The sequence below is a fragment of the Podarcis raffonei genome, chromosome 4 (genome assembly GCF_027172205.1).
Source record: "Podarcis raffonei isolate rPodRaf1 chromosome 4, rPodRaf1.pri, whole genome shotgun sequence".
Taxonomy (NCBI): Eukaryota; Metazoa; Chordata; class Lepidosauria; order Squamata; family Lacertidae; genus Podarcis; species Podarcis raffonei.
Window position 1 is genome coordinate 39,246,087 of NC_070605.1, and position 72,089 is coordinate 39,318,175.

The 72,089-nt window shown below is 40.7% G+C and overlaps 1 protein-coding gene and 1 long non-coding RNA gene across 5 annotated transcripts; one reads left to right on the top strand and one right to left on the bottom strand.

Moving 5' to 3' along the window:
* Nucleotides 1-16,501: 16,501 nt before the first annotated feature.
* On the bottom strand, nt 16,502-18,553 carry LOC128412846 (uncharacterized). The gene is made up of 2 exons (XR_008330168.1): nt 18,464-18,553; nt 16,502-18,062 (listed from the first exon to the last, which is right to left on the bottom strand). It is a non-coding gene; the product is annotated as an uncharacterized LOC128412846 (long non-coding RNA).
* A 56-nt stretch (nt 18,554-18,609) lies between these two features.
* NECTIN3 (nectin cell adhesion molecule 3) lies at nt 18,610-60,725 on the top strand. Of its 4 annotated transcripts, none has more exons than XM_053386300.1 (8): nt 18,610-18,994; nt 27,922-28,260; nt 35,296-35,592; nt 36,713-36,830; nt 41,505-41,656; nt 52,611-52,749; nt 54,497-54,581; nt 58,966-60,725. In XM_053386300.1, the coding sequence occupies exons 1-8, from the start codon at nt 18,625-18,627 to the stop codon at nt 59,140-59,142; spliced, it is 1,677 nt and encodes a 558-aa protein (XP_053242275.1). In that variant the 5' UTR covers nt 18,610-18,624; the 3' UTR covers nt 59,143-60,725. The 4 variants fall into 4 exon arrangements, with proteins under 4 accessions (XP_053242275.1, XP_053242276.1, XP_053242274.1 ...); XM_053386301.1 differs by having other exon boundaries at nt 58,969-60,725; XM_053386299.1 differs by lacking the exons at nt 52,611-52,749; nt 54,497-54,581; nt 58,966-60,725 and adding an exon at nt 47,028-47,926.
* Nucleotides 60,726-72,089: the final 11,364 nt, after the last annotated feature.

Consider the following 72,089-nt stretch of genomic DNA (forward strand, 5'->3'; position numbering starts at 1 on the left):
GGGGTGAGTCCCCCGCGGTGTGCCTTTTTGCCACCGGAGATGGCATCCGGGGCACCCCCTGTACCCCACTTCCTACACCCCTGCCCAAGAGAACAGAGAATCTCACAATGCCAGCAACAGAACTTTCAATTTATATGCTACATCCTAAACACAATGCTTTGACCAAACTGCGGGAGGCAATGGAAGAGTGCCTGGCGTGCTCTGGTCCATGGGGTCACGAAAAGTCGGACACGAATAAACGACTAAACAACAACAAACACAAGAGGGAGCAAAACGGGACAATTGTGGAAGGGAGTTATTTCTCCCTCCCACCCAAAGCACATGCAGTGGGTTTCTTGAAATGTACGCGGTGGTGTGTGCAAATTCAGATTAACAAATAATCAAAATAAGCTAGCTGAACTAAAAATAAATAAATAAGAAAATCCCCAGGAGAGCACATGCCCCAGTCTAAGAAGCACTGTCTACAGGAATGAAAACAATTTTGACCTGCCTGGTAAGAAGTTTTTCTGCTGTACGTTAATCTGTTTTCCAGAGCAGTGTTCCTACATCCAGTATTAATTGCCTCAGTCCCATTCTGGTTTTGAAGGTGTGAGGCAAGCCTTCAGAGGTGTTATAGGTCCACAGAGAGTTTTCAGCTCAGTACTAGCTAAAATCAGATACACTTAGAATAGAAAACAAAAGGTTTTATCATTAAGATTCAACATGATATAAAAGTGATGTAAAAGCTATCAAAAATATGTAAGAAAGAACAGACATTTTAGAAAATGTGAAGAAATTACAAACAATTGACTTTGTAAAAGCTGACTCGACTTCTCTTATTCATTTCGGAATATTTTGCCGGACACCAATCAGAGTGCAAAAAGTATTCCCTACCAATTGGGAATGTAGTGCCAACAAATCAGGTCAGGACCACCGATTACTGCAAATACAGTTTTACTCCAGTTCTTGAGAATCACAATTTCACCTTCCATTTTAACAGATTAAACAACAGATTGCAATAGACCTGATGTAATTTTGATGAATGATAGATAAATAAATGGCTACTGTGCTAGATAGTGCAATACCTCTCAAATGAGAAAAACTGAGCATATAAAAGCAAAAATTCAACAACCTCTAACACCTAGCCTTGGAAATAATGTGCACCTGGAAACTCAAAACCATTTAAATAGCCTTCCTCTCAGTATCAGTTACAAGAATTCTCCCAAATAGCCCGAAGCAAAACTGCAAGTACCATTGTTCCTATTAAATGCAATGCAAAAAACTGTCGCTCTCCAGACGTCACATATAAATCAGGAAATTCCTAAACGGTGACTGACACTCCTTACAGAACGATGCCTGGGATATCTGATCCCTGCCTGAATGAGCACAGAAACTGCCAGGGATCATATTTGACACTCCCCCATTCTGAGCGGTAGGGAATTCCGAGAGCAGCCGCTTTTACACAGGCAGTGAGGAAATACTACCAGTAACTCCCGGTGTTTTCATAGTATCTGCTTTATTACAAATATTTACACCAAGGATGTGGGAAGGAAGGAAGCCAGTCTTTAGTGAAGAACGAGCCAGCTGCGAACTCAGACTACAGCCTCCTTCACTGGCTACAGTCATTTCTCTCTATTTCCCACGCAAGCAGGTGCACATGTTACCTATTGTGGCCTAGCTCCTAAAAATAAATGAATGGGTGGTAATTTGATTCGCTCCTCTGGGAGAACATTTGCCAAGGGTCTTGGGTCCTGTCTGTGAGCTATAATGATGGTGAGCTGGCTTGTGGGGTGAGCAGTAGAGGCTGGTGATTTTTGTCTGAGGCCACTAATACTTTTCTCAAGGGGGCACGCTGTAATGCAATTCTAACATATTTTTCACCTGGACATTTATTTATTTATTTTTGCTGGATCAGGCTGCTAGATTTGTTAGGACTAATCCCTGGGCAGTGGTTTTGCTCCTGAACCTATAGCTGCTCATAATCTGCAGTTGACAAGGGCTTATGCATTCATGTCAAATTGTTTCAGTCTTGAGCTCCTCTCAGCTTCTTGAAAGAATAATTGTTCAACATTCACTGCTTTCTCCCATCTCTGATTCATCACCCTTCCAAAGCTCAAGAGATTCCATCGCAGAGAAGCAGGCCCTGGAATGTTTAAACTTGTGTCACTTAAAAATTCACCCAATCCTTTTTTATTTAATAATAATTTCTAATTTCCTCATTGAGTCTGTAAATAATGAAATTTATTTACTTGGAAAATAAAGTGTTGCCTATCATCTGTTGGAACTAACCCCCCTCCCCCAACATTGCAAACGAGCACTGCATCTGAAAAATCTGAAAAATTCTAACCCGGGAGTGGAATCTTGTGTGGCAGTGAAATGTAACGGGATGCCCCATGTCAAACAATACTTTCTGGGTTGGGAATGAAGAATATTGTGATGTTAATGTGTCAAGCATTCTTGTGTATGTCATGGCAACGCGACAAAAAAGGGGGGGGGCAGATCATTAGTCTTTCACCAGTGAGTGAAGAACCTAAAGTGTACCACGTCATAATCAAAATGGAATTACACCAGAAGCACTACCAACATTTCCTTTTCTTTATTTTTAAAACTGTGTTTCAAGAGTGAGAGGATGTGTACACGTGTGTGTGCGTGCATGTGCGCGCGCAAATCACTGAAGGAAGAGAAGAGAAATTGAGAAAAATGAGAGGATTTGGGGAGAACTAAAAGAGATATACAAATAATAAAAACTGGGTCTCATGTAGCAGGATGGGGCAAAAATAGATCCTACATGTGAAAAAGTTGTGATTACGATTCAGAATTCTCCTTTCTCTTAAGGTAAAGGGAAAGGGACCCCTGATCATTAGGTCCAGTCGTGACTGACTCTGGGATTGCAGCACCCATCTCGCTTTATTGGCCGAGGGAGCCAGCGTACAGCTTCCGGATCATGTGGCCAGCATGACTAAGTCGCTTCTGGCAAATCAAAGCAGCCCACGGAAATGCCATTTACCTTCCCGTTGGAGCGGTACCTATTTATCTACTTGTACTTTTGTGCTTTTGAACTGCTGGGACTGAGCAACGGGAGCTCACCCCGTCACGGGGATTCGAACCGCCGACCTTCTGATTGGGAAGTCCTAGGCTCTGTGGTTTAACCCAAAGCGCCACCTGCGTCCCTCCTTTCTCTTACTGTTACCAATAAACTAATTTTCCTGCCATCGTGGCAATCCACTCGAAGGGCAAGAGGTGCAGTCCCCCTCCCCAATGATTCATTTCCACCAGTTTCCCAGCTTTCATTTTTTAAAGAGAATGTTTCTAGCATTTGCAGAGCCTGAGATATGAGCAAAGTGTACGGACTCCTTCTTCTTCTTCTTCTTCTGGTGAAAAACTAGCTTGCTTCTCCCTTTCTGTGTTTTACTCTCTCCCCCCCCCCCCACAAGTAAGAAAAATTCCTGCAGATACCCATGCCTGCAATTTACTCCTTGCGGAGTGTGGATATCAATATGCTTTCTATTCTGCCTTTTGTGTGCACGCCCAAAGGGCAAGACATGAGATGCAACAGAGTCATGCAGTAACAGAGATGATAGCATAAAATTACAGGCTGCTCATAGCTCAAATATCCTCAAGAACAGTTAGAATTATGAGGAATGTAGCCTTCAGATTATATCTGTAGAGTTTTAGAGCTGGGTTTATAACAACTTTCCCCAACCTGGTTTCCAACAGGTGTTGTGCAGCAGAGATGGGGAACCTGTGGTCCACCAGTTCTTGTTGGACTACAACTCCCATCATCCATGACCGTTGGCTAGAGCAGAGGTCAACATGGTGCCCTCCAAATGTTACTAACTGCAACTCCCATAATGTATTATTATTATTATTATTAAAAATTATATGCCGCTTTGCTTTTAAAGGGAAATACCCAAGTAGTTTCCAAGAATGAGCATTAGCCCAACAACATATGAATGCCACTACATTGGCTACCCCTGCTCTAGAGGGCCTCAGATTCCCCATCCTTGCTATATAGAAAGTTTTCATCTTCCATTTCTAATGTTGGATGCTCCTACCTTGCATTTTTAAACTTCGGTAATTTTTCTTAAAATTTGCTGAAAGGAGCAGTTGATACAGTTGTGCCCATGTGTAAGCCATGGGAAATGATGATAATCACTATATTGTTTCTTCAGAGTTTCCACCTTTTTATTGTATTGCTGTTTTTATAATGAGTGCTTAAAATAGGGTAAAATCTAAAATATAGGCATTCAGTGCCTCTCTAATCCCAAACCTCCAGCATTTCCACTGCCATTAACATTCCTTTTCCTCTTTTAATGTCTTTGCTTGTTCACATCTTAGCTTTTCTGTGAGCACCAGTTATGGTAGCATGATCGTGGGTTCCATCTGAGGGCTTTTCAGGGTTATATATATCAGTTCTGAGTATTGAGACTATGGTGACATTTGAATCATATTTGAGTCTTGAGAATATGGTGACATTTTAGATGGAAACAGGACTCATTGCTTGCCATACCACTTTAATGAGTTACAATGAAGTGTTGTGGATCAGTGGTTGCCAACTTTTTTATTTTTGCAAGTACAGCAGTACCTTGGGTTACAGACGCTTCAGGTTACAGACTCCGCTAACCCAGAAATAGTCCCTCGGGTTAAGAACTTTGCTTCAGGATGAGAACAGAAATCGTGCTCCGGCAGCGCAGCAGCAGCGGGAGGCCCCATTAGCTAAAGTGGTGCTTCAGGTTAAGAACAGTTTCAGGTTAAGAACGGACCTCCAGAACAAATTAAGTTCTTAACCCAAGGTACCACTGTATCACTTTCTTTGTATGAGAGAGTGTCGCACTAGTGTGCACTACATTGCATATCAAGCCACCTTTCCTTGAGAAACTCCCTAACTTACTGACATACAGGCCCAAGTGTACAAACAATGCTTTTCCCTAAGAAACAAAGTGCTGGAACTCACTGCTCCACTCGCCAACCCATACGCTGACGCCATCTTGAAACCAAAATCACGGGACTCCAACTTATAGAAAGATTCAGATTGTTTCCCCCTCTCATTGCCTTCGCTCATTAGTGGGCAGCAAGGCGGTCATATGCTCTTCTGGGCTGCTGTTTCATACCCTCGTTTCTTTGCGCGAAGCTTCCCAAGCAGTGTTACTTGGTAGGCATGCCATGCGGTGCAGATTTCCCACATGGTACATGGCCATGGCAGCAGCCAGCAAGCACCACCTTCACCTTCTGGCCTGCACCCCAGCATCAGCCTGGCCTGTGTTGCACTGGCGCCCTCCAAGGGGCAAGTCTCGATGCATTTCTGCATCACGAGGCAGCTGGAGTGCCCCTTCCGCCCCACTGCTGTGCATGTGTCGCTCTTTTGCTCTCGCCAACCGCTCGGAGGCTGTGGCTTTTGTAAACAAGTAGCACTATCACCATCAGGAAGCTGGCCCACAGTGGCACCCACCTGAGATGTGCCAGAATTGCATTTCAGCGTGTCCCGTCAGGAAAAAAAGCCTTGCCTACAAGTAATCTGCTGTTATCCAAGCCTTTCACAGTGTCCATCCATGATTTAGAATATTCAGTGTAGACCCTTCAAACCAATGTCTCTGGAATGAATCCTTTGTCATTTGAATGGGTCTGCCAATACACGTTTGGGTAGCAGAGCTTCAAAAGATCTCTTGCTGAAACCTTAAGAGCTTCAGCCAATCTAAGGGAGCAATACTGGACTAGATGAACCAATAGTCTGATCTAGTGTAATTCAGCTGATGCAACATGTAAAAGTTCAGTGCAGTGGGAAATCAATGCACGTAGGATGTCCATCAGCATGCAGAAGTCTGCCCAGCACATTCCTTCTGTAGATGTGGGTTTCCCCACCCACAGTCCTTTCTGCAGCCCTATATCAACCCTACCTCCACTTTCCACCTTTTCTTACTCTATTGGTTTCTCTCTCCCACTTCCTTGCTTATCTATGCTGCTTGCTGAGTTCAGTGGCAACCACACACAAGGCTTTCGGTCTCCCAGTAATGTGAAGGAACATCAGCCATTGTGAGCTATGCATGGACTGGGGGGCAGCAACAGGCTGGGGGAAAATAGTACTAAGTCCACCACTCACTTCCGTGGTGAGGAAGAACAATGGAGAAGGTGGTGTTCTCCCATGCACACTTTGAAGAACTGAGATTCCCACAAAGTGGTGGGAAAGGACTACAGATTATGAATTCAGGAGGGCACAAATGGTCCTGGTGGAAGTTGGAGTTGGCCCACAGGTCTTGCCTTTTGCAGGGCTGTTCCAGACAGCATCAAACAATAGATATTCACTGGGCGAGGAAAAAAGGGGAGATTTAAATTTGATTTACTTATCAATAGTCTAGCAAATCATCTTGTTCTTTCTAAGATCAGGTAAATCTGTGGCTTGGGAACTAATTCCCAACATTCCACTTTCACATAATCATAGTAATCATAGAAAGCTTTGAAAAGAACAAATGGCATATAATATATTCCATAGTGAAATACAAGGTTCGTATTTGCACAAAATATTCATGAATGTTGCCAAATAAACTCATATTTAGTGAGAATGTGCCAACCATGAGATTGTTTTGTCTTATAAATCACAAACGGCCCCCAAGCAGAAGCAAAGTCAGATGGGTCCACATCATCCCTAGTGACACGTATTTTGTGAGTCAGTTTTTCGGAAATGGCAACGAACATGACTTTTTAAAACCATAGGTCCATAGATCTTAGGTATTACCATTGCAAATTATGATTACAGCAAGCCAGGAAAAAGAAAAGGTAATCTCTGTGGGGGGGGGCAGCTGATGAGCCTGTAGAATAGTATGACATCTGAATTGAATTGTTAGCATGATTAACACAATGGGTGAAAACCTCCAGATGTATACACCAGAGTAGTGGAAATCTGCACACACAGTTTGTGTGATATGTTAATCACTGTACAGACCTTGTCATAACTAGCTAATAAATGTTCCAGGTTCTTCTAACACAGCAGTAGCACTGATGCTTAACTCTTGTTGAGAAATATAGTGTAAGAACGCAAGCTGGGTTATAGACACTTCAAGAGCCATTGCTAGGTTAGACTTACGGCATTTTCCAAATTCCAAATAGAGACATAATAATCTCATAATATTACACTCCCAAACAATGTCTTGCTGTCTTGCCTTTATAGCCTTGCTCTTAACTCTTAATAGATATGCACATGCACGGACAAGAAAACACATCTACATATTTAATACTTTTGTATAAATAGGTGCATATCATTAACTGAAATTAATGCCTGTAGCCTTTTCATGTATAAAACAGTCACGGTGTAAGGTATAGTCACACTGTACATCTTTCTTTTTTTTTAAGTAATCTTTATTGCATTTCAACATCGAAAGCAAAAAAAAACAACACAACAAAAAACAAACAAACCACCAACACAATACAAAAAGAATAAAAAAGAAAAAAGAAAAAAATTCAAAACACAATCTTTCTTTCATTCACTTATTTCCTCGACTTCCTCTCACCTCCCTCCTTGTATTCCACTTCTATTTAGCTAATTTCAACAAATTATTTCCCTCTTTGTTTCTCTTAAATCTCAATTATACATAACATAAATTTCTTAACCTTATTTTAACCTTGAAATTAAAACTTATAAGTACTTAACTTGATAACATTTCTGCTAAATCCATGAAGTGTCAATTCTCCGTTTCTCTATCCCTCCAAGTAAATTTTTGTTAATTTCATATATACCTTAAACTTAATATATACTTTAATAAGAACTTTAAATTTCCAATCTTCTTCCCTCAGCTCCCCCCCTGGTTTCGGAAAACTGCCAGTCCTTTCCATCAATTCCCTATAGTCCTTCAATCTGGAAATCTGATGTCCAAGGCTCTTAAGTCCCCTCCAGGCCCCTTCTGCAGATTTTCTTCATAGTCCTTAATGTCAAATAACAGATCGCAGGAAAATTCCATCCTGATGTTACAGTCGTATCTTCTGAGCACTCCAGCCAAATTTCCATGGCTCAAACTAAAGTCATATTTCAAATTGTCCCCAAGTTCAAGAGCCCCCAGACCTTCCACTCCCTCCAAATACCAACAGCCTGTAAGTCCCTGTGTAATAAAATCTTGCCAGCTTTCCATCTGCACTCCAGGCCAGAATCCAGTTTTCAAAATCCGACTTTCCTCAAATTCAGTCTTAAGCATTCTCAATTTATAGTCCTCAGTTTGGGTTGTGGGTTTAAACTCAGTTTCAATTGTGGGTTTGAGCTCAGTTTGTTTCTGTGGGACTAAGATTCCCTCTTGTGTTGTTTTGGGTTCTGTAGCAACAGCTACTGCCAAAGTAGGTTCCTGTAACAAGTTAACATTAGTGCTCATTTCTTGTCTATGCTCAGGAATTTCCTGTTCCCATTTGTCAGTTTTTAAATTCCTGTCATTGAACTTCTTGTGTAATTCTTCCAGCGTATTATTTATCTTGAACAATAAGTTTACAATTTCTTCAGTAAGCAACATTTTCGGTATTTCAAGGTCAGTGTCTAGTTTCTCAGGAACTTATCTTTCCAGCTGGCACACACTCCTGCAATAGTATCCTAGATCTCCCACTAGAGGGACACAGTTTCCATTTGTATCAATTTAAATTACTTTTCTCCATCTTGAAAAACAGAAGGGGACAGAAAAAACTTTGTATTTTTACTAACTGTCAAGTCCATTCTGTCAAAAAGTCTTTTAGTATAATTCTCCAAATGTCAAAGGCAGCCCGTTCCCAGGTTCAGAGCCGAGGTCTTTTAATTTCATATAGCTTGTTAAATTCAAAGTTTCCCCCCTACTTCTTCAAAAGGGGGGGCTTGCATTTTAAACAATGAACGTTAAAACTTTTAACAAAACCTTTCAGGATTTTAGCTTGTAGGGTCTTTGTTTCGGTCTATATACAAAAGCAGGAAGGCGGACTTCCTATTTAAGCCTCCCCGCGTAGCTGCCAAATTAATTCTTTCCTTTTTAATGTCCTCCAATTAGAATTAAAGTCCTTTTTGACCCTTTTTCTTTTAAAATCTTCCGATTTGTTCTTATGGGTAGTTGCTTTTAGGATCGAATTGTCCATAGGAAAAAGTCAGCGCTCTCTGGCAACGGCTGTGCGGCTTCACTCCGTGAAAGAAGCAGTCTGTTCGCAGCACCGTGCCACTCGCCCTCTCCTGCTCCGGAGACCCGAAAAATTGAGGTCTCCCCGCGAGTAGGGGGGCGCAAATGGTGCCCGCTGAACCCCAAGTTCACAGGCTTCACCCGCCTGTTATTTTTAGAGGGTCCCCGCTTTCGCCGCGGCGTGGGACCCGATTTCATGGAGCAAGTTCCTCTGGAGATCAGAGGAGCTCCGCCAGTTGCCGATGGCACCAACCCGGAAGTCCCACACTGTACATCATTTCTAAAGCCTTGCACATGCTTCACACATATTTGGAATAAATGCCTGTGGAGATTGCTGCAGTCCTGCGAAGCTGTGCGCTTGTGTTTCTAGTTCACATGGAATTATTACCTGCACAGTCACGAGGATGCTCAAGCCAGAGGATAATCACACTGAACAAATTCAGTAGTACTACTCCATCTGTAATTCCTGATTGGAATCCAGAATTTATTCCTCACTCCCCATTGGTTGGCCAGGGAAGGAAAAACCTGCAGGCAAAACAACCCATCACCTGAAATGTATAGAAGAGGGAAAGAGATAGAACCTACTCGCATGAGACACAGGCCTTCGACCAGGACTTGTAATCTTAGCAACAGTTGCTGAGATCAGACTGCATCTACAGGAAGACAGAGAACATAGAAACCTTCCTTATACCGTCAGACCATTGGTCGCTCAAGCCAGGAAATGTCTACACCAGGGTTCCCCAAACTTGGGGCTCCAGCTGTTTTTGGACTACAACTCCCATCCTCCCTAGCTAGCAGGACCAGTGCTCAGGGATCATGGGAACTGTAGTCCAAAAATAGCTGGAGATCCATGTTTGGGAAAGCCTGGTCTCCACACTGACTGGCAGTGGCTCTTCAGGGTTTCAGATAGGAATCTTTCCCAGCCCCACCTGAAGATGACAGGGATTGACTCTGAGATTGTTTGCATGAAAAATCCACTAAACTAAGGTCCTTCATACACAAGTTCTGTGGAAGAGAGCCCTCTTTGGGTTCTACAAAAGAAACTTCTTAAAGAGTCTTCTTCTTCTTCTTCTTCTTCTTCTTCTTCTTCTTCTTCTTCTTCTTCTTCTTCTTTGTCCTTGCATTGCCTTTCACACCACCATTTGACATGCCCCCTTCAAACAACAGACTTAAAACAGTTTGACATGGCCAACAGGAGCACCTATTCATAGGTAGGTTTATTTGCAGACAGGCACCCAAGCCACTGCTTCAAGCACCCCATTTGTACTTGTATGTTTCCCCTCATTTCTGTTCTAATATTTACATATGCAAACTTGAAGCATTCATAGATGAATTTGCTTGGGAGAAGTGCATGTTAAATCTCTCTCTCTCTCTCTCTCTCTCTCTCTCTCTCTGACTTATCAGTTAACCACAGGGTGTATGCTTCTATGGTGTTTGGAATAAGATTACTGTATATGGTAAAAGATATGCATGTAGTATCTAGCACTGTATTATTCTTATCTGTGTTAATTTTTTCTGCTTTCTCAATACGGAGTATTCCTCTCTTTCTTATTGCTTCTTCTTCTGCTATATGACCTTTTTCATGTACAAAGTATGAATTATTGTGTTGCAGTCTGTTATAGTTCTTTCACAGTCTTCTCTCTCTTTCTCTATATATAGAGAGAGTTCGCCAGAGGCAAAAGGAAGTTATAAGTTCTTTGTTTCTTTTTAATAAGTCACTTATATTACAAAACTGAAGTGAGTACCAAAGTCATTTTGAAGCAATATTTAACCATCGCTCCAAAGCCATCAAAGGGAGAAAATCAGTTAAGGCTGATGCTCTAACTTGAATTCACAGTGAAAGAAAATAAACACCAGATGCTTGGGGGGTGGACGTGATATACAGAATTAAAATTATACACACTATTACACAACAACTACTGCTGTGTTGATCCCAGAAGATGGAATGTTGACTTGCTCAAATGGAAATGAACAAACACCAAGTATCGTAATGAAATACATAATGACGAGGGTTATCACCAAAGCATTCGCAAGGGCAAAGTCCTAGCTGAACCCAAAACAAAAGTTTATGAAATAATCACAGCATCAGAGGGGCCTGAGAAGAGAGATGCCCTGTTCCTATTTGTAAGCACCAATGGGGTTGCTGGTGGAAGAGTGCTAGAATACAAGCCAACTGGTGACAGCTCACTTTGGAAATGCTGATACCCTACTGGGGCAGGAGAGGAAAGGGGTAGAATGGTGGATCAGGAGTGGGTTGTTTGGCTGTAAGTTATGGCCAACTGGACCGTCTCTCCACCTGCTCCTCCACCAGCATCCCATCATACTAAACTGTTCTCGAAGAGTAGATAAGAAAATAATTTAAAATACAATATGTGCAGTAACTTGCAATACCATTACCAATTCAGTAATTACAGTTTATTCAAAATAACCATTTCTCCAAAGGAAAGAACATGACTATCTAAATGGCTTGGATAATAAGAGTATGATTCCATAAATTTACAGCCACTGAACTCACCTGTCCTCTGAGGTGGGAGAGATCTTTCACTTTATGTTGGGACCTGTTCCAAATTCTCTGTTACGTGCAGAAAAGACCGGAAGGATCAGTCTCTTACTTCATCCTGTAGTCCAGTGACCCTTGGAAACAGTGAGAATCTCTGTTGATGCTTCTATGTGTCTCCGAAAGCAGACAGGAAGTGAGACTGAAGCCTCCTTGTTATCCCCCACTCCCCTGTCCTCTGCGGATACCAAAGAGTTAGAAGAAAGGCAGGATTTGTCTCTCACACCCAGCGTAAAGGGACAGAACACTCCCATGTCCACATTATCTGCAGTGCTTGAGAGAACTCGGGGAAGGGGAGAGGTTTCTGACTTTGAGATGGCACATAGGAGCAGCGATTCCCAGAAAGAGTGATGTGGTTGCCACCGGTCATTTGGCAGCTACATTTGTAGACCCCTGCCATATCGCTAATCCTCTAATGTACTCTAAATGCATATATAGTACAATCTTATAGGAACGCGGGTGGCGCTGTGGTCTAAACCACTGAGCCTCTTGGGTTTGCCAATCAGAAGGTTGGCGGTTCAAATCCTCACGACGGGGTGAGCTCCCGTTGCTCTTTCCCAGCTCCTGCCAATCTAGCAGTTCAAAAGCACACCAGTGCAAGCAGATAAATAGGTACCACTGTGGCAGGAAGGTAAACAGCATTTCTGTGCGCTCTGGTTTCTGTCACAGTGTTCTGTTGCACCAGAAGCGGTTTAGTCATGCTGCCTACGACCCGGAAAGCTGTCTGTGGACAAATGCCAGCTCCCTCGGCCTGAAAGCAAGATGAGCACCGAAGCCCTATAGTCGCCTTTGACTGGGCTTAACCATCCAGGGGTCCTTTACCTTTTACCTTACAATCTTATACATTGTAATTTCCTATTGAGTTTCCCATAAGGTTTCCCCCCCAGATTGCAGCTCTTAGAGTGGCTTTACAAGAATAAACCTTTAAATTACTAAACCCTAAAGTATGCCTGTTATACAATCCCAGCATAAGACTAATGACCTGGATAAACGAAAAGGTGTTTGCTTGCTTACGGGAAAGAAAATAACAGATATGGCATCAAGCCACATTTTGCAGGAGAGGATGGCATAAGTGAACCAGCTCTGTCTTTGGCCACTACCTGTTATGGTGGTGGCCTGACCAGAGTCTCAGAGTTCTTGCAGCAGAATGGTTGATGTTGCCTTAGATTGGGAATAGTCATCTGTTCCAGTGTTCCTTAGTAGGTTGTTCAAAGCCTAGCTAAAATAAAATATATTTTGCAGATTTGGAAACTGCAAACATATACAAGAATAGGGAAGAAATAGCAAAATTTGACTAGCTTTTGCTCACAATTTAACTTCACTGCCATCCTAAAGGTAAATCTGTCCCAGAAACATTCTCTGTGCTCTTACAAATATGTGTTTTTCTCACAATTATTAATAGAATATTAATTAGTGACATAATTAATTATGTACTTGAAGGCTTATTTAAGTCACATCGCACAGACCCCATTCAGATTGTATGGCTTCCAGCATAGGTGCAGAATTATGAACTTAAAAGTTCTTCCGTGTAAAAAAACAAAACCCCACAGACCACCACCCCCCATGACACATTCATAGAAATTAGTACTCTAGGGAGAAAAACAGACAGCTTGGCAATTTTAAAAGGTTTAGTCATATGCTAAAGAAATAGCATCCACACCTGCAGTCGGAAGGGGTATAGTCTCAACACACCTGTATCATTTTATTGTTCTGAATATGTAGACTGGCTCTTCCAATAATAGGTTATTTAAGAGAAAAGGAACAAACCAACTTTGGCAGCTGAAAAACCCTAGACCTTGATTCATAAAACCTTGATTTAATGTGTTTTTTCTATAAGCTGCCTTGGAAGAGCTTTTAGCTTTGAAAGGCGGCCTACAAATAGCTCTGAAACATTTTTACATTTGAACTGGATTCAAAATCCATACCTGTGTGTCAGTGGGATCAGTGGCGTAGCGTAGGGGGTGCAGGGGGCCCCGGCCGCACCGGGCGCAACATCTGGGGGTTAGGGTTAGGGGGCGCAAATCCATGGGTTAGGGGGCGCAAATTACTTGCCTTGCCCTGGGTGCTGACAACCCACGCTACGCCACTGAGTGGGATGTATACTTTCAGTTGTACCAGGAGCTACGGGGTGGGAGAATAGGCCAACTAATAGCTGCGGCGTATTCCAATTTACAGCTACCCCATGGTCTGCAACTTATGTTATACAACCTAAAATCACTGAGAACTCCCCAGCACTTCACACTGCAGACTCTTCTCCGAGCTCTCTACCTTTTGCCCTTCAAGCACAGCGTGTTCCAAACAGGAAGGAAGGAATAATGCTGTTTGGCCTAAAGCTGCTCCTGTTAGGAGGTGCTTTTTCTTTGCCTACCTACGGCTCCTTTATGTTCTTTGCTCCATTTCAAGTCAGGATTTTGACAGAATTGTCAGAAGTAGCAGAATCTGGCTAAGACAAAGGCCACTCCTTCATTAGCCACATCAAGGTCTACCTAATCTGGCACCTTGTTCCTAGCTAGATGTTTCTGAGAAGCTCAAAAGCAGGTTTTAAAAACAAAGAAAGAAACCAGCATCCCTCTGGCATTGCTTGTCCCCAGCATCTGATATTGACTATTTGCTACTTCTGCCTTGCAGGCTCCATTTAAAGCCCATGGCTGTTAGCCACAATAAATCCATTATCCATTATATTTGTTTAATACCAGGTATTAAGGATACAATCCAAAGTACATTTACTAGGAAATATAGGCTGTGCACATATTACCATTTATGCTACCTCTACTATTTGAAGCAGTGGACACACAACATTCACCACAATCCATATCTATCCTGTAGTTTCTTGAGGAATACTGCTGTTGGATGTGTTTCCCCTCACATCAGCTTCCATCCAATTTGAAAATATATTATTTATTATTATTATTTGTTGAATTTAGATACTGCCCTATACCCAGAGGTCTCAGGGCAGTTCACAGAACAAAATCAAAATACAAATCCACAAAATTCATAATCAGAATAAAAACAACAAACCAATAACCCTGTCAACCCCCCCCCCATTTTTAAAGGGTATAGAATGTTAATAAGATCAACCCAAGGCCTGGTTGACAAGGAATGTTTTTGCCTGGCACTTAAAGGTGTATAATGAAGGCACTAGGTGAACTTACCTGAGAAGGGCATTCTATAGACGGGGAGCCACTGCAGAGAAGGCCCATTCTAGTGTTGCCACGCTCCAGACCTCTCGAGGAGGCACATGAAGGAGGGCCTCAGAAAATGATCTCAGGGACCAGGTAGGTTCATATGGAAAGAGGCAGTCCTTGAGGTATTGCGGTCCTGAGCCATTTAAGGCTTTAAAGGTCAAAACCAGCACTGTGAATTGGGCCTGAAAACTAATTGGTAGCCAGTGCAGTCAGACCAAGATTGGTGTAATATGCTAATGGCCACTGAATTCTGTACCAGCTGAAATTTCCAAACTGTCTTCAAAGGCAGCCCTATGTATAACACATTACAGTAATCTAACCTTGAGGTTACCAGAGCATAGACAACAGTAGTTAGGCTATCCCTGTCCAGATAGGGGTGTAGCTGGGCCACCAGCTGAAGCTGATGGAAGGCACTCAGAGCCACTGAGGCCACCTGAGCCTCGAGCGACAGCAAAGGATCCAGGAGTACCCCCAAGCTACAACTCTGCTCCTTCAGAGGAAGTGTAACCCCATCAAGAGCAGGAGATCTCTCACCCATCTGGTCTAGGGAACCACCCACTAACAGCGCCTCAGTCTAATCTGGACTGAGTTTCAGTTTGCTGGCTCTCATCCAGTCTATTACCGAGGTAAGACACTGGTCCAGCACTTCCACTGTCTCATCTGCAGATGTAAAGGAGAAAGAGAGCTGAGTGTCATCAACATACTGCTGACAACGTACTCCAAACCTCCAGATAACCCCACTCAATGGTTTCATATAGACATTAAACAATGTAGGGGATAGGACTGAGCCTTGCAGAACCCCACATTGAAGGTTCCATGGGGCGGGAAAGCATTCCCCAAGCAACACCCTCTGGGAATGAAATTCCACCGCAAAGTGGTGCCAACCATTTAGACAACATTCACTTCATAGGGAAGCTGAGGCAGCCCTTGCACATGTGCAGAAGAAAGCTTCATGAATAGGATTTGGGGGCTTACAGATGTGGTGAAACCAAACAGGTAATGCATATCAGGTGAAAGCATCCCTGCCTCCTATCTGGTGTGAACAGTAACATGCAAATGGAACTTGAAACACAACAGGGGGGAAACAACTTTGCTGCATTGTAAGCTGGGATGCAGGTGGCGCTGTGGGTTAAACCACAGAGCCTAGGGCTTGCCAATCAGAAGGTTGATCAGAAGTGCATGTATAGTATAATCTTATAGGGACGTGGGTGGCGCTGTGGTCTAAACCACTGAGCCTCTTCGGCTTTCCGATCAGAAGGTTGGGGGTTCGAATCCCCGCGACAGGGTGAGCTCCCATTGCTCAGTCCCTGCTCCTGCCCACCTAGCAGTTTGAAAGCACATCAGAGTGCAAGTAGATAAATAGGTACCGCTCCGATGGGAAGGTAAACGGCGTTTCTGTGCGCTGCTCTGGTTCGCCAGAAGCAGCTTAGTCATACTGGCCACATGACCCGGAAGCTGTACGCCGGCTCCCTTGGCCAATAAAGCGAGATGAGCGCCGCAACCCCAGAGTCGTCCATGACTGGACCTAATGGTCAGGGGTCCCTTTACCTTTAAGCTGTTAATGTGTGCATAGTCATAATTGAATCAATGGGACTTACTAAGTAAAGGTGCTTGGATTTGGGCAGTAAATGACAGAGAAAACATGCTTTGTGACCTGTTTGTTCCTTTAAAAATGAGAAAGTTTGCCAGGTTGCACAGAGACTTGATAATAAGAATATCAAACTATGTAGACAGTGATACCCAATAAGCAGAAATCCCAGTATTGAATCACATTTGTGAAAACACACTTATTTAGCATCCTTACACTCTCTGCAAGTCTATCAGGCAGGTGTTTCCAAAATGTGCTACAATGTTTTTTGGGATTGAAGTCTCAACAGGTAGTTTGTGTTCAGTTTAAAAGATTGTATATGAAAACAGAAACATTACACAATTCAAAAATTGATTTTGTTAACTCTCTCAGTTAATTTGCTCTTCAGGATAATAAAGCTAAGCAAGTTCACATAATTGGAAACTTAATTCTTATTTACTCTAACATGATTTACAAACCATGCTTTTACAAAGTACCATTCGGATTCTCTTAATGTGTAGTACATACATACATACACTATTCTCAAACTTCTCTTCATCCTTGTTGAAGTAAGAGCATCCCCTCAACAACTGTGTTTCACTGACAGTTTTCTTCAAATGCTCTGAATGAGATGCTGAACCATTTTATTGGAGTCAAAAGAGCCTCCCTGGATGAAGCGAGTATTGCAAAATCAGGTTCTTAATATCTGCAAGCATCTCCATCCCACACTCAAGATCTGTTCATAAACATCATTCTGCCTTCCCTTCATCTCCAAACCCATTATTTGCTAAAGAGATCTGATTGGCTAAGAGGATTGGGAACATGATACCCTGCTTTTCACTGGTGCCAGCTCTAATCTGTTTCCACAGTGCAGCAAGGAATGAAGCTTACGCCCATCCCACATCTTCAATGGACTGTGCAAAATGAGTTTTGTTGCAGTCTTATTGGCAGAGGGCAAATGCCCACATCCTAGAAATGACCACAGAAACGGGCAGTAGTAGTTGGGATGCAGGTTACAGAAGGAGAGGGCTTCCGTACCTTCTGTCACTTTCAGAAAAAGGCTGCAATAGATGGACAGGGAAGTAAAGGAAAGCTTGCACTGTCACTACCTTCATTAACCCCCATCTCCCCGCACGCTTTGAACGGATGCAGAAGGTGCAACTGCTGCAATTGTCAAGCCCGTATCTTTCACCAGCAATTAAATCTGCTGATAAACAAGCATTTAATTTTCCAGTAACTGGTTGCCACATCTAACTTTGTCAGGTAGCCTGTAACCTTTCCTCCTTCATTCCGGGTCACATGTCCTTTTCCATTCACGTCCGAAAACTCTAATTCCAAACTACTTTTTCCTTTCGTGGTTGCTGATTTTTATTTTTTTTAAAAAAGCGGCAAATGGGGCGGGGAACGAGGGAGGACCAGAAGGTGAACCTACTGGTGTTAACTGTCTCCTGCTGCGTCGTTAAGCGCTCCTGAACTCAGGTGATTATTTGGAGCCATGCCACGGCTGGAAGAAGAAGATGATGAGGATGAAGAAGAGTGTCGGGTATTTGCTTGCTCGCTGACGGTCGTTTGCAAAACAACCCTGTCGCCTTTCTGTCTCTTGCTGTGCTCCTGGTGCTTCTTCCAGCTGGTCGGAGGAGGAGGAGGAGGATTCTCGGAGGGTCCTAGCGTGGAAGGAGAAAGAGCGGGGCTGGCAACGGCTTGCGGACGGAAAACCAGCAAGCCTGTATTTTTCGCCAGGCACGAAGGATTTAATAACCACCCAGAGTAAAACTGGCAGACGAGGCAAAGGTAGAGAAGGGGAAATCATGGAGAGGAAAAGGAAACTCAGTCGTGGTTAGAAGCAAAGAAAAAGAAAGAAATGCTACAGAGGAAAGAGGGGTGGGTGGAAAAAAAATAGAAATGAAAGTATAAAAAACAGAGTGAGAAACACTGATTATCTATCTCTGCCCCGCCCCCGCCTCTAAAAAACCCCCTCCTAATTTGCAAGTAGGGAAGGGGAGGGGGAGGAGCGGCATGTACCACTAACTCTCAAAGGGAAGGGGAGGGAGCCATTGTGACATACCCTCCGCTCCCACCTTCCCGCTCCCGGGTGCCCGGCTTCCTCGTCGGAGGCGTCGAGTCGTTGAGACCGGGAACGTCCCGTCAGAGAAAGGCCTTCAGGGAAAGAGAAGCACAAAGGAGGGGGGGACCCGCGCTCTCAACGCCCCTCCCCTGGCGGTCGGGATGGTCCGTCCCGTTCCTTCGGTGGGAGGAGGAGGAGGAGGAGGAGGGGCGGCGGGCGCGACGCCTCCCCGCGCAGCGACACACGGACCCGGCGCTGCGAAGGGAAGGAGGCGGAGGAGGAGGCTGCGCTGCCGAGCCGTAGCGGCGGCGGTTGCTGCTGCTGCTGCTGCTGCTGCTGCCGAGAACGGAGCCCCCAGCATGGCCGGGTCCATTGTGGCGGCGGACGCTCCGCCGGCTCCTCCCGGCCGCCGCCGCCGCCGCTGCTCGTCCTCTTCCCCTCCATCTCGGCTCTGTTGCCGCCGCCGCCCGGCTGCGCCCGCCCTGCCCGGCTTGCTCTCGCTGGGCTTGCTCCTCTCTCGCGTCTGCTGCGGTGAGTCGCCGCAGAAACTTTTCTCTTTTTTTCCGCGAAGGGGGCGGCGGCTCCTCTCCGGACCAAACCAGTTCCCTTTCCCCCTCCACCCTCTCCCCTCCGTCGTCCGAGCGCGGGGCGCGAAGGGGCCGCCGCTGTGGGAGGGACGGAGGTTGAGAAAGAGCGAGCGAGGGAGGGAGAAGTGGCGGGCGGGACTTAGGGGAAACTTTTCCCTCAGCCGCTAGTCGGGAGAAGTTGCGTGTCCGGTGGAGGCGAGGTGGGCCAAGCCGCAGGCGAGAGACCCCGGCCGGAGGCGGAGGGGCGGCGGGAGGAGGGGAAGTGCCTCGCGTGTTTTCTCTTCATGAGGGGAAATGGAGGAACCCACCTCGAGGGTCCTTCCCTCCCCCACCCCTTTTTCAACATTTCGCGAGGGGGGGCTAGAGGGTGAGCGTATTCGATGTGGGGGGTGCTGCTTCTGGGTGTGGCGCTCGAGGGGGGCTTTTTGTGAAGGGGGGGCGCGAAGCCGGGCAAGAGTTGTGGGGCGCCGAAGAGCAAGCGATGTGTGCGAGGGTGTGTCTTGTCTGCAGCTCATGTTCCTCTGCTGAGATAAATATTCGTTTTCTCGTGCGCTCGTTAAAAGGCACACACATACACAGAGGCAGCGCTTTCCGAGCCCGTGGCTGCGCTAGCACGATCAACATCGCCATCCGTTACAGTGGCGGGAGGTTTCCCCCGCTTCCCCGACTTGTCTCCGGCAGGCGGGAGCCTCGAAGGTCCGCCGCTCTTTTTTTATAGTTTGTGTGTATTTGTGCGTTGCCAACCCCGCGCATCTGCTATTCCGGGAGCGCTCCTCTGCCCGGCGTCGGCGCGCAGGCGGAGAGAGTGAGCGTGTGTGTCCCGCCGCCTTGTTGTGTTTTGTTGTCGGCGCTGTTGCTGGGAGTTGGAGCTGTTGGGATTCCACTTGTCACTTGGAGCCGCCGTCGCCGCGACCGTTACGTCCGGCATTCTGGGAGCTGCGCTGGCTGGAAGCTGCTCTCGCTCGTCTCCGTTCTGTCTCGGCTGATGACGGGGCAGCCGTGATTTGTGGGCAGGACAGGCCGATGCCATGATGTAGCTGGCCGCCGCCCTTTTAAATGCACCCCCTCCCGGTCTCTCCCCCCCCCGCAATCCCGTCTTAGGGAAGCCCCTGACTTCAAAAACAACTGGTGTGCTTTGCCAGAATTGGCCAATAGCCAGTTTGATGGTGAGCAGCAGGTGCTGCAGCAAATGCGAATATGTGGGGATGGCTTATCTTGGAAGCACTCCTTTCAGGGACTGTTCATAGAATCGTAGAGTTGGAAAGGGAGCACAGGGGTCATCTAGTCCAACCCCTGTGGAGGACTCCATAAGGAGAGTCAAATCAGCTGAGTGCTCCACTCCTCATTACACAGCCGTTAACAGAGTCCTCCAGACTCTGGTATACACCTGAAGATAATTGTAGGGTGGTGCAACAGATGCTTGTGGATTTACCAGAAAAGTGATGCATTTCATGCATGTGTATACATCACTTCATGTCTACCTTAGTTTGTGCAAAAGCCAAAAATCCTATAGACCTCTGACTACTATATTTTCAATGCTAGTTTAATACATGCTTTAAAAAATTATCTTTTATTTGCAGGTGAGGTGCTTAATAGCTATTTGAGATAATTTGCTCCTAGAAGATCCACACTTTGTCCCTAAATTCCTCCTGGCTGCTTTCAAAGCAGTTTAATGTTTGGCTCTAAACATTTCCAGGTGCTAGATATGATTGTAAACAATTACATTCACCTCCTTCATTGTTATGGTACACCACCATTTCTGCATGATATCTCAGTGAAAATTCCATTAAAGACAGCAGGTTTCAGTTGATTTGATCTTTTTTAACTTAGAATTATAGAGTTGGAAGGGACTCTGAGGGTCATCTAGTCCAACCCCCAGCAGTGCAGGAATCACAACTAAAGCAACTGTGACAGATGGCCATCCAACCTCCGTTTAAAAACTTGCAAGGAGGGAGAGTCCTTCACTTTCCAAGGGAGTCTGTTCCACTGCTGGAACACCTGTTATTGTTAGGAAGTCCTTCCTGATGTTTCGTTGGAATCTACCGTATTTTTTGCACCATAACACTCACTTTTTTCCTCCTAAAAAGTAAGGGGAAATGTCTGTGCGTGTTATGGAGGGAATGCCTATGGGTGGCATGCCTACGGATTTTCCTCCTCTAAAAACTACGTGCGTGTTATAGAGCGAAAAATACGGTACTTTCTTGTAACTTGAAGCCATTGGTTTGGGTCCTACCCTGTGGAACAGGATAAAACAAGCTTGCTCCATCCTCCATGTGACAGCCCTTTAACTATTGGAAGATGGCTATCATATCTCCTCTCAGTCTCTTCCTTTCCAAGCTAAACATACCCAGCTCCCTTGATGCATGTTAAGATTGTGGTCAACTAAGACACAGATCATTTTCAGGTGTGTGTGTTATACAATCACCTGCATCTCTTTTTCTCATTCTTGATAGTATTACTAGTCATCACAGCTTTTTCCAAAATTGAAAGCTGAGGAGTTGGCTTATTTACAGCTCTTCATCTGAAGATTTTTAAATCTTCAACAAAAGGACTAATGTAATGGGGTATTCAAGTTCAGCTATATAAGTAAACATGAAATATTTACAAATCACCATAATATTACAACATTAATCAGAAAAATTAACACACACTGGCTCATCCTCCTCGAATCTGTATTTAAGACTATCTGTGAATTAGAGGTTGGTAATGTGACATTTTTAGTCCTTTAGCAGGTACCAAGAGTGATAAGTTGTTCAATATCAAAATATTAATAACGTAACTATCATTTTAAGTTGTGCACATCTTTGAATTTTGTGGTGGTGTTCTTGGCTCAAAACTTACCAAAAGTGTTTTGAAATGTGTATTTTAGAAGAAAGTATGTTTAGAAATTCATACACTGAGGTAAAATACACTTATGTATGTTGTGATAAAATAGGAACATATAGCTGAATTCATCTGCACAGATTCCCCCTCCTCAATCCAGTGATAGACAGCATAGACTCCTGAAATGCATTTCAGTCATGACGGGAATGGAGCTGGGCTGGATAAGGACCTGCTGAGTCCTAAGCTGATCCAGCTATTGGCCCAGCTGGCAGTGGATCATATATGTCTCTGCTGTGCCAGCCTGGAGATGCTGCAGTGACAGTCAGCATTCTTAATTGAATTCATGAGGACTGCAACGTTGTTGTGCCTAAGATACTGAGATGTGAACCATCTCGTCTGGGTTTTAGATCTTGTCTCTACCATGAACTCAGTAGATGACATTAAGCAAACCACTCTTGGCCTTGGTCCCCATCTGGAATGTGGCTCTAGTAAAACTTGCCTACATTGCAACCGTCTTGTAAATACCACTGACAAGAATATACGTATGTAGTACTCTGAACATACTAAGTAAATCCTAAGTTAGTATTTGTCCTAGACGTATGCTTTAAGTTCCTTGAAGAAACCTAGCTATTGAATCTGTAATGTGTTGAATTACATGTTGGAGATGATGAGGCATTAAACACTGAAGAATCGGAGAAAGCCAAATTCAGATTCTTGAGGTATTTTAGTAAAAGATTTACTTAGTGAAAATTCTCTGCAGACCATGGCATGTGGCCAAATGTAGTTCTTGTTGAATGAATCCTTGTCATGTCTGTCAAGGTACTTAGAATATTTCAGTAAAAAATTAAGAGAGCCATATTCTACTGGATCGTCCTCCCTTCTTCCTTTATATTGGCAGCACTGAATATTTTAATGATGGGCATGAAAATGAAACTAGTTTCATGTCTATAATTTTCAGGAAGAATTTTGTTCTTTCCTATCATACTTTTTAATCCTGGAAAGTCTTTCATATATTTATCAACACAAATTAGCCTAAGGACTCTTCAGTAGCTCCAGGTATTTTTGAATGATACTGATTCCCTCCAATCCAAATTTTTGTCCCAGTGTTGAAATGGAACCTACTTTGGTTGCCCTAGTGGTCTGCTTGTGCTGGGAAATGAGAAGGTAAACTTGTGGATTTTCCTGGAGCTCTCAGTGACAGTTGATGGCACCTCATACGATTTGTGTAGGAGGGGACTTTTTTCTATACATGGTTCCACTGATTTCTGGAGGGCTTGCTGCAGAAGGTGATGCTGGGGGACTGCAGCTCTGCCACTGAGGTGCAGCAGAGAGGATCTTGTTTCAGTATCTATATGAAATGGCTGAGTGAAGTCCAGAGACACTTTGCTGAGCAGTGTGTTGGTAACACCCACCTTTTTATCTCTTCTTTACCTTGGAGGCTAAGGAGGCAAGGAACCTTGAAACTGTTTGAGTGGGAGACTTGATAGTATGTAAAAAACCCGAAACTTAATCCAGACAAGATGAAACTACTGTTGAGTGGGATATTTTTCTAAATCTGGATTTAGGTGATACAGATTGTTCTGGACACGGTTACACTCCCCCTCAAGGATTGGGTTCATAGTTTGGGCTGTGTTGTGACCAGCATATTTGTCCTGGAGGCTCAGGTGACATCAGGACATAGGAGTGCCTTTTACTAGCTTCAGCTGGCACATTAGCTGTGATACTTCCTGGCTAAGTCAAACTTCACCCATCAATCATGCCCTAGTAACCTACAGATTACTGCGGAAATGTGTGATAAAAACAAAACTGGTACAAAATGCTAGTGCCTAGCCTGGGTTGTGTGATTAGAACAAATGGTTGGAGTCTTGTATTATCTGAGCTAATTTTCTTTGTTTTTAAGCTTAAGGTGCTGCTTTTAACCTTTAGAGCTCAACATGGCATTGTGACAGGATGTCTTAAGGACCACTTTATGTGCCATCACTCTGTTCAACACCTGGGCCTTTGTGCCAGATGCCATTGCCAAATAAAGTCCAGTAGGCATCTACTAGAAGCAAGATCTTTGATAAGGGCTACCATGTAGAATGCCCACCCCAGAGATTCGCTGGGTCCTGTTTCTGTACTCCTGGCTGTAAAGCTCCTTTCAGTAAGCTGCTGCTTGTTGTGGCTTGTTTATCTGATGTGCTTTTCCCGCTTTGTACTTCTTGTTGTATCATATATTGGTTTTATTTGGTGAGCGGCTTTGATTTTTATTCCTGATAAGGTGGGATATACATTATTAAAATAAACAGATATATCTGGAGTTTTTGGCTGTCAACCAAAGCTGCTGCAGGATAATAATTTCAGTGCTTATTTTATTTAAATGATTTATTATATCCTGCTTTTAAAATAAATTATTAAGCAGTTTGCTAGAATGAAATATGTATGCTAACATTATAATGCATGCATATATAATATATGTATACAAATTTAGCATTAATATCAGAATGAAACAGGTGGTACCTATAAAGTAACGATTATAAACTGCCTTCTAGGATTTTTTTATAAGGTTTCAGCATCTCTCTCCAAATAGAGAGGGAGGATGTTCTGTATTACACTGAGTGAGAATTTCACCATTTCCATGCCACCACCAAGAAAGCCCTGGTCTTGCACTCCTCCACATTGAATATATACAAAAGGCAATCCAGAGAGTACAGCCTACAGTAGAGATCCTAACGTCAGGCAGGCTCATATGAGTGTGTGAAGATATTTAACTGTGTCAGAGTTTAATACCTTCACTTTAGATTGATTCTGGAAACAAGTAAGCAACCAATATAACTGCTGTAGAATTGCTGCGCTATGCTCTGACCATCTCCCCATATTTTGGACCTTGTGAGAGGCAGCCTTGTGAGAGAAGAGCTGGAATAGTTTGGTCTGGGTGTAGCTGGTGCACAGGCCAAATCTGCCTCTTCTAGACAGAACCATAGATTGTAAAAGTTGCTACTGGACGCCAGCACTACCTGGGCATCCAGGAGCAAAGAAAGGTGCTTCTAGATCCAGTACATGGCATACTTAATAATTTCAGAGGGATCTCAACCTAATCTGAGACAGGATGCACAACTCTTTGCAGACTAGCAGAACTTCCAGCAGCAATTCTCTGGATTAAATTTCAGTTTCTTCACTGAAGTTGAGCTGGGCAGGATGTGGTAGATAGTTTTCCTTTGCTAGCTGAAAATATGGCAGAACTTGAAATGATGTGGCAAAATTAGCAGCCATCACATTGATAACCTTACCCAGCTTCTAGCGGTGATGAAAGCAAGGGAGGTAACTGTTGTGGGAGGCTAGTTTAAGTTGGAAAAGACTGAGATAATTGGGTTTCCCCCTCTTATCCTTCCCCAAAGGCAAAGAGAGTTCAAATTTGAACACTCCAGGAAAGAGCCTGTGGGGAAGAGTATTAGGAGATGACAGGAGATAACTGTGACCACAAGAGGGCAATCCTGTCTAGGCAATCTGGTTTAGAGAGTTGGGGGTTTGTAAAAATGCTGGAAGGCAAATAGTTAAATAAATAAAAACAGCTAATTCTTGATGGTTAAGGGATTTGGGCTTGCACTTTGAGAGTGGCTATATAATAGCTATTCTGCATTGGCCTTCTTGCTTACCAAAACTACTTCTGCACACTGACTCAGAGGTTTGCATCCCCATCCAGCCATGAAGCTCACTAGGTGACCTTGGGGCAGACACAGCCTCTTAGTCTAACCTACCTCACAGGGTTGTTGTGAGGAGCTCCTTGAAAGAAATGTGGTATATAAATGAATTCAAGTAGAGCTTGAATGCTGAACCTGGTTCCTTCACATGGAGTACAACTCAATCTAAACAAGAGAGTGTTACTCAATCTCAAGTCAGGTTGTATACCCAAACATCAGTCAGGTTTATCATAGCTAACATAACTTTTGTCTTGTATGAATTAGGTAAGTTTTTGTTGCTTTGGCCCATATCTTTTTCTTCACAGTTTTAGAACTTCTCTCCATCAAATTCCTGGAAGACTATAAAAGAGTGAGCAAGATGTGCCATGGTCATACTGACCTCTTCCATTAGTTTAATTAGGGTTGCCATGTTTAAAAAATGGTTGAGATTTTTATTTTTGCCAAAGTTGCTGAGCTATATATGTAGGTCAGTAACAAAGATAAGAACCCGGTACCTGGCTGGAAGGCACATTGGAAGGGATAATTGGTCTCTTCATTTAGAAACTTACGCAACAGGGTCACCATTACTTGTGTGACAAACTTAGATTCCCATATGGGAGCTAATTGTTATAAATAATGTCTAACCTCTGCTTCCTTCAGATTTAGATTGAAGGATTCATTTCAAGGATGCATGAAGACAAACTATTCTGCTAGTTGACCTAATAAACTAGAATAGGGTTCATCTTTTTAATACTGTGTAGTAATGATGCTCCCTGTATATATGCAATGATTCTAGCAAGCTGATAGTCATTTCTTAGTTGCCAGACCAGGTTTTCAGTTGCTATGGTGATTTTCCAGCATTCAATTCTCTGGTAGATGAAGTCAGTGTTACTCAGCTTTATATTTTAAACTTAGTTCTCTCAATTTTAAAGTGTTTCCAACCACAGTCATGTAAATGATTTCATATTTCAGATCACAAAATGTTGCTTCCATTGAGATGAACTTAAAGGCTCTTGTTCAAAATATGGCTTGTGGATTGTGAACGTTATCTTTAAGTTACTTTGCAGACATATAGTGATTTTTTTTGAGTTAAATGCTGTTAAGCATGAATGCATTTTGCTTTTGAGAACTACTTGGGATGGAAGTTAGCATGATCATGCAAGTCTCTTTCAGTTTCAGTGGAGAAGTTTAGTGTCCTGTCTTATCAAGTGGTGCAAGAGGATGTAAACTTTCTGGTACCTGTTATTATAACATCCCTGCTTTATTCAAACCTTTGCTGCTGTTTTAAATGACCACTTTCCTCCCTTCTCATGCCCATGGTGTAGACACTGGTATTGGACAATCTGCTTTCTTAGCCTGACTTCAAACAAATCTAGAATTGTGATGAGGCACTACAAATCTTCCAGTGGGGCTTTGTGTGCACATGTGTATGTGTGATAAGAAATTACAACTCTACTATGTACATCAAATAATTCCATATCAATAGTTATGTAAGGGAACATAAACAGTACGGGCACTTAAAATCATTTCAAATTAGATCTAATGTTGTCTTGAAATTTTGTGTTCTAGTAGTTATTAGATTTATGAAAGAATGGGATTTATAATCAGCTCAACTCTCTTTATGTGATACAGAGTATGTTAATTTTGTTAGAAAAGATATAATCCATATTTTTGTACACCACTGGTGTATTAGATCTGGTATAACCAGAGATTTTCAGTTAATTGCTATTTCTAGCTTTGCTGCTGCAAATAATGTCATCATCTCAACATCTGTCTCATTCAAAGCACCTTTTATGCAGGCAGAAAACATAGGTTCAAAGCTGTATTGTATCAATTGCTATCATTTAAGCCACGGTTTAGTGGTATGTGGATGAGCCTCAGCAACTACCTTTCTCTTGCCACTTGGTGGGGATTAGTCCTTTTGCCAAATTTACTTCTGGTTTCAAAGAATCACAGATTAGCATTATATGCAAACCAAGAAACAAACAATGGGGAAGGGTGCCCAGGGGAGGAATGCATTGCAGCAGAGAGGGAGAAAATCCATTGTGCAAGCCAAAGTCTGTTGCATGAGCAGAGCAGATCTTCCCTGAACACAGAAGTAGTCTGCAAATGTGTGTAGGGACCAGTATCCCAGGAAAGTATGGTAATGTTCAAATTTATGTCATCTGTACTAAACTTTTTATTGTAATATATCAAGCAAATCATTGCTAAAATTCCGGATAAAGGTGGTAATTTTGCTATGAGAAATTGCAATTTATAGCAGCTAAACTTTCACAGTGGTAAAATACATATGGACTCCATGATAACAGAACAAATTTTCATACAAGAATAATGTGTGATGCAGAATGACTCATATTTTGTTCTCTTTCTACTTTTTCCCCACCTTCAGGTGCCTTAGCTGGACCAAAAGTTGATCCACGTGTGAGAGCAGTATGGGGGAAGAGTGTTACACTGAAATGCATAATTGATATAAATGAAACATTAACACAGATTACATGGGAGAAAATGCATGGAAAGACTCCACAGACTATTGCTGTACATCATCCTGATTATGGATTTTCCGTTCAAGGAGAATATCAAGGAAGAGTATTTCTTAAGAATGCCTCACTTACAGATGCATCAATCATCCTAACAAATATTACCTTCTCTGATTCTGGAGAATATGTATGCAAAGCAGCTACATTTCCTCTAGGAAGTTCCCAGTCATCAACAACTGTAACTGTGTTGGGTATGCTTATTTTTTATTTATTTTGTAGACATTCTACCTACATGTTTGAAGATCAGTATTAAAACTGGAGTTTGCTATATGTGTTTCAGCACAAGAATTGTCACTTTTGTTTCTTGAAAGTCCTTGCTTTGTTTAGAAAATTAACTAACTAAAGCAGTGGAGATTCAACCTGGTAAAACGGTTATCTTCTTGGTCTTTTGGCTATTTCATACCTCACTGTGTTTCAGTTAAGGTGGATTTTTTATTCCATTGATTAAAGTTTATGCTCCTTGTAAGCCACATTGGAATCATTCTTGAAAAAATATAGTATAATATATACCTAAATATATCTAGATAAACTGGTTCAGCGTTATGAAAATGGTAATGGCCAATGAGGTTTCCTGAAAGACCATTTGATTACCATTCCTGTCTTCCCCTACAGTAGAAAGCTGCAAGAGAGGGCATTGCATGGGTGCTGTGGACCAATAATAGTTTCAGTATACCTCGGGATGCGAACGGGATCCATTCCAGAGCCCCGTTCGCATCCTGAGTAGAACGTAACACGTGACTGTGTGGGTTGCATTTCGCCGCTTCTGCGCATGTGCGTGATGTCATTTTGAGCGTCTGCGCATGCGCGAGTGGTGAAACCCAGAAGTAACACACTCCATTACTTCCGGGTTGCCGCAGAGTGCAACCCAAAAATACTTAACATGAAGCTACTTCAACCTGAGGTGTGACTGTATGTACTGTTTCCATGTATATTTGCTTCCATGTATACTAGCTATCTCAAAACACTTTACGTAAAATCTAATGGGCTTTGTTCATTAATTTTAAACCGGTTTCATGGCCTCTGACTGATTTTTTGTTTGTTTGTTTATAATTATTGCCTCTTAGTTTTTATTTTTAATTCTGTTTTACTGTATTATAGTTCAGCTCATTGACTTGGAATACCTCAGAATGAAGGGCTGTTTAGACATTTTTAAAATATATAAATACTTCTAGCCCCATGGTAACAAATTGTCTACTGAGCTGATGATTTGCCATTACTTGGTGATATTTTCACACATTCTCACTAGGGGGAACGTGACCTTGTAGCTTCTTCAATGAATAGAGAAAATATGTTTTATTATCTGATGGATTTGTCTAGAATAGTTTTAGTTAGCTAGGTATTCCCTTGATTTAGGTTTGAATGCTATTGTCTGGAAATGGAACATTCAGTTGGATTGTATTACAAAATTCTGCGAAGTTGCAGCAATTAGTATTGTAGCTTAGGAACATAAGAAGCTGCTTTATACCATGTCAAACTATTCTTCTATTTAGCTTAGTATTGTAACTGTGCTGTGTGATAACTAACTTTAGCCCCTGAAATCTCTCTACATGCCCTCTCTTAAAATAACTGTTGGACAATTTCCTTGTACTGTCAATATTATTTTAAATGTTAACTTTAATATTTTGCAAACATGGGGAAATTATTTATTTGTGTTTAATCCCTTTGTTTGCAAATGTTGAAATTTAAATCATTATTTCTGGTAAGCTAAAGCAAGCTGGATGAAGCTGTGATATGGGATATTCTTTGTTATAAGATTAGAATTTAGAAGGCAATTTCCAAAATAGGGGTGAAATTAAACAGCTTAGATAAAACAGTGGTCTTCTAGGAGGAGTCCACAGCAAGTGTTAATAAGGTTCACATTCTATGCACCTTCAGATGTATAGTAAGTTGGATCTTGGTTTCTGCATTTTACAGGTTTTTCCTTTAGATTGTAATAAAATGCCCTGCCTTTAATTCTGATCCTATTAATGAAGGCATTTTCATAGAAGAAAAATAATGGTCAGTACAATTTAAATACTGGAAATTCTCATCCTGTTCCTTTCACTGGTCCTATTCCCAAGTGCTAATTCCCACACCCTGTACCCTTACCCACCATCTCTGTGAGATAAGGAAGGGACACGCTTTTTAAAGTTTATACCTCTTTGATGTGGTATGTAATAATGTATCACACCCAAGGGCAGTTTCTTACAAGTATTAGATTAGACAATGATGGTTATTATTTCATATAACTTGGCTGCAACCCTTCAAAAGCAGATTGACTTGAGAGTTAGGTCTGACCCCCGCCTGGATTTATTGTAAAATATTAGTCTCTAAACCCATTATATCAGTGAAGATCCACATGAGACAGTCTCCAAGTTAAGACTTGGCAGGGCAGACAGTAGTCCTAGTTGCATGTAAATCTATTTAAGGGGAAATGTCTAGTCATCCCAAGGTACATTGCAAATAAGTACTTCATTTAGACATTCTTACTTTGCTCAAGGAGGAAATAATATCAGGGTGAGGTTGTGAATTTTAATAGTGATTTCCAAAGAAAATAGCTGCTGTGGACAAGTCTTCAGACCATTTTCTGCCTATTATTGGTTGATATGACCTCTTGGAACATTGCAAAGAAGTGCTTCACCCCCTACATGAAGCAGAGTCTATCAGTCTATGATCTACTCTATCATTTTTCCAGTTACTGAAAATAAGTAATACATGGCCCATCTCTTCTTAAGCCCTTTACTCACCCCATCATTCATTTTGGAAAGACATTGACTAAATTTTCACTTAGTTTCCATTATTAAGTTGACCAAACTTATTTCAAAGTTTTCAAATCTTCTCCCCCAGTAATCCTTCAGGTTTAGTCAGTTGATTTATTAATATTGAAAATAGATTAGTTACTTTGATCTTTATGTTTGTCTTTCTCAAAATCCAACTTCATGTGCTTCTTTATTCAGTATCCAACTTAAAGTCTTTTTTCTTAATCCTGTATCAGTTCTGAATCTAATGTTCCTAATTTTATCTTTCCTAGTTTCTCTTATCACACAGAATTTATCAACAACTCTTATCTATGTAGCATAATGTTCAGATTAACATATTTAGAACAAAAAGGGTAGAAAAATGATTATTTTTCCATAGAGCATAATATATAAGGCATTGCACACGAGTGCTCATAAAACTTGTATTGGACAAAATTTATTGTGATTGGAACAAACCTAGGCAAGTTGTGGTTTTCACTCTCCTCTCTGAAGTCTTCTCATGTGCAGCTGCAAAGAGTTAAGCTTCATTTTCTGTTCTTGATTAAACCTAATTTACGTTGCACACATCTGACAAATTGAGGTTCATCTTAAATCATGGGTTATGAAGCTGCTTACCTACAGTGTGGACATAGCCCTATACTGTGGTTAATCCAAAATTCAAAACCAAAGCAGAAAAGCTCTGGCAGAAAAGAAGAGGGAAGGATGGGAGTGGACAAGGTTCATCTATGGCAAGTTGAGAAATGGTGTGATGAGTCAAGTACTCTTTCTCTGAAACACTCGTGGCTTGTTTTTTGTCCTTAAAATGCAAATGAGTTAAAATGGGAGAATGGCTGCAAGTTTCCTCTGTTGGAACTGTTGGGTAGTTGATTCTAAGATGGAAACTTGCCCTTTGTGCTTTATTTCCTATGGGGCGGTGTGGCGGGAAGAGGATGGGGAAGAGGAGAGGGAAGCAGGGATGTAAGCTAACTGTATTACTAGCACTAGGAAACATCAATAAGTGGTCCACTGAAACGTCCAGCAATTTTCAGGTGAAAATTGTTTGGAAATCCCTGCTGTTTAGGATTGAGCAGCATGCGACAAGCACTGTCACTTGACTGGGACCATCATTTTGTTCTCAGATATCTAGTAGTGTGAAGAAAGACTTGTGGTTTAACTAGTATGACTGAGAAATTACCTAAAACAGCAGTTATTCAGTGCCCAGAGTGTAAAGGAAAATATTTTCTTGCTTAAGTAGTTTACTGTAGGCTAAGAATTTCTGCTACTTCATGAGAACTTATCTTTCAGTCTTTTTCTGCAACAATAAATGTTAGAAACCCATATTCAATCTTTGCAGTAGTAATTCACAGGAAGCCAAATATTAACATATAGGGATGGGTTAACCTATGTGTTAACCTGTTCCACCCCCACTGATATTGACAGTAGCAGAAAGAAAAACTCCAGTGAACACAGTGCTGGGGAGGGTGCACTGCTATGATGGTGGTGTAAACCATTCCCTCCCTGGTTGTTGCGTTGATCATTAGAATGGGGTGTGCCTGTTTCTGTGCCTTGTGTGTTTGTGACCTGTATGCATGGTGGAGAGGGAGGAGTGTACCCACAATCACTGCTTTGTAGTAGCTTTCTATACAGTAGATTTATGAAACACAGACTATCTAGAACATCCTGAGTATTCTATCATAATTTTAACTATTGATGTAGATAACAAAATAAATTTAAATGGCGCCATACTTCATGGTCTAAGCAAAAAAGTAGTATTATCTAACTTTGTTTCAGAATTAGCATGTGCAAATAGCCTTTTCCCAAATTTCTTACAATTACCCCTTCATTGCAGCCACCTGAACAACACCACTGCATTCTGGGGCAAAGTGGGGATGGGGGTGGAAGCAAGGCTTACTACTGACTGTGTAAACTTTCCTCTCTGGTTCAAATCTTTACTTTTAAATGTATACCCCATTCTTCCAGTGGAAGCTCGGGAGGGCTTACAACAAAGGAAAATAACCATTCTGTTAAATCGACCATTTAAAAATGGATGTTTGGTTGAACTTCCTAAAATGAGGTCTACTGCATAAAAAATAAAGTGCTTGGTAAAACTGAAAAGGGCTAACCTTCTGGCAGAAAGCACAAAGGGAGTGGGGGCGGAGGGTGGCAAACAAATCTCATCGGGTAAGTTATTCCACAGTCTGATAGCAATGGAATACGATCTCTCTCACCTCAATCATGCTTCTGCTACAGGCAGACTTGGGAGAAAGGCCTGTCCACAAAAATCTTAGGAACAGTGTAGGCTGGTAAGGAAGGTATCTTGGACCCACACAGTTTAGGACTAAAGGTAAGCACCAAGACTTTGAATGCTACCTGGAAACAAATTAACAACTAGTGCAGCTGTTGGGTAAACACTCACAAATACCCTTCCTGTATTATCGACCAACTGAAGTTTCTTAAGATTCTTTCAGGTAGCCTTGTGTAAAAGTACATCTGTTCAGGAATGGACGCATCACTGTTTGCATTCAGATGCAAAGCTGGAAACAGGAGTACCCCCAAATTGCAACACCGATTTTCGGGGACAGGAGTTACTCTCCAATCCAGAATAGACTGTATCCCGGGGGGTGGGGGTGGTCTAACTAGGAGCATTGTTGTCTTGATTCTGGGCATCAACAATTTTTCTAATGTCTGATGAAAATAAGAATAAGTGTACCCTTAAATTGCACGCTGTTGACAAAATGTTCTAAATCCCTAAATCCAGAAGCTCCATGTAGATATTGAAATAGCATGGAGGACCAGACTAAACCCTTAGGTACACTATTGGCCAATAGCCAAGGCATAGTATAAGAGTCCTCTAGTTTTATTTGAATGAACTGTGGAACTTGCTATGAATAAACTATGGAACTGTAACAGAACTCTGCATGTCTTGACTCTGGCAATAGGTTTAATTGCTTAAGTGGGCAGTAACAGTTTGTCTTTATTAATGTTAATAGTAAGAACAGTAAGAGCTGTTCGACAGTGGAATTTGCTGCCAAGGAGTGTGGTGGAGTCTCCTTCTTTGGAGGTCTTTAAGCAGAGGCTTGACAACCATATGTCAGGAGTGCTCTGATGGTGTTTCCTGCTTGGCAGGGGGTTGGACTCAATGGCCCTTGTGGTCTCTTCCAACTCTATGATTCTATGATTCTATCTTCAGATATTCCCATTGGAATGTACTATATCCTCATATTTCTTACAAATGTGACATTTATTCAATTCAAGGTGGCTCTACTGATCTGATTAGGAACTGAGCTAATATAATACTGTGTCTAATTACCTTGGCAGAAGAAAGCCCTATTGAACTGTACAGAATAGATTTGCACTGCTCACCTACTTGTTGTTTACTGGCTGACTAATTATTCAGGTAGGCAGTGATGGACTACGTGGTGTCCTGCCCTATTCAGTTTGTATATCCGAAAAGAATTATCACAATAAGTCAAGTAGAGCACTTTTCTTTTGAAATAAAATTGCCGATAATTTCAAATAAATGTAATGCTAGTTACCATAACAATGTATAGAAAAAAGAAGCTATGTGAAAGGCATTCACTGTCAGGCTGGAAGCCCTTCCAGAAGCTATTTAGGAAGATTATTGATATGGTAATTGGCAGTATTTATATATGTCTGTGTTGAATATCTGGAGGTGGTTGGAGGATGGATGGCGGTTAATGGATTGAGGTTGAATCCCAACAAGACAGAAGTGCTGTTTCTGGGGGGCAGAGGGTGGGCAGGTGTGGGGAATTCCCTGGTCCTGAATGGGGTAACTGTGCCTCTGAAGGACAAGGTGTGTGGCCTTGTGGTCATTTTGGACTCACAGCTGTCTGTGGAACCACAGGTCATTTCTGTGTCCAAGACGACTGTTCACCAACTGAGACCCCACCTGTCTGCCCACTGCCTCACCATAGTGGTAGATATCCTGTTTATCTCCTGCTTGGACTACTGCAATGTGCTCTATGTGGGCCTGCCTTTGAAGGTGACTTCAGAAACTACAACTAATCCGGAATATGGCTGCTAGACTGGTGACTGGGAGTGGCCGCTAGGACCATATAGCACTGGTCCTTAAAGACCTACAAGGTGTTGGTGTTGACCTCAGAAGCTATTAACAGCTTTGGCCCTATATATTGCCAGGAGTCTCCACCCTCCATTGTTCAGCCCAGACACTGAGGTTCAGCTCTGAGGGATTTCTGGCGGTCCCTCACTGTGAAAAGTGAAGTTACAGGGAATAAGGCTGAGGGCGTTCTCGGTAGTCACACCTGTCCTGTGGAATACCCATCAGATGTCAAAAGGATACATAATTATACAGCCTTCTGTAGACATCTGAAGACAGCCATATATCAGGATGCTTCTAATGTGTGATGTTCTCTTGGGTGGTGTTGTTGTTTCTGTATATTATGTTGGAAGCTGCCCAGAGTTGCTGGGGCAACCCAGTCAGATGGGCGGGGTACAAAAAATAAATTATTCTTATGTATTTTTCTGTAGTTGAACCAGTCGTGAGCCTAAAAAAGGGACCAAATGCTTTAATTGATGGTGCCAATCAGACACTTGCCGCAATTTGCACAGCAGCCACCGGAAAACCAGCTGCAGAGGTTCTCTGGGAAGGTAGTCTTGGTGAAATGGAATCCACTTCAACTTCATATCCCAATGAAACTGTGACAGTGGAGAGTAAATACAAAGTGGTCCCCACAAGATTTGCAAGAGGAAGGCATATAACATGTGTTGTGAAACATCCAGCCTTGGAAAAGGAGATTAGAATGGTGTATGTGCTTGACATTCAATGTAAGTAAGTTGCAATATGTTCTCTGTCCTCATCACTTTGTCCTCTAAAAACATTTCATATTGCAAGTGATAGGATATCTTGTTGATATCAAATATCTCCAGGCTTTTAATACCTTTAAATGGTTCTAAATAGCCTTTGACTTAGACCTTACCCTTTAAAAATAAAAGCCCTGGGTTGGGAACAAGGAAGAATGTTGACATATGTTTCCTCTCTCAAGTCATTCTACCTTGAGAAGTAGCTAGTAGCTAGCAATTGCTCTTTTCCATATTCTGATTTGGGTCCCATCCCAAGGTAACTTGTGATTTATTGTTCGGCCATATTTATAATGTGGCTTCTCCCAGAAATATCTTGATCAGATTGCTTAAATGGTCAGGACCATTGCACAGCACATTTGAATTATTCCATAGTAACATCTTAATCTTGTCATTACTGGCTATATATAGTCAAATAGGAAAAAATTATGTATTTCACACTCTTAATTTGGGCCTTTGAAGTACCAAAACTTCAACTTACATATAGACTTAAGAGTTTATATGTAACTTGAAGTTTTGGTACTTCAAAGACCCAAAATAAGAGTGCAAAATACATAATGTGTTAACTTTAAGCTACAGGGTGCCCTGGAATAACAGCAGTTATCTGGGGTGGGGGATCAATTCAGGGGGTGCATGGCAACCATATTCTAATTAAATTCCAGGTTAACTGAAATTGATAACCTGCAGGATAGTTTCCACTACTTAATGCTTATTTATTAGAATATGTTCCTGACAAATACATTTTGAAGTTTTATATATGATCTGTGCAGATAAAGTGCAATAAATAGTATCTAATTTAGATAATGTTAAATGTGTTGAGAATGTTAAGATGGTTGCTTAACAGCCCTCTGACTGACAATTTCACTTAAGACTGTTCCTTAATGGAATCAAACGTATTATGTCCAAATTCTATTGACGGTGCAGGTTGACAATGATGGCAAGCAGGCAGAAGGTGAAATCTGGGTAGGTTAGGTATTCATTAGAAGCTAAGAAAATAATTTAGATGGGGGCTGTTTAAAGTTGCTAGATACCACAAAGTCTTACTTGATTGTTTTCCATAGTAGCTTATGTTTATATATGTTTGTAGATTCCCCCGAGGTTACAGTGACTGGGTATGATGGAAACTGGTATATCGGAAGAGAGAATGTTTTACTCAGGTGTAATGCTGATGCAAATCCACTGCCAATGGAGTTTACATGGAGTCGGTAAGTTCTTGTTTAATTCTGGCATTCTTAAAAATGTAAAATATTTTTCAATTCTGTATCTTAATTTCTTAAATATATATCAGTCTGTGAACACTATGTTGCAAATAGTTAATTTAAATTGCAAAGTTATGGAATTAATTACCATCCAATGTGGTAGTAGCACTTAGCATACATGACTTTTTTAAAGGATAAGGCCAGTCCAAGGAAAATAGGTTATTAATGGCTATTAACCATAACAGTTCAAAATGTTCATCTTGAGTGGCAATATAGGCAATATAACTTGGCTAGAAGGCTGGCGGGTGGGAGAAGCCTGCTCCTCCCCGTCGCCAGCCCCGCAAACTCGGGAGACAGCGGGAGAGGCGCAGTGCGCCCTTCCCGCTGTCCCCCGACTTGGCTAGAAGGCTGGCGGGTGGGAGAAGCCTGCTCCTCCCCGTCGCCAGCCCCGCAAACTCGGGGGACAGCGGGAGAGGCGCAGCGCGCCATCCCGCTGTCTCTCGACATGGTTTGGAGGCTGGCGGAGGGCTTCCTCCTCCCCCAGCCCCGCAAGCTCGCAGAGCGATGCCAAAGCTGCGCGCAGCTTCGGCATGGCTCTGGGTCCCGTTCTGGGGGAGGGGGAAGCTCGGGCTTCCCCCGCCCCAGCCCCACGCCTGGCAGGGGGGGAATAAATTTTTTTCCCTTTATTTCCCCCCCCCCAAATCTAGGTGCGTCCTATGGACCGGTGCATCCTATGGTGCGAAAAATACGGTACCTCTAATTTACCAGATGCTTGGAGCAAACAGAGCGTGGCTGTTTGAATCTTCCAGAAGTACAGTGGTACCTCCGGTTGCAGACTGATCTGTTCCAGAGCTCTGGTCAGATCCTGAGGTTTCCACAACCAGAGGGAGCGCCTCTGTGAATGCGTGCACGGTGAAACCCAGAAAAATACTTCCAGGTTTGCTGCGTTCGCATCCTCAAGGTTATGCAACCGGAGGGAGGTGTGCGTATCCAGAGGTACCACTGTATCTGACTGGTCACTTGGGTGGGGGGTCAGAATTGTAGATTAGAGAAATATTTTAAGCAGCATATTTGTCACAACTCAAAGCTTTCAGGGAGAATGCAACACTGGTTTTCACAGAAAAAAACCATCTCCTGCATATGCTAACAGCGTAAGAGAAAGACACAATTTGAATTATTTATGAATAAAATAGTATGCTTTATTGTTAAGTAGTAATACATTGCCACATTGAATTTATCAACAAACATAACAGGCTTCAGTATAAACTGTAGAATAGTTTTTTTGCAGAATGATCTATTGATTTTATGTATAGCAGGTTTGGAGATTAGATGGCTTTTTGAATTTCTGCAAAGCTGCTAGTATTTTGTTGGGGGATTGCCAGTCATGATTAATGTTAAACACAAATGTTGCAATTGATTAACTTTGGGTGACAGTTATACTTGATTCAGAAGTAATCTATGATCTATTATATTCATAGTATAAATATACAACAGAGTAAAATGTTGAATAACATTTTAAAAAGTTGCATCATGTCCATAACTAGTTAATAGCTGCCTTGTATCATTTTAAAGATAATTTTATTTTAATGTCATTTTATGTATAATCAATTGAAATGTAGTTTCCATCTTAATTTGCTGGCTCTGCAAATTATTTGAAGTTAAAATGCTCTCTGAAACTACAGTTTGTAGTAATGAAATCACCACTACAAATGCAGTTCCAAATATAGCACAACGGAAGATTTCTTTCTTCTTTTTTTTAAAGGTCCAAACGTGTCCTATTAGAGGAACTGAGTTTGGATGTTAGTAGTAGCGACCTATACATTTTCAATTCTTCTGCCCCTGACTTTGAAGCCATTCAAACCATTCTTTTGAAACTTGAAGCACCTTGTATTTTCATTGTCACTTTGGAGGATAACTGGCTTAAAAGCTCCCCTTTTATGCTGATTGGGCAGCTCTAGGGACCCTGTTGCAGAAAAATAACAGTTCTTTGACCACCCCCCTGCAACTTTGGATCACAACAACACCAATCTTAAGTTGAAAAACACTGTCCATAACTGAAGATAGAAGATGAAGTGATATAAGTATTTAAAATCAACACTGATCAGGAGCATATCATGTTATTTTTTCCTTGTGACCAGGCATTTGACCTTTTCCTTTATGTTAGGCTGAGGCTGTGTACACACCATACATTTAAAGCATATGGCTTTCCCCATAGTTTTCCCTCGCAGGGCTACAGTTCCTGGCAACCTTAACAAACTCCACTTCCTAGGATTATTTTGGGGAAGTAATGCACTTTAAATATATGGTGTATACACAGGCTCACATTAATGGAGACCAGGTCTAGTTTAGTAGGTGAATTAAGTGATGATATGCCACCTTTGTGTAGCGCTTGCATGCAGCAAGAAGAAAATATAATTAAATGCTCTTGAGAAGCCTTAATTTCTTCCTCTGTTGCATTGTGGGCAAGGTACTTTATTACTGAAGATGATATAGCTTCATATCCTGTAATCTTGCTGTAGTTGATCTTATTACATATCAGTTAAACATTGTTAACAAGACATTTAACATTTTTACTGTTGTAGTAGTTTGGTTTGAATTAAAGTGTTGGTGCTTCTGCTTTGTAGCAAAATTCTGCTTATGTTCTGTTTATGTTCATGGTATTTACATGAATATATACAAATGTGAACAGGTAACTTAAATGGGGGTGGGAGTGGGCGGTCCTTGGGTGCAACTAGTTAGGAGATTTAGAATGCTCTGTTCTCTCCTCTCCCTCAGTTTTGTCTGTGTGCCATGTATGAAGCAAATAAAGGATTTACACTTCTGTGCTGAACTTGCCAAAGATATGCATGTATACTTATAGAATAATTAACTCAGACTGATTGAGTTGTGTTGCTGCATTGGAGGTATTGTGAGAAATTTAAATAGCACCCCACATCCACTCACCATTGCCATCTGATAAGCTGCTGGCTTGCTGATATAGGAAAAGGGCTCATCAAATGGCACTTTGCTGAAGGCTCTCCCAATTCTGGAGCCAACCCTAAATGAGAGAAAAGCAGCTTTGTAGCTAATATAACTAGCATGGAGGTACTGAGTAACACTGATGAGTTTTCTGCAGAGGTTCAGATGAGGAGCTACATACATGTATTCTGCACAGCATAAAAAGTAACTAAACAATTTCCTAGTCATTTAGATTATGATTTATGTAATATTATATGAATGAATTATATTAATATTATATGACTTAATTGTGTGATGTGAGATGATTGACCAGAATTTAATATACATTATTTGGAATGGGCATAAGGCTAAATTGGTGTATGGACACCTAATGCTCAGCTCAGCACCCTGAGAAGAGAATTGTTTTAATACCAAATTTTGACATTGTACACATCTCACCAATATTTTAAAGTAAATAACTAGCTCTTAGGAGTATGACAAAGTCTCAATGTTTGTGGCAATGTCTGCTGGGATCTTAGAAGTCAGTACAGAAGTTGAGCAGAATTTCAGGATGTCAAAACATGACAAAGCGTGTTCTCTCTAACAGAGAGCACGTGTTGCAGTTGGGGGAACAGGCCACCCTGTCATGACTAGGCAAATTTGGTATGGAACCCTAGCCTTAAGGGGTTAATTGGGTTGCTGGGGAATTTTGGTTGTTGCCAATTCGGAGGAGGGGTCAGAGGCTTTAAATATAGGGGCCAGACGATGGGACGTCCTCTTGGCTGTTTTGCACCGGATCACCCGCCCTCCCTCCCTTTCATAGGGTGGTTTTTTGCTCGATTGACCTTGCTATGCCTGTCATGGGGTCGTCCGCCTTGGAGCGGGGGCCTGGTAGGAATTTTGCCATTTGGCTGATTGGCTGGTGCCATTTGGTTTTCGCCTACTGCGTAGCAAATCGTCACAACTTGTAAGGTTGGCGGTTAGGCATTGGTTAAATTGGTGCTTGGAGGGGTAAGTGCCTATCCCTCCAAATGATGCGGAAAGGGAATTCCGTTAAAGGAATCCAGGGGCTTGCCATTCTTTTCGTCCTTGTCCGTGGAGCCGGACTTGGGCCGTGCAAGCCCCACAGGAACATGAGGGTGAGAGGTGAGGGTCTGATTCCCAGCTTCATTTCTCACCCAATACTTGTTTCCCACGCTGGCTTCAGTTGGTGTCCGGAAGGCCAGCTCTGTCCCTGAGGGCAAGGACAGATAGTCATAACCAATGCCTAAGCAACCACTCACATTTTTTGTATTTGAATAAAGTTGTGGCCAAAAAATTATGCCAAAAACCTTAAACAAAAATTGAAGTGTGAAGTGTGAATTATTTTGGGGGGTGGCACTGTGGGACTCAACACGCAATTGAAATCCTTGTATATTCTTTGTATGTCTTCATGATTCTCACAGTTGCCTAGCATGGAACTCTGTTTTGGAAACTGAGGGAAGAGTGTGCTACAGAAACCTAAGACTGTTCAGTGGTTCTATATTAGTTTTAGAATACATGAACAAAATTACTGCTGAACTCCTTCAGTTCTCATATTAAATATAATTGTGAAATTCAGTTTTTTATTCCTCTTACTTTGAGACATTCTGCACATGAACTTATTTGCTTCTAGAGAAGGAGAACCTCTTAGCTATTTAAAATTATCTGATTTGAATAAAATATTAGATTTGGAACACTCAAAAATGCCTCTTTGTGATTCAGGTTGGATCGACATTGGCCTGAAGGTTTACAGCCTTTAAACAATACTCTGCATTTCAACAGTCCATTGACATATAATTATACTGGAACTTATGTTTGTACAGTGGCTAATCCACTTGGTCAAAAAAGTGATCAAAAGACTATCTACATACTAGGTAAGTCACTGGGTGTTTTTTTCTTCAGTATTTGAACAAACTTCTTAATGAGAGGTCAGCAATATAATGGTCATAGTGTGTTATTTATTGTTTCATTTTAACTATTAGCTTGAGAGAACATCATCCAGTTTGCTTAAAGTTCCTTGTAAGAACATTTCTGTTGCATGGGATGTATATTATATAAGCAAAAATATAGGGATGTATCTGCACACAACACTGACAGAAATAATGGTTGGCTTTATAGTAGCTGGAGCGACAGGACTTTGGATTAGCCTTAGGAACGCAAGTGGGCTGTAAGTGGGCAAATATTTGCCCTCCTGTAAAGATGATTGACATGACATAATCTAGTATGATCTTCAAAAGCAAACCAGTACACTTTTCTTTACTGTTGACACAGCTGTGGTTGAAATCAGGAGTTGGGGAAATAAAGTTTTAAGTAGGAGTTTTAAATGTACTTAACAATAATTTAAGGTAGTGTTTCTTGTACTGTGGGCTGGGGATTGCCAGTGGGCGTAGCCTTGGCACAACAGCCCATCTAGTGCCTCCTTACTTTTCTGCCCCCTGGTCTTTCTGTAACTGAGACCAACAGCTCACTGCATGCACATGTTTAGACGTAAATGACGGTTAGAGAATGAAGCTGTGGCATGCACAAAAAGGGGAAGGAGAAGAATGGGTGGGCTGACAGCCTGGCTGTATGTGAGAAGGAGGAGAGAGAACAGGAAGAAGGGAGGCAAAAGGAATGGACAGATGGAGAGAGAAGCCTTCTGGGAACTTCATTTCAACAGTGCTTGCATCCCATTCCTCTTGTTCCCCACACAGTCTCCTACCGAGTGATGATGACCTCCTGTCTAATTTGTGGCAGTAGAAGAGCAACCTTTCATTCACATATAATGAGAACCGGAGAGCCTGTTTGTGTGTGCATGGCCACAGGAGGGTGGGAGAGCAGGTGGGCCTAAGAGACCAGGGAACTGAAGAGTTTTTTTTGTGGGGAGGGATGTAAGAAGTAGAGTCCTTCAAAAATCAGTTTTGCTATGTGTGCTTTTAAATTTGTTCACAACTGACCTGGAATTAGGTTAGGGTAAACAGTGAGGTAGCCAGATTTACTGATGATACCAAAGGGTTCAAGGAAGTTAAGAGAAAAATAAATTGTGAGAAGCCACAAAAAAGGATAAATTCTTACCGTGTGAACATGATTTATGAAAAGATCTATACTTTGAAGTGCTGAAAAATAGATGGTAGACCTGCAACAGTCGCATTGTTCATTCTTTTAAAAGCAAACTTGATACGAACATTCAATTACATTAGAAAAAAATGAAAACTTGTTAAAGTTAGGGTTAAATTTTATCCTTTATATAAGGATTTCCTGCAGTCTGACTTTTACTCTTGATCTTCTCAAGAAGCAGATATATGTTCTTATGTTTTATGTACAATACAATATCTAAGTCCATAATGGGACATTATTTGTATGTTTGGTTATTTATTTATTTATTGCTCAAGGTAGCATACATAATTCTACCCATTTTATCCTCATAATACCCCTGTGAGGTAAGTTAAGCTTTAAGTTAGTGAGTGACCAGCCCAAGGACCTCCAGTGATCTTATTGGCTGACTGAGAATTTAAACCCTGGTCTCCACAGGCCCTAGTTTGGCAAACAAACCACTACACCACGCTGGCTATCTTGTTCTAAATATTACAGTCAGCATCCTATACAACATATATCAGCATCTATTGCATTTAACAGAACATCTTCACTTTCAGTTGTTTGAGATAAATGTAGTTACTTTGCCCTGAAAACATCCAATCTTACATGTTCAAATTCACGTTAGTCATTAATATTCCAACTTCATAAGCTATATGTTCACTATTTTCTGAGCTTAATGCCTGGCATTTGGATTTTGTACTCCAGTGCATGCAAACCTCTTTTTTTCAAACAGTTGTATTTTGGCAGGTCACACTTTTGCACAGTCACAGGTTGATAGATCAAGCATGGTCTCAAGTACTGACAGACCATGCAGTGTCTTGTGTAAGACTTAGGCTAACTCAAGCTATTTTGGAGGTTATTGGCCTGAGCTGAAGCATTTGACAGTGTCTTATGCCTAAACAAAGCATTAAACGTACAGACACAAATCTATGCCATCTCATAGATGTCACTCTTCCAAAGGTGTGGGTTTATGATTTGTAGCAAGTCAAAGCTGCTTATGGGAGTGCACACCCACTATTGTTTATTGATTTCTACAGTGGCATGGTGGTGCCATGCTTGGAAGTGATTTGCACCCAAATGAAGTGTTGAATCATGCATGTTATATCTATATGTAAATTCCTATTGATTATTCACATACATTTTTTTCCTATTGATCAATCGTTCCTATTAAGTTTTGGGTCTTTTTGCTGCTTATTTAATTTAGGCAACAGTTAAGCTATAAGCGTTTGTATTTGAACAGAAGTCATGTGTAATAATGCATGGGTTCTCATTATATGAAGTTTTGAATTTGAAATATGTTAAAGTTAAAGGGGTTGGGACCATGGAAAGTCCTATATCAGCAGGGATTGAAGGAGAAGACTGAAGGAAAGGAGTTGGCTTGTAAGGAATAGAAAGGAGAAGAGTCTCTGAAGGAAGTTTATAGGGAAGCAGCTGTTGAAAGCAAATTCCAGACGGGTAGCAGTCTGCTACAACAAAACCAGTCTTGTACACATTTAGAGACAAACAGATTTATTTTGGCATAGGTTTCATGAAATAAAACTCATCCGATGCACCAGGTGTCATCCTTGGTTGGCAGATATACCTGTCAGCTTGTAATGGGTAGAAAGAAAAATAATGAGAATCAACAGTGGGGCAGAAAAGCCATGAAGGAAGGTCAAGGGAGGGGTACTGTACATAGACTTACTTTCCTCTATTCTTCCCACTCCTCAATTTATCTGCCGTCTTACTGGGACAGTCTGAGCAGCCCACAAGCTTCAGGTCCCATCATTCCTCTGCCCTCTAGCATCTAATTCTGATGTGACCTTGAAAGAGGGAGGGACTAAAGGAAGAAGAGGAAGCCACCAAGCCCCTTCCATTGCCACAGCTTTGGCCAGTTTGGCATGCCTTGGCCTGGGATCATGAAAAGACTCAACAGCCACTCCCTCAACAATGCTCCCTGTCTCTCAAGTAGTGTGGACAGAAGGTCCTCTGATTGCCTACTCAAGCCCATGGTGTGCTGCAAATAAATAATGTTGACTGGATTGGTATACCGTAGAACAGGTGTGGGGTGGAAGAGGAGGAGGAGGAGGAAAAAGCTCCCTGACATCACCCTGATCAAAGGGCAACCTGATTTTCAAGACAACAATTTCAGCATGTTTCCAGATTTCCCCCTTTTCTTTTTTTCTTTTTAGCCTGGTGATACTTCTGTTTCGGAAAATGATAGAAACTAATTAAATCTTTTTCACCTACTTCATACAGGATCAGAGAACTTTATTCACTCCTTTTTAAACTAAACATCATTACTCTAGATCAGGGGTTCCCAAACTGTGGTCCGTATAAGAAAAAGTAGCAATTAAAATATGATTGAAAATTATACAGCATTAAGCACAGTGCATTACAGTTGCTACAACAAGCGGGGGGTGGGGTGGGGGTGGAGAGATCATGAAGTTGTCTACCAAGACAGCAATTTTCAAGTGGTCCGTTGGAAGAAAAGTTTGGGAACCACTGTTCAAGATCCCTATGTTCATCTATGTAGTATCCCCATTTTACAAATTCCTCTCCTTTCTCTTGTTCATTTAATGTACGTAATATATACATAAAGAATTAAACAACTCACTGATGAAAGTGAGTGAATTATGTTACTTAATGACAAGTGGCATAATAGTAGTAGCATAGACCTAATATTAGTAGAATTTTTTGAGAAAATTGGTTTGTTATTCAAGCGTGTCAAAAAAGGCTATAAAGATTATATTATGAAAGTTACTGTTCATGGTATTTTAGGATTTAAGTGAATTATTCAGTGTATAGCCAGCTAAAATATAATAATAATTATTATTAAAATTACTTAGATTGTATTTCAGTCTTCTAGATTTCGTCTACTTAATTAGCCAACACAGCTAATTATTTATTTGAAGAAGTAGTCTAAACGTTAACAATAACATTTCATGAATAGCCTCCTCCAGTGGGCTACTAGTTTTTAAAATAGTTTTAAAAAATAATTAAATATTCTAAACTGTCTCCTACCCTTTTTATATCATCTAGAATCCACTTGATAAATGTGAAGTATATTAATACTATTATATTTAGGATCCAAAGAACACTACTTTATGTATGTCCTAGGGTTTGGGCATGATGAGTAGAATTTTTTTGTTTCCTCTGACATATCAATGGCTCATATCACAAGCAGCTTATGCAACTCAACACAATTTCAAGATCATTGCCATGTGAAAAGGGACCCACTGTTTGTTATACACAGCTTCAGACTGTCTTGGGTACATAGAACAACTTTTGTTTCTTTAAGCAATTTGCCTATCATCCACATACAACAGTTTCCAAGACCCAAATGTAGTCTTAAACACATCTTGCATAGTCAACCCTTAACAAACCTGAGCAATACTGATGCCAAGTAAAGATTGTATGTGTTATTTGAGCTTTTATGTACCCATACCACAACAGAATAAACCTGCAACTTTAGGTGTCAAATATTAGAAGGTTCATTAGGTGCTTTTCATAGAAACTCAATGAATCATAGAATTGTAGAGTTGGAAAGGAACCCTGAGGGTCAATTTTGAAATAAGAAACAAATTTCTTATGCTTTGATTTGTTCCACAAGTCCTTTGGTTTTTTTTTAGAAGGTTCCTATTTTGATTAAAATGTTTCTTTAGTACTAGTGAGAATTTTGGAAGCGTTGAAGTGCACAACAAACTTTTGAATGCTTCTATCTTTTAAAATCTTGTAACTATCAAATTGAATCCTACCACTACATACATGGTCAGGGGAAATGAAAATAATGAAGAACTAACTTCAGCATGCAGCTTATAGTTTTTCATTCTCTAACCAAACTATATAATACATTATTTCTTTCATTCTTAACTCTGCCTTGGAATATAAGAAAAGGTTGACTTTTCAGCTGATGGCATTGATCCATGTTTGCTCTAAAACAGCATGGAAAAAAATTGTTGATGATATTGTTAGAGTAAACTGTTTTTTCATACTTCAGTAAGCTGGTCCAGAAGTTAAGTCTGCTCCCTCTACCCAGAGTAATGAAATTAAATGAAGAATGAAAAACTATGTTGAAGTACACTTAACTTACTCATCAACTGTGCTTTCTTATCAGCTCTTAACTTAATGTAGTTTGCATTGACATTTTCTGCCTTTTCTGTGTCTTGTGTATCTCTGCTCTTTCATTAGATCCTCCTACTACTACCACTTCACCACCCACGATTCCATGGCTTCCTTCAACTGATGGCATCACAGGTTTAGCAACTCAGCCAAAACTAAAGCTTTTTCCAACATCACCATGGCCAGCAATGCAGGAAGACAATTGGGGCACTATCATCGGTAGTGCAGTGGGCGGGGCTCTTTTCCTGATATTTGTATGTGTCTTGGCTGGAGTTATCTTGTATAGGAGAAGGAGGACGTTCCGTGGTGACTACTTCGCTAAGAACTACATTCCACCATCAGATATGCAAAAGGAGTCCCAAATAGATACCCTCCAAGTAGAGGATGTGGATTCTTACCCTGACAGTGTGAAAAAGGAAATAAAACATCCTGTGAACAGTCACATAACTAAAGACTACTTGGGAGAATCTGAAAAAACAGACTGGAACAAAGTAGACACTATTAACAGGTACCAGGACAGGTATGAAAGACCAATGGATTACTATGAAGGTGGAACACTGGGAATGAAATACTTAGGTGAAGAATGTTATGAAGAAAATGAAGATGACTTAGTTTCACATGTAGATGGCTCTGTAATATCTCGAAAGGAGTGGTATGTCTAAAGACCACCTTCAAGTCTTGACTATACATAAAGCTCCTTCATTAGCTGATCACTTTCAGATTGTTTATACTTTTTCTTGAGGAATAGGTTTTTGAAGTTGATTTTCAAGCTTTTTATATTCTAACTTGACAATTGAAATGTAAAAACCTCATTTAAATGTATTGAAGCTGCTTTATTATTTTTTTCAATGCTGTACTACTGTCTTTCACAAGATATGAATTTTAATATAGTGCTTTATTTGGCCTATAGCACAAGATAAACAAGTGCTAAGTGGAAAAAGAAATTGTTATAAAAAGTTTGAAATGAAGCAACTGTCTTTGCTTGTGACTACAAATTTATGATCAAGACCTACCTTGATAGTACTTTTTGATCCATAATTCTAGTAAACAGTAACATGAAACTGATTCAAGTACAGAGCTGATCTAAGGTACACTTTGTTTACAAAAAAATTTATGACATGAAATATTCTGATGGCACAGTTTTTTCAAAGCTTTATTTTTAGGTTTTCTGCACAGAATTTAATACCTCTACATTTTTGAGCCTTGCCATTTAGATACTGTAGTAGGTGGTACCTTTTACAGATGACTTGTTGCACTGAACCTGCTGCAATAGACTTTTCAATGAATAAAGTCTTGCAGCATAACAGGAACTCTATATTTTTACACTGCATTTTATTTCCAAGCACTGGGATGTAAGATTCCAATCACTTCAGTTGTGTTTCCAGACTCATCCTTTCCAGAAATGTTATTTTGATTAAATGTTATTTTGATACAATACAAACAGTTTACCCTACCTAAATGGAAAAAAGTAATGTTCAGGAAATATTAGGTTTCCATAACATTAATTAAGCACAGAGCTACAAATGCATTAAGTTGAAACCCAGATGCAACTTCTGTATTTGAATGAAGATGCATTTTAAGAAATAAACTTTTGGCTTTTCACAGAATTTGATGGTACAAGAAGTATTTGGACTGTCTAAAGAAATGTTGGCTAAAAAGCAGGGAAGCATTAAATGCAGGAGCAAATTTAGACTTTGTAAGCGTTTGTCACTATGAAAAGCATGGCATATTTTGAAAGAGAAGGATGAAACACTTTGGCTTAAACAGAAAATATACTAGCATGGTATATTTCATATGAGGCATTTTGAGACATTTATGCTGCTTGAAAAGAATTGGAGTAGTGCAGTAAAATTACTATTAAAGTAAATTATTACTTAATAGATGGGAGAAACAAATATACGTAAGGAGGGATTTTCTCTGAAGGACATAGGAAATAGAGGCAACTGTGTTGTTTAAAAATACATCTCACATATAGGCTTTAGAATACCTAGTTGGTTGTGTAGAGAATATAGCACAACCAATAGGAGCCCATCATACTTGCTTAGAAGCAAATGCCATTGAAAATCTTATGTTCAAACATGCTCAAAACTGAAAAGGTAGATGAGTGTTTGCTTCAATAGAAACTTCTTTAAAACATTTGCATATGAAGAATTAGATGAATTTGGTAGCATGTGTACAGACAATATTAATGCTTTTTAGCTTCCCAGTAAAAACCTTAGAAGTAATATGAGCACATTACATAATGACTTGCAGTATTTTAGAGCTTTTCAGTCAGTACAGTATCTGTATTAAGGTGCAGTTTTGACAGCACACTGTGACTTGGTTGCTATGTCTTCAGAAATGTGACTGCAGTTGAGTATAAATACATGAAACAGGTTTTCTATGCGTCTCTATCACATTGATAATTTAAGTGGTAACACTATTTTACTTCACCAAAGTATGTCTTCAGTACATTTGGAAGTAAAATTATTAAACCATGCTTGCCTGTGAACTCAAGTGAGTTTCAATAATTGCTTCATGGATCTGATCCATCAACGGCTGAAGTTCTTACTTCAGTTAGCTTTTGATTAGGCCACAAGGTAGCAGGTCCTAATTTGTGCGTGTGTTTTTTGTTTTTTTTTTTAAAGCTAGCTCATGGTCTTAGGAACATCTCCATTGTAATGCCATACTTTTCTGTAAGCCCTCTAGAAAGCTTTCTTGTAACACTCAAATTTAGAAGCAAGTACCTAATATTCTGTGTTTTCAATATAAATTTGTTAAAATTTGATCAAGAGCTTTACAGTTTAAAATGAAGAGGTTCATACTAGGTTTAAGATGTTCAGTGTTGCAGTGTTTTTACCTAATGTATGTTTGGTGTAAATACAGAATTGATTGTAAGTATGAATAGTTGTGTGAAATAAATCTTTTGTTAAATTAATTTCTTGAATGCAGGTCATATGCACAAATGATGGAAAGGCATATAAAATGTAATAGAGGTTAGATTTGTGGTGAGGAAACAGGTAGACTAGAAAATGAGAGCTGAATACAGAAAAAACTGTTGAATTAGTACTTCTATATAGCATCTGAAATACTTAACTATATTGGTAAAAGTGTTCATAGATTACTTACTAGTCAACATAGCTGTCCTTGATGACAGATTGTATATTTTTTTGTACTCCATAGTCTAGGTAAATTGCAGAAAAAGCTGTAAGGTTACACTTAATTTTTAGATGCAGAAAGTTTGATCTGCTGTTTTGCTTGAAGTTGCCAAATTATTTTACTCTGTCAACTATGGAGAAAAGTTGATAACGATAAACACAAGACTTGAGTTGGTCTTGCCTTCAGATGACTCTACACATATAAGAATCCCCAAACAAATAGAATCCATACACAGGACAAATATGGATTGTGCCCAGCGTATTTTGTAGTTCTATTTCTCAGCATGTCCAGAAAACATTTGCTGCTGTAGCCACCAACATGCCTTTAGTGTTTATATACAAAGTAGCTATCATTGAGATGATCCTTGTTTAAAATCAGATGAGCCAGCACAAGTTGATTTCCAGAATGAATGATAAACGATTGCAGCATAGCATAAACAGTTTGAGTTTTGTGAGTTGTATCAGCTGGGAGACAACCTAATACATAGCTATGTATGTATGCTTTGTGATGAAGATTGTATGCTTGTGTGATGAAAGCATATGTGCCTATTTTGTCAATGCTGCTAAATATATGTATACTTTGGTGTAATCATGTTCGTTGGATTAATAGCTTGGGAGTCATTATGCAGTAGCAAACTTCCAGACACTCATTCTTTGCCAGTTGGTTGTTGCGCATTCCATTCTTCCTGAGAAGAGCTGATTTTGCAGCTTGCTAATGATTCCCAGGCAGTTTCCCATTCACGCAGTTTTCAGAGTCAATTCTATGTAGCATCAGTAGAATTGCATTGTGTGCCTTCAGACCATTCTTTGGGCTGCTAAGTCAAAGAACTCAGTTGATAGTATTCTGCAGTTTGCAAATTACATTCAGTGTGTAATAAATCACAAGTCCTCGTGAATATCGATGTTGAGTGTGAGAAGTACTGATAGTTCAGTTGGGAAATAGATTAGAAAGGGAAGGTGTGTACCAGATAAGGGCAGATCATACTTAATATTCATATTTGCCATGAATGAACAGGCTTTCTTGGGTAGGGGAAATGCAGTAGTGTGGCCCAAGTGAGCTTAAGTTAGATCCCCTGAAAGCAGTGGCCTTTTTCTTACTTAGTTTTTGCTTTGGTTAGCCTTGGTTTCAATAAAACATTGTCTTATATAGCTTGTCCCTGTATACATTTGTTGATGCAGGTGCGGATCTTTCCTCCAAGATGAAAAAAAAAAGCAGTTTGGGGGTGATAGTGTGAAAATTCTTATATGGGAATGAATTAAGAAGTACCCCACCTGTACCTTGTGCTTTGGATTTCATCCTCCACAGCCACATTTTGCAAAAGGAAAAACATATGGACAAACTATACACCGTGTGTAGTTGAGACATGTATAAGTAATATTTTAGGTGGATTTGGGCCATTGGTATATAGACCTCCGAAGTCTAGACCTTTCCCCCTTGGAAATGATGTCAAAATTCAAAGTAGGCTGTTATATGAACGTTTTTTTCACCATTCTTGCAGCTGTCTAAAGCTTTTCATGGCAGTGTTGCATGTTGGTGAAGCAAAAAGCAGTGCATGCATTCATATATTCTGAGATATGGTGGAGATAAAAATAATGCTAAAGATATTTTCAGATACTTCTGAAATATTTAAGCAATGATTTGCACATACAGTACAGGTAACACATTTCATTTAACAGAGTAACTGAGCAACTAATTAACTTGCCACTAAAGGGTAACACTCTTATTGACCTGCCACTGTGGTCCACTTCTGCTATGATGAGTCAATTGTGAACATTTCTAATGTACCTGGTACAGTTCCTGATTTTCAACATGTCATTGAAAAAAGTTACAGGCCTTCAGATTTTTACAGAGATTTTGTTTGTGTTTTAAGTAAAATAAAACAATGTCTACTGATTTCTACAAAAAAAGATACAGCTAGCACATTTGATAGTAAAATTAGATAACTTCAGATATCGTTGTTTTGTCCTATCTCAGGGATGTAGAATAAGCAAAGTTGCTTTGGTAAGTATAACTTCAGTAGCTTATGCTTTTGCATTCTTAAAGTATTAGATAACTATTTCTAAACCAGACGGAACTTTCAGTATAACTGCCATTTATTTTTGTATGTTGTTCCTATGCACAGTCTAAAAACAAATGGTTCTCTTTGTAGATTGAAATACAAATGTTTGCTATGCTAAAAATTACTTTTCCAGACATTGTTAAAGGCATCTGTCTCAAATACTTAACGCCTTGTGAGTTAAGAATTGAAAATCATTTTCATGTCAACATATTTTTATTCCTCTTTTTTCATCTTTAAAAGTTTAAGACTGTATGTTCAAATTCTGCCTTCAGCAATCCTTTTTTAATATTGCATAGCTGTTTATGACCCGCATGCAGTGGAAATGATAAATTGTAGATTCCACAACATGTTTAACTTAGAGGCAGCTAACTTTATTTCTTTTCCCTGAATTTGAGGAGTTTTGATAACATGACTCATTGCTTGAAAATCATAATGCATGCTGAATTGCATTTCAGATGTTCCATTTAAGCAGTCGTCATCAGTAGCTGTAGCTGGGGCTGTAATAGGAGCAGTACTTGCTCTCTTTATCATTACCATCTTTGTGACAGTACTACTGACTCCCAGAAAGAAAAGGCCCTCTTACATGGACAAAATGTAAGTTTTTTGTTTGTTTCTGAGCTGATATCATTGCTTTCTAAAAAGCTTGAAGTGTTTACTCTCCCTTTTCTCATGCTATACCATTCTATTCTGCTTTAAGGTACAGTCCCTGTAGTGCTAATACAAAATGTCAGCATACACTACTCAAAAAATATATACCTAGTCCAAGAACTTTACACTAGCACAAATTAAAAATTATTTGTGCTTATTTTATTTTATTTTTATTTAGAAAGATCAGTAGACTGCTTAATCACAAAACTCTGTAACCATTATATACTTATTGAAAAAGCACAGCTAAAATGATGCCATCTGCAGTGATATCAGCAAAGGCTAATTGTCTGTTATTTGTAAAGTTTGGCTTTTATGTTTCTGTTGAATATGTTGGTGGTGGGTGGGTGGAACCCCTAAAATAATATTGTATACCTGCCTCTATACATTGTACACCTAGACGTACAATAAAGGTGTTGTTAGGTTTAAGAAATCATAGTGCTTCCCTTTTAATTTCTCAATAGTCTCTTACTGGCTATTCAAAATCTAGCATCTTTCTGACTTTCTTTATAGATATTCTATTGGCTTTTAGCTTTAATTAAAAAAGAAAAAAAGAATGAGTCTCTGTTTCCTGCTGGGTAGGTGTGGGTGTGGGAGAGATAAACATGAAGATGATCTAGAAATCATGCATAGTTCTACCCCTTAATTCACCTTCAGTTCATCCAGCAATGTTAAGCACTACTTTCAGAGATTTTGTAAACTAGTTCTGTGAACTTCATTCAGCTGACCTGAGGGTCATAGTAGATAGCTCATTGAAGATATTGAGTGAGTGTGCTAGCGATCATTAGGAAAGGAATAAAACTACCAATATCCTAATGCCATTATAGAAATCTCTGGTGCGGCTACATCTGGAATACTGTTTACAGTTTGGGTCACCTCACCTCAAAATGGATATTGAAGAGTTGGAAAAGGATCAGAAAAAGGGCAACCAAATATCATTGGGATGGAACGATACCCTTATGAGGAAAGATTGCAGCCTTTGGAACTTCTTGGTTAAGAGAAAAGGCGAATAAGAGGTGACATGATAGAAGGTTGTAAAATCAGACATGGCATGGAGAAAGTTGCAAGCTAAAAGCTCCCCCAGCCCCCAAACATAAGACTAGAACTCCTCAACATTCAATGTGGCTGAATGTTGGAAGATTCAGGACAGGTAAAATAAAGTAATTTTTCCATAGTTAAACTATGGAATTCTCTCCCCCAAATAGCAGTGATCGCCACCAACCTGGATAGCTTTTAAAGAGAATTATACAAATTCAGGGAGAATAAGGCTGCCAATGACTACTAGCCAAGATGGCTATACTCCAGGGTTGGAGGCAGCAGTGCTTCTGGAAACCAGTTGCAGGAAATTGCAGGAGGGGAGAGTGCTCTTGTGCTTATGGTCCTGCTTGCAGTCTTCCCAGGTGCATCTGTTTGGTCACTGGCCTAGATGGGCCACTGGACTGATCCAGCAGGGCTGTTCTTATACGATGTGCTCTGTTTCTCTTTATACAGGTAATGCCTGACAAATCTGTTGAGTTATTCAAACCAATGCAATTTAAGAATTTTTGGCAAGTGGGATACTTGCAATTTTATATTAATGGCATTTCCTATTATATGACCAGGGAAGTTTCCATTTTACTTGTTTACAGCTGTAATCTACACTTGATTCAATTATTTCTCCAATAGTGGTGACTAAACTCCAAGTTTTCCAATGCAGGATTGATCTTCCACCAACACACAAGCCTCCGTCTTCATATGAAGAAAGAGCTTTTTCCTTGTCTCAGAAAGAAATAATTCTTCCAGTAAGTTATTGATGAAGCATACTTCCAAAGTAAAAGGATCTTTTAATGTTGCTTAATACAAATTGATCTATAGAAGATATTCAGTTGACATAAGACATTATTTTGTTACTCAATTGATATAGTATATTTCTGCCAGCCAGACTTCTAAGTAATTACACTAATCTATTTAATTCCCATATGAGGGTTTAATCAGGTTCTTGAACCTCTAAAGGCTTTTATGGGTTTATCCCAAACTGGAGTCCTCTTTGAGAACGAACCTCAGATTGCATTATATATCTGAGTAAATGTATGTGTGTCTTGTCAAGTCTGAAGGGTGCACGCTCATGAACTTCATTACATGTCCCTTTTAAAATACTTGGAAGTGAGTGTTGAAGGAATTGCAGGTAGTAAATCTTCTGCAACCCAATCCCCACTAGAGTTCTACTAAGACTCATGGCAGAGTGGCAGCAAATCTTTAGGGGTGGGCAGGGGAAGGTGGGAGAAATACTTGTTCAGTCAACTTTATTATTAAAGGTAAAGGTAAAGGGACCCCTGACCGTTAGGTCCAGTCATGGATGACTCTGGAGTTGCAGTGCTCATCTCGCTTTACTGGCTGAAGGAGCTGGTGTATAGCTGGTGGTCATGTGGCCAGCATGACTAAGCATGGTGAACCAGAGCAGTGCATGGAAACGCCTTATACCTTCCCGCCGGAGTGGTACCTATTTATCTTTCACTTTGACGTGCTTTCAAACTGCTAGGTTGGCAGGAGCAGGGACCGAGCAACAGGAGCTCACCCCGTCGCTGACCTTCCGATTGGCAAGCCCTAGGCTCAGTGGTTTAGACCACAGCGCCACCCGCATCCCTCAACTTTATTATAAGCCTACACAAAAGTTATTTTAATTTCACCCCCATTCAAAGGAATGCTCACCCACTACCCACTGAAAGTAATGAAAAAGTCTGGGCCACATACTTTGATTCAGCTTAACTCATAATGGATTTCTGTACCACATTAATTGGCTTTTCAGGAGCCCACATTCTGTATTGTTATTTAGCCACCCAAATCTACTGTTAGGTTCTTCTATGGCTATAGAAACCAACAGGATCGGAAGAATGCAGCCACTCCAGAAAAAGCTAGAGTTAGCCCTAACAATATGAGGCAGTAATCTTGCTAGCCTGCGCAGTCAACAACATGGTCACCATTGCATTCTGACTAAGAAAATCTATCAAAGGCATGCAAGTTTCTGGTCACTGAAGTTTCCAGTATAAGATTGTGTAAATCCTTTTGTTCACCCACTAGCAGTTGAAGCCCCTGAAATACTGATGTGAAAGAATATTGTGAGCAAAACGAGGTTCGGGGTCAAGCTGCCTGGTTAAAAGTTCTAGACATCATCTAATAGTGACTAAATACAGTCTAGCCAGGCCCCCAGCACACACCATTCAGAAGTAATCGTGCAGTATTGTAGAACTGAATAGTGTTTGTTTAGTACACTATGAAGCAAAAAATGTTTGGCTTATATTATAAAATATCAAAGGAAGTAGAATAAACCCAGACAAAATATGACGACCAATCCAGAAAGCAGTATGACTCCATCAGAATCAAGTGATGCTCTAATGTTTGGCTAGCAAAAGAAGAGACTGGCATTGTTAAGTTTTGGCATCCACTTGTAATGAAAGCTGATTGGTTTTGCATTAACTATTGCAAATTCATTGCATCTAAAACTACAGTTAAAATAGTTTTGCATATTGGAATCTTTACAGAATACAAAGCTGCTTCACTATAGTTGCCCAAAATTATGTAAGGATGAGCTGCAAGCAAGATACTTGTGTTTGCTTTCCGTGTTAAAGATTAAGCCAATGTTGGGTTGAGGTAGGGGGTTGGTATTCATTTCTGAGGTTTGGAGATACTTGTGTGCAAGTACCAAGTACCATAGAACTTAAAAAAAAATAAATCCTTCTCAATTCTTCTAAAATCAAAGTGCTTATGAAATTCTCTTTGTTTTCTATATTATTTTGTGGAATGATACCAGGTGATAAGAAGACATAAATGCATTCTTACTTTGTACATTGCTGTAGCTGCATGTGATTGTGGTATAAGGCACATTCATACCTATCTTAAGGCAAGATGTTTTCCTTATATATTTTTTTTAAAAATATTTAGTGCCTTTCATCAAACTTCCATAGAAAAACAAAATAATACTACGCAAACAGAAAACAATTCAGCAGTAACTAAAAGCACAGCAGAGTGATAGTTAATTTCAAACTTCAACTGATACAAAACAAAAACTTGACTTTCTGGACAGCCAGCAAAGATGATAGTCTTCACTTGGGGCAGAAGTTCTCTTAATACTGGGCTGCCTACAGAAATGGCCCTGCATTGTGGGGAGGCTAGACCTTCCCTACAACATGGATGAATCTTTGGCAGGTCCTCAGCATTAGCTCTTAAGTGTCAGGAAGATGTTATTTCTTGAAGCATGTAGGGACTGCCCCAACACTGGTCATCACAGCAATCTCAGTAAGTTTGGCACCCAGCAAAAGTCCCGATGTGCAAGTGGCCTGGAGTACTGCCAGTGTCGTGCCTGCTACTTCTTCACTGGCCACAGCTGGTGCAAACATTTCAGCAGCAAAAGATTATGCCACAGATCGTCTACTGATGAATCCTTCTGCTCGAAGCACTGCTGAGAGAGAAACCACAATGCCTACTCTCAGACCTTCCCCACTTTTCCACATTGATCAGTCTTCTTTGAGTCTTAGGATCCAGATGTTTGCAGTGGCTTAGAATCTGCTACTTGCCTTTCTCCCATCTAGGCAGCAAACAGTTGCCTGGTGTTCAAAACTGGGTGAAATGCAAGGTGCTGTAAGTTTTTATAAACCTGAGTTTTGAATGAGAAGGAGGACATGGAGCCAGAAGAAAAGAAAATACCCTGTTTCTGAATAACAGTTTCATATTTCTACCTTCAATGCAAAGTGTTGGTTTTGACTTTTAGGGCCCTAGCTTGGATTCAGGCTACTTGGAGGATAGCCACTCCCAACATGTACCTACCAGTGGAAGTGCCTTTTCAGTAGTGGCACCCCAGTTATGTAATGTCCTCTCCACACTTTGCACAGTATCGCAACCTCTCCTGTGCTGAACAGCTTGGTCTTTAGGAATGGTTCCCAGAATGCTGGATTCCTCACCTCTAACCAAGGGCAAACAAGATAGTATGCATAAACTCAACCTTGTGCAACTCAGCCTTTCCCCTGAAAAACACTCAAGGAAGAGGTCACATGGACTGCTGAATCAAGCAGAGGGAGCAGGTGCCACACATTCTTCACTGTTGGGTTTTTGCTTCAGATGACCCCTTGGTAAAAAAAATTGTCACTACTATATCACTTGGGACGCGGGTGGCACTGTGCGTTAAACCACAGAGCCTAGGACTTGCCAATCAGAAGGTCGGCAGTTCAAATCCCCGCAACGGGGTGAGCTCCCGTTGCTCGGTCCCTGCTCCTGCCAACCTAGCAGTTTGAAAGCACGTCAAAGTGCAAGTAGATAAATAGGTACCGCTCCAGCGGGAAGGTAAACGGCGTTTCCATGCGCTGCTCTGGTTCACCAGAAGCGGCTTAGTCATGCTGGCCACATGACCCGGAAGCTGCTGTTCGCCAGCTCCCTCGGCCAATAATGCGAGATGAGCGCCACAACCCCAGAGTCAGTCATGACTGGACCTAATGTGGTGTAGTGCCAGTGTGGTGTAGTGTCGTAATCTGGGGAACCGGGTTTGAGCCTCCGCTCCTACATGCAGCTGCTGGGTGACCTTGGGCCAGTCACACTTCTTTGAAGTCTCTCAGCCCCACTCACCTCACAGAGTGTTTGTTGTGGGGGAGGAAGGGAAAGGAGAATGTTAGCCGCTTTGAGACTCCTGAAGGGGAGTGAAAGGCGGGATATCAAATCCAAACTCCTCTTCTTCTAATGGTCACGGGTCCCTTTAACTTTACCTTTACCTTTACTATATCACTTAGTATGGAAGATTATGTCCATATGCAGAATAAATGTGGGCCTTAAAAGAAGCTTTTCAACTATTAAATAATACTAAGTTTTGAAGAATACTGTAAAAGGGAGAATAGGCCTTCATTCAATATTTGTTTTTTCTTTTACTGAGCTGTCTTAATACTGTTTTAAATTGCATGTTGACAAATATTAATGGTACTGAATGTGCATTATATTGAAGAAAGTATAAGTTACAGATAGTCCATATCATTATACTATAAATTAAGTAATTGTATTTATTTATTATTTAGGATTCCACAGCAATTAGTACGTCTAGTTTGAGTATTGTCATTCAAGGACATACCTTTTAAGAAGAAAGCAATATGATGAAGAAGCCAGATAGATTTTTGTATCATACTTTAATCATCTATTTTGTTTTTTTAGAAGATGGTAAACTGCAGGCAACTGAGCTATGAAGAAGAAAATTCCTTGGCTCAGGATAGCCATCAGCAAATGTGCCCAGCTTTCAAGCAAACAAATTGCAAAGACTGGAGCAGCAAGAAGCATCCTGAGCCAGACAATAGAAGAGTGTATATCAATCCCAGGGAACATTATGTTTGACTTCTCACCTGTAAATTGATGATCAAAAGTAATATGACTTTTCTAATAACTGTTTTATATCATATGGATTTCTAGCTTATATGATTTAGGTTCAGTGAATGCTTTCCCTTCTCTTATTGTAGAAAAAATGAGGCAAAGGAAATGGGAATAGTAGTAAAACTCAAATTTGTAGAGAACAGTGTTTCTTAATGCTTTACTACAGTAAATATGTCTACCACAGATTTCTGTGTATTTTGAAATTTCTATGTATTTTTATTCAACTCGGATGGGGGTATAATGGTGAAATTGAAACGAATTTTTCTTAGCTATTCCTCTGAATTGTTTCTACCTAACTAACCCTATAATATTTACTGCTGTGAGTTTGTCCAATCTCCCTCACTCGGCAGCTTCATTGATTGGCTGCTGCTTTTTGGAGTATGGAAAGTTGCATTGCAATGACATTGCATCATGTGTTTTGTAATCTTAGATATTACTGGAAGGGAGAAGAGAAGACATGGGGTCTTGCATTTGGCTACAGCCATGAATGCTTGTAGAACAGTAAAAACCAAATTCTCATTTACTGATTTGTTGCCTTTTAAGAAATGCTGGAAGGTGTTGCCTACTTCATAAATGGATGGTTTTGCTATTGTCCTGGGTTAATGCTAGCCTAAATCGTTACCTTGCCATTTAAAACAGTGGAGCACAACTTTTCAGGATTCACTTTCATACCAGTGATTCTTACCTGAATCAGATTTTTTTGGTCATTCGCTTAATCAGGCATACCAGAAGTAAAAATTGGAATATTGAAAAGGTAAAGAGTGACTTCATGTACTACAGAAAGAGAAATAAAAACAACGTAGCAAAAATAATGGATAAGCTGTTTGTTTTTGTTCCATTACTTACGTGAGTGTAGAAAACAATTTAACAGGGAACCCAGTTGGATGCAGTTTCCCCTGAATTTCCCATATTTAGTATTTTTTAGCTAATTTCTTTGGCCCAATTATGTGTAATCCCGTAGTCATAAAGGGCTCCTACGTTCAGTCTTTTCATTTACGTTGCAAGATGCATCGACCAGTTACTTTGCTGCTTTGTTCTCAAATGTAGTAAAAGGTTGGCTTCACCTAATGTGTCTTATTTAGACCTGCAAACAAGTGGGGAGGTCCTATCATGCTGCCAATAACAGGCCAGTGGGAGGTGTAGATAGTTCTACAAGCCTACATTTCATTGGTTTTCATCCTTATTATGTGGAACAATGTTAAAGGTTCCATGGGGTTTATAGAAATGCAAATAGGCCTTTGAACAGAGTTTCAAGTTTATTGCTGAAGGTAAGTAGCAAAATAAATGGCAAGTAACCTTGAAATGCAAATTATGTACTAAGATGTAGCTTTTATGTAAAAAGCCTGGCTAAGTCAATTGTGCCTGTACAAAACAAATGCATTTCAGTTCTATATGTAAAGAGGTGTAGCGTGATTTAGGTGCACGTTTGCCTACATGATTTTGTGTTTTGAGCACAGAGCTAAGAAAAATGGATGAGGTATGTATAGGGAGATTAATGAATTTAGAGCAGACTATAAAGTTTCAATAAAGATGAATTTGATACACTGTTTTAAGGTCTTGTGTTGAAACACTAAACACATATTCATATTTTTGTTACTTAAAAATGTATAAGTGGTTTTGCATTTTAAACACAAACATTGTTTTTAATACTTATATATGTGCCAATGTCAGTTTGAAGAAATGTGAAAGTAGAAAATTTGCGTTGAACTATTCTAAACATGCATGGGTGGATAGAAGAAGTTGTTTCATTTATTTCTGCATAGTAAGCAAAATAAATTGGACCCAAGCAGTATGAGTGGATTGGGCATTGGTTTTATGTATGTTCCCACCCCCATATAGAGATTCATTAAGATGTGATCTAAATCTCTCTGATTTGCCACCTAAGAGGTCTAGTTCAAGACTCCCTCCTCACTGGGACCCCTCTTTCAAATTTAACTGAACATGTAGGCATGACAGAAAGGGATTTACAGAATTTGCCACTAGGCATTTTTTTGAAAATATACAGCAGTATCTGTGGCAAGAACCATGGAAAGTGTAGTTCCTGTAGTTCTTGCCATAGGCATTAACATGCATTGTCATAGCACTGCTTAGGGCCCAATAGATTCAATACTGTGAGTCATTCCAACCATTACAAGGTAAGTTTGCAAAAGAGCAGTGGCAATGGCACTTCTGGTAGGGTGACAGCCCTCACTGGGCTCAGTCCAAGTCATGGGTTGTATTGAAATACCTGGAAACGGAATCATATAATTGGGGTCCCAAAGGTCATTACTCCAACTGTCTCCTGGTACAGAAAATTTACTATGATAGCAGTGGCCACTTATCAGTGATAAGTGGCTGTCCAGCTTCTGCTTTAAAAACCTCTAACAGGAAAATCCACCACCTTCCAATGCATTCTATTCCATTGTCAGATAGCTTATAACACTTGGAAGTTCTTTGTAGTGTTTATCCCAATTCCTTTTTCTTGTAATTTTTCTGCTGGTTCCCTCGCTGCGAGAAGCCAAGTTTCAGGGAACCAGGCAGAGGGCCTTCTCGGTAGTGGCACCCGCCCTGTGGAATGCCCTCCCACCAGATGTCAAAGAGAAAAACAACTACCAGACTTTTAGAAGGCATTTGAAGGCAACCCTGTTTAGGGAAGCTTTTAATGTTTAACAGACTATTATATTTTAATATTTTGTTGGCAGCCGCCCAGAGTGGCTGGGGAAACCCAGGCAGATGGGTGGGGTATAAATATATTATTATTATTATTATCATCATCATCATCATCATCATCATTTCAGAATCAACAGCAGTTGAAGCAGAGTATCCTTTTCTGTCCCCACTGCCTTCTAAATTTATCAAAACATGTTTATAGTATGTTCTTTTCCTATCGTCATCAGCTGCTTCAGAGGCCTGTTTTCAGGTAGGAAGGTAGGGCTCTTTTTAAAAAAATATGTTATTCTTTCAATTGTTCTAGCAATAGGAGTATTACTTTTATATATCATGAGAATTGCATTTCATTCTTCAATATAGTGTTTTATCTGGTTCACTTATTTAGGGCAAAGAAATCAATGTACTGTGGTGTGTGTGTGTTGTTTTTTTTAAAAAATCATAGCTCCATGAAATAGTTCTTATAGTTAAGTATTTGAGTATTAAAAATCTGAAGCACTAAAGCGTTGAGCCAGTAGAAGTTACACATTGGTGGAATTTTTGCAGAAAGTCATTCACCTCAACTCTTGAATTTACTAATTTATAATTGATACTGAGCTTTGAATTCAGTTGCAGTTGAAGGTACTACAAAACATTTATCAACATAATTTGTTTTTTCCTACCCGTAACTTTGAAAGCAAACTTGTAAATTGCATGCTTACAACCAGTTCTTCTCTAGGTTAAAGATAGCTATTGGAAAGCTATAGCTAACTTCTGTCATCATAGTGGTGTGTCCTTCATCAAGGCCATGCTAAAATATATTTCCAAATGCTTTCTTTATTGCAGAAGCATATCTTAGTCTGTTACCAATACTAGTTTCAGCTCTCTGTCCTTATAAAAATTCCCTACTAAACAGATTTGCTTGATGTCACTCTTGAAATGCAAAGTGGATTATATGTGTGTTTAAAATGTATATAAGGGCAACTTTCAGCATACGTATCAGCTGATAGTTATAGGGCTTGACTCCTTTTATTTTTTAAAAGAAGTTCATCGTAAAGTGAGCTGTCTGTAGCCCATTAAAATGTTAATGAAAGCTTCCTCTTCACTTGAGCATACTTGCTTTATAGTGGTTGGAAGGTAGCAACTTCTATGGGCTATTGAAGATCCTGCCACATCACTTGTTAATCGTTATGAAGATCATTAATGAGAAATGGGTTAAGAATAATTCCGAACTTATTTTGCAGGAAATACTATACTGGCAGCATTAAGAAAAATATACCAAGGCTAACTCTTCATTCAGTTACAATTGAAGCTGTGAACTATCCATCAGAGTGAACTGTTTATCTGCTGCAGCTCAACAAGAGGAGGCAGCATGGAGTGTGGTGTTTTACTCAATGCAGACTCCCAGCAGATAAACATTTCTGTCTGAAGATGCAGCTGTCATCTAACCACTTTGGTTATGTTGGTCATCTTGTGATGAAATATAGACTGCATTATCCAAAGTAGCTTTCTATAAATACTGGTCATTTCTCCTGGTTCTTCCAGGTTTGGACTGAAACTTTTTGTTGCATTGGTTTTACATTTTTAAGGATGGGATGGACTGGGCTCATGAAATAGGTTGTTTTTGTTGTTTTACCATAGAGCAGGTGTGGCCAATATGGTGCCCTCCAGTGGTAAGGTAAAGGGACCCCTGACAATTAAGTCCAGTCACGGACGACTCTGGGGTTGCAGCACTCGCTTTACTGGCTGAGGGAGCCGGTGTACAACTTCCGGGTCATGTGGCCAGCATGACTAAGCTGCTTCTGGCGAACCAGAGCAGCACATGGAAATGCCGTTTACCTTCCCGCCAGAGCGGTACCTATTTATCTACTTGCACAGCATGCTTTCATAGAATCATAGAGTTGGAAGAGACCACAAGGGCCATCGAGTCCAACCCCCTGCCAAGCAGGAAACAACTTTCGAACTGGCTAGGTTGGCAGGCGCAGGGACCGAGCAACAGGAGCTCACCCCATTGTGGGGTTTCGAACCGCCGACCTTCCAAACGGCAAGCCCTAGGCTCTGTGGTGTAACTCACAGCACCACCCGCATCCCGTGGTAGATCCATGCTATTGGCAATGCCAGTTGGGGTTGATGGAAGTTCTAGTATAGCAACATCTTATTGGTCCCTCATTAGTTACCCCTGCTGTAGAGTTCATGGCAACCTGGGGAAATGTCAGTACTTGCTTAACATTGGATAGTTCAGATAAGATGCTGACGAAGACCAGACAACAATTCAGGCATCCTGTCTTAGGAAAAGCATTGAAATGACAAAACATCTAATGGTATGCAAAAATATTTTCATCGTATTACTAGGGCTTTCCAAAACCTAGAGTTTTCCAGATGCATGTACAGTCGTTTTTATTACATTTCCGTGTGAGATGGTAATGCAGTTTAACTTTTCAAAAGCATGTCAGATTTTTTTTTTCAGTCTTGTTAACCCAAGCCCAGAGAATTGCGTTCTGCATTGGTGATCATGTTACAGAACTAAATCAATTTCAGATTCTGAATATAAGCTGTCTACTCCTGCCTTTTGCATAGGACTAGAAATTGAGATATCTCTATGTGTTTTCTGCTTGTGCCCAGACTAAGTTCTGGATTATTCAGCCATGGACAAATCTGGCTCTCTAGGAGATGGGTGAAATATGTTGACTGTCGCTACACTTAACTGTATAAAGGAAATCAAAACTTGATTAAAATTTAGCAGCCTACAATATTTGTCTGTATGAAATGCTCCAATTCATGATGACAAGGGAAGAAGAAAGCAAATAATATCTGTTGCTGCATTCTAGAAAACCTTAGCTCAACTATAATTTTCCTACACTTGGAACAGTGTTTCTATACAGTTGTTTGCCTGCTGTAACCGAATTCTTATGGTAAAATTTAGCAATGCAACCTAACATAATATTGTTTTATCAAGTGGAAGCAAATCTACAAGTAGCCAACAGAACTGTAGAACAAACAGCCGTACATTTTTGGGTTCCTGTGTGGTGTAGCGAGATCTCACTTGGTCTACAAGATGTGAATCACTCTGCTGAATACACTCAAGTCTACCTACTAACAGGAACTCCCTGTACATTTTAAACCTTCAGGTGTTCACAATGCTTGAACAAGCCTATATTGTCTTTTTGCTCATGTTCCACCTTTTGTGGACAGTTTGCTTCCTTTTCCTTTCTTTAGAAGGCTATTCTAGAAAGTGCATTGATGGTGGGTGAGTGGTGTTTCCCCCCCCCCCAGTACCATACAACAGGAGTAGTGTAGCTAATTATTACCATTATTATTATTTATTAAATTTGAATACCGCCCTTCACCCAAAGATCACAGGGTTCACAACATAAAAATGCAGTTCATCGTTGAAGTTGCTTCTGTGCATTCATAGAAATGAATTTTGAGTAATGCATGCCAGTGGCAGGTGTGACCAGAGGAAAAAGTGGACAGAATAATGAGAGAGACTCCTAGCTTTTTGCACACTAGGCTGTTCAAAAGTCAGAGGCTATTTCTGTGGATTCAGTAGGCACATTTAGCTGCCAGTCAAGTAATGAGAGTGTAGAAAAATTACATGGCATGCATGCATGTGCATGTCAACTGGTAATTTTTTAAAAAATTTGAATAAACCAGAGAAGTACTTAATAGCATAGAGACTCTTGATATGCAGTCCAGGTGCTTTCAAGACGATGTTCTTTCCTCAGACCAGAGTGAAAAGTGATCCCTCCCTGTTGCGTGCTAGCGGAGAGCATACCCAAATATAGAACAAAACAGTTCTACATTTTTGCTGCCTCTTTGACATTAACAATTGTGCAATGGATTGACTTCATAATCGCCACATGCCTTGCAGCTTTGAGCCAGGCATGCAGCAGGGGGCCCAGATGGTTACCCAATGTGATCCCGAATTGGATTTGCTGCCACTCTTCATGGGAAGCAGAAGAGTGCCAGCGCTGGGTAGTTGTATTCCAAACTGTCCCCATTTTTGTTCCACATACTTCCCCCTTCATTTTCAGCTTCAAACTTTCTTCTAGTTTCTACGAGCAAAAAGGGCACCTCGTTGCTGCCTAGGCAATGAAATTTCAAAAAGGATAGAAAAAGTGTTTTTGTACTCCCAGCCCCTTTCCCAATATTCCCAGATTAACTATGGGTTTTTTTAACCTACTTCCAGAATCTTTTGGTGGCTCAGTTCAAGTCATGGATTGTACTGAAAGAAGTGGTGGCTGCAGCCTATATTATTACCATTATCATTGCTTATTAAATTTGTATACCAGCCATTATCCGTAGATCTCAGGGCGGTTCAATATAATATAATATAATATAATAATATATAATATAATATAATATAATATAATATAATATAATATAATATAATTTAATTTAATATAATTTAATATAATATAATATAATATAATAACAAATTTGTACAGATGAGGCCCCAAGGCGAACAGTATCTGTTGGTTTTACTGTCCGTTGTACTGGAATAAGGGAACCTTTCATAGGGAAGAACCAATAAAAATGTGAAATTCACAGTAAGATGTGATGATTAGAGACAGGAGGTAGTGCTAATTGAACTCTGGCCTTTTTGTTAAACCGATTCTCTAATAAGCTGGGAGCTCCAGGGTTTTAATATTAGTTTGGCCCTTGCATTTTCCAACAAGTTTACAGTTAGGCTACAAGCACTATAATCCTCTGGCACTGAATGGGACACTTCATCTCTTTGCAAATATTAGGTGGGGAGGTTCCAATCAAAACTATCAGTATCAAGGTGTTTGATGTTTTAAAAATTGCATTCATCATCCTGTCCATTGACTAAGACTCAGCTAATGTTCTTCGTCTTCCTTTGCATGTTCCAGGAATGGACACTGCATTAAAATAAAACTGATGAAGCATTAAGATCTTAGGAATTATTACAATTTGTATGTCAATTGGTTTTTCCTTCCTTTGAAAATAAATTTATATTGTGATTAATTCCCTACAATCAAACTTCATATTTACTAGCTCACAGATTTTGCACTACATACCCTTTTACAATTTTATTTATTCACTCAAAAACCTATATCAGCTTTTCACCATTTGGTTCTCCAAGCAGCTTACAACAATAGCGTATGCAACAAACAGAATCTAAAACATAAACCTCCAAAACCTCAAGTATTTAAAAACTCCAGAAAAAAAGAAAAATATGAAAAGCATTAAGTGTTCAAAGGCTTGGAAAAAAACCATTCTGAACAGGCACCTGAAACTCAGTAGTGAATGTTGCTTGCTTAACTTCTTGGTGGAGGGAGTTCCATAGATATGAGCTCACAACACTGAAGGCATGATTCCTCAATGACATCTGTTGTGCTTTTGGCTCTTGGGGAACCAAATGATCTGAGTGACCAACTTGGGGTGGCTAGGATAAGGCTGTCCTTAAACCATCATGGCATAATGCCAGGGAGGTGTGGGAATCTACCCTCCTCCTCTCTCCCACTCCAAGAAGAAAAACATGGATATCTATTTGTTTGTTGTTCTGGAATGCCTTATACATTATGATGATGGATAGAAGGTGGTGTTAAATGACCTCTGACCTTTTGTGATTTCCTAGATAAACTTGAGGTTCTTAATCTGAATTTGACATAGTAGCTCTATTAATGACTGTTCTGTCATAGTTCAGTTGCCCTGTGTATCTTTCACTGCCTTTCGTAATAAATCAAAGGCTATCTGTAAACCTGATAATTAATGGAGTTGTAACTGCAGTTCAGTCGACTGAGGTGTGCTTAATCTTGGAGCTCTTTGGTTACTCCCCAAGCTTATATCAAATTGCAACGAATCTCTCAATTCACTCTAGGAGCGACATATTTATTGCCAAGGCATAGAACACGGTTGGGCTACGGCTAGGGAGGGAAGGATGGGGAGAGGATTGTAGTGCTCTGCTCTCCATAATGCAGCTGCACATTACGGTGTCATTTGTTAATACCAGATGTATAAGAAGGATGTTGACAAGCTGGAACGTGGGCAGAGGAGGGCTACCAGGATGATCAAGCCATTGAAGGTGCTTGAGTCCCCAATGGCACAGGTGGTTCCATGAGTGCCCCCAGACTGCACTTCTGATCTTCATTGCTGTTATTGTTTAGTCATTTAGTCATGTCCGACTCTTCGTGACCCCATGGACCAGATCACGCCAGGCACTTCTGTCTTCCACTGCCTCCCGCAGTTTGGTCCAACTCATGCTGGAAGCTTCGAGAACACTATCCAAGCATCTCGTCCTCTGTCATCCCCTTCTCCTTGTGCCCTCCATCTTTCCCAACATCAGGGTCTTTTCCAGGGAGTCTTCTCTTCTCATGAGGTGGCCAAAGTATTGGAGCCTCAGCTTCAGGATCTGTCCTTCCAGTGAGCACTCAGGGCTGATTTCCTTCAGAATGGATAGGTTTGATCTTCTTGCAGTCCATGGGACTCTCAAGGGTCTCCTCCAGCACCATAATTCAAAAGCATCAATTCTTTGGCGATCAGTCTTTATGGTCCAGCTCTCACTTCCATACATCACTACTGGGAAAACCATAGCTTTTACCATACAGACCTTTGTTGGCAAGGTGATGTCTCTGCTTTTTAAGATGCTGTCTAGGTTTGTCATTGCTTTTCTCCCAAGAAGCAGGCGTCTTTTAATTTCATAGATGGGCGAAAAAGACACCCACCATTTCCCCTCCCCACATACCCCTGAATAGCTTTTCCTAACCTGGTGCCCTTCCAGAGGGAAAACATATGGAAGGGTACCCTAGAACGATGCCACATTCGAGACACCATGGAAGAAATAAAATGGCAGCTGGGCTGCCAAAAGAACTCTTGCTACCTCAGAGGCCGTGGCCACAAGGAAAAGGAAAACGCTCCCTTCCTGCTGGTTGGTGAGCTGCCTTGGATCCCAACAGCAATCTTTGCACATCTTCCCTGAAGTAATCATTGCTCTCTTCTTTCAGAGGCTTAAAATATGACCGCCCCCCGCCCTAATTCAGCTGAAAGTGCTCGCTGGAGAAAAATATGTTCAGTCCTTTGTATAAATATTGTAGTTCTTGGGGTTGCAATTACCCATCCTTTGCATCTGAGTCATAAGAGATGACTTCAGCTGCCGGTTGTGTTATTCTGAAAGCAAAGCTTAAAGTATCTACCTCTCTAGTGCCTCAGATGTAGCTATCATCTGCCCCATTGCATGCTGCTATTATCTTGGTGGGGAAGCATTTGTGCGTTGTAGCCACACATCCTGCAGGACTTCTGTTTTTCAGTAAATCAAAGGCATAATTTGCAAACAATGGCACTTTTAATAATAATAACAATGGTGATTATGTTATGGTTCCTTCTTTGTGCCAACAATTTAAAGGGTGAGACTTTTTTGCAATACTGCTGGCGGGAGTGACGGCGGGGGCTATTTCTGCATTTCATCATTTACTACTGCACCACTGTTTGTATGTGTGATTAGAAGTTGCGCCAAAAGGCATTTTAAACAGCCATGTATCTTTGAGATGCTGGAAAAACATTGGAAAGAAACCAGATGCGCATCTGTAATCTCTAGGCATTAGGGGCTCCTGATCCCAGCTTCCTGCAAAACATCTACGTAGCTACTGTTGAAGTCAGAACCCTGCACTAGACAGAACATCTGCAGGTTCCAGCAATACAATTGCGGCTACCTCTTATACCATGGAGATAATCCAGACCCTTGCTACTTTCTTCCCCTTTTGTCAGCCGCAAAAGACTTAGTTGAGCTGAATGCCACTCTTAAGAGTTGAAAGAAAGAAAGAAAACAAGAATTGAATCTGACAGATGTATCCATCTCAGGGGCTGAATGGAGGGCACACAAGGGAAGGAGAGATGGGAATCTGTTAATAAGACCCATTGGTTAAATCTAGTCCTGACAATTTATTTGGATTTTTAAAAACCCAATAAGATTTAGTGAAATCAAACGATGGAACCACTACTTGATTTGGTAGTACCCAGAGTTAGGTGCTATGGGGGATCAAATCTGGATTTCAGGGGTAAATATATAAAGGTGGTAGCGGGTTTTTTCCCCGTGACCAAATTTCTGAATCCTGATTGGCATATTTAGAATCCAAATGTTTGAATACCTAATGGGATTTGCCTTGTTAGGATTTGAAGTGCACAACTAACGTTTATTTTACGGGTGATTCTTGCACATTTGATACTGTACTGAGAACAGGAGTTCAATCCAGGATGCTCAGTAAACACCACCATTGGTGATAAATAACACATAAGTGTACTTATCCAGCTTCATCGGTCACTATAGATGAGGGGCTGAAAATGAATATGTGGAATGTTTGGATTTCTTGAAGCACAGAGTATCTTGGTCAGTTACACAGTAGATACCCAGGCACCCTATAAAATGGAAGGGTTGTCTTTCTTGGAAAGTGGGGAGGGATATTATATTTTAGTTTATGCTCAACTAAAAAGCGGTACCTGAAGAAGTGTGCATGCACATGAAAGCTTATACCAAGAACAAACTTAGTTGGTTTCTAAGGTGCTACTGGACAATTTTTTTATATATTTGAAAAGTAGTCAACTTTTCTTTCCACTCACTTGGCTGCCCAGTTCCAGACGGTTGTATCGTCCCCCAGTGTGCTGCTTCCCCTCACAACATGCGGTGGCATCGCTTGTCTTCCCACTGACTGGTACTGTAATTAACCTGGCTCTAATTACATGCAATAGCTGTTTGCACAGGGAGGCTGTATAATTAAAACACGGAGGCATTGAGATTAAATTAATTCCACTAGAATCAACAGAACTATCCTGCAGGGAGGAACCCGTTTTCCTTGCAGCCTCTTCAACATGAGCTGTTACGGACCCACTCCACCTGAGTATCCTGGCTGTCTATAACTAAGCACACTTGCTGATCAATATAAGTACAAGACCTTTTCATACTTACTTTCTTCTTTTCCCGGTCCCCTGGAGTAACTGCCTCTGATCTTACTTATGTGGTGACTTTAATTATTTTGCTTCCATCTCATTTGCATGCTGTAATTTAATCTTCATCTAATTACTTACCATTTGCATTTATTTCTCCTGCCCTGCCCTTTGTGCTGGTAGTGACCTATGCTGAGGTTTAGCCATAATCACCTGTGTACTCTGCACGTAACAGCATTTTAATTTTATTTATATATTTATTTATTGGCGCACGCACACACATATATGTGTGTGTGTATAATGTCTTTGCCACCTTCTGTGTTTTAAAAGACCATGAATGTAATGGAAATTAAAAGCCAGTGCGGAATTAACCAAAACGTCAATTTAAAAGGCAGCATATATGTAGCAGCAATCAGAATGCCCGTTTTTCAAAGCGGCACTGCAAAAATCCTACCAGAAAATGTACAAGGAAATCGCGGGGAAATACTTCCAAGTCCTACAACTTCTTTCTCTGCCTTTTAAGTCTTTTATCTCCCTGGATTGTGGGTGGTTTTCCGATCGATAACTATATCCCAGATCTGATGATAGTTCCAGGTTCAGATATACCATGATTCATGAAGCTAGGGTTGATTGTGAGGGAAGAAGGCTTCTCCACTTAGGTGCCATTTCGATGCACTGTATTAAGACAGAGTTTGGCCTGCTCAGACATAATCATGAACTCTTGTCTTATGAAAAGTTTAAAATAAAGCATTTTTCATGACCCATTTCAATCAGGTCAAAACAATTTACAAAACATAAAGCAGGGTCAAGGATTGTTAGAAGTAAAGCATCTACTATTGCATAATCAATTGGAGTAATTGAGCGGACTATTAAAAGCTAGCTTGCTGGCAATTTCAAAGGAATATGCATATTTCTTGCAGCTTCCCGGCTACCCTTTTACTCCCTCCCAACGCAAAAGTTATTACTATAACCATGAAGGAGAATGTGGTGCAGGTGGGGGAGTTAAACTGGTGAGGAAGAGAGGGCCATCCCAGCGCTCATTCTTGACTTCATAAACCAGGGATCGGCAATCTAAGGCCCATGGGCCAGTAGTGGCCCACGAGGCTTGTCTAACCGGTCCATGGCGACCCCTTCCGCCCCCTCTCTTACCGGCGTGGCGCAGGGACCGCCTTCCAGGTTGATGGCGCCTGTTCGCATGCGCACGGGTGCTCCGACCCAGAAGAGCGCGTGTGCATACACGCTCCGGCCCATCCGACGGACGGAGCATCCACTGTCCTCTGATAAAGTTGCCGACCTCTGTCATAAACAATGGCTTTTGAAGCCTGAAATGATTGTCCACATCAGGCCTGCCTTGGTTTAAAATAAGCAATAGAGAAGTGTGTCTC

Bases quoted from the DNA above. Each gene is read 5' to 3' on its own strand.
- NECTIN3 (XM_053386299.1), top strand. From the start codon at position 18,625: ATGGTCCGTCCCGTTCCTTCGGTGGGAGGAGGAGGAGGAGGAGGAGGG. The intron at 28,261-35,295 runs GTATGCTTATTT...ATTTTTCTGTAG, and splicing joins AACAACTGTAACTGTGTTGG to TTGAACCAGTCGTGAGCCTA. The intron at 41,657-47,027 runs GTAAGTCACTGG...CTCTTTCATTAG, and splicing joins AAAGACTATCTACATACTAG to ATCCTCCTACTACTACCACT.